The 71,053-nt window shown below is 49.6% G+C and overlaps 1 protein-coding gene across 1 annotated transcript; it reads left to right on the plus strand.

The window, feature by feature from the left end:
* The first annotated feature begins 239 nt into the window (after window positions 1-239).
* IGFN1 (immunoglobulin like and fibronectin type III domain containing 1) lies at window positions 240-31,575 on the plus strand. Its single transcript, XM_077156793.1, has 20 exons — window positions 240-246; window positions 1,470-1,760; window positions 3,102-3,241; window positions 4,154-4,253; window positions 5,967-6,012; window positions 7,312-7,489; window positions 8,974-9,087; window positions 10,688-10,856; window positions 11,995-12,267; window positions 18,097-18,221; window positions 18,841-18,982; window positions 19,356-19,655; window positions 20,161-20,457; window positions 20,985-21,158; window positions 22,636-22,709; window positions 24,398-24,644; window positions 27,940-28,028; window positions 28,724-28,916; window positions 29,638-30,255; window positions 31,109-31,575. Exons 1-20 carry the CDS (start codon window positions 240-242, stop codon window positions 31,573-31,575), a joined length of 4,044 nt encoding a protein of 1,347 aa, XP_077012908.1.
* Window positions 31,576-71,053: the final 39,478 nt, after the last annotated feature.

A 71,053-nucleotide genomic window follows, 5' to 3' on the forward strand; every position in this document is an offset into this window, starting at 1 on the left:
CTTGGGAGAGGTGCCAACTGGTCAGCATCTTACCTTGTCCCTGGTCTCTGGGGCAAGGACATTATAGGAAAAGAATCGAGTATCATCAGTTGGGGTTAAACAAGGCCTTCAGCTCTCAGGGACAACGCACTGATGGGGCGGGAGGCATAGGATGGGACCAACCTGGACCTCTCACAAGCAATTCTATCTCCTCTTCTCAGGAGATCAACCTCCACCTTCAGAGTGGCCAAAGAGAAGCCATGGCGGGTAAGAGCAAAACTAACTCTCCCTCCCGCATGCTCCCCCCAGCCCCTCTCGGGCACTCCCCCCAGGGAGTAGAGGCAGGAAGGAATAGGGGTCAGAGATCTTCGGGAATTTCCCTGTCTGTTTGCTTTTTTAGTTTCAGCTTTGGGGTTTTTTGTTGTTGTTTTAATCTTAGCTTTTTATTAGGATTTTATACTGTTTCAAATTAAATAGGGATTTGTTTTGGGGAATAAGAAATGAATATTGATCCACATTTTCAACTTAGTAGAATTTCCTTAGATAGAACTTGCTGGGTTTGTTGCTGTTGTTGTTTTAATTCATATGAAAGTTTCCAAAATATTCTGGAGAATGACACGGAACACCCATATATACAAGACCCAGACATCACAATTACTAATATTTTGCCATATATGTTTCATGTTTTTGTATTGTGAAATATCATAAGCTACTGATATCACAGATTTTCACTCCTAAATATTTTAGTATGCATCTCTAAAAAACATAAGCATGACTTCCTCAAAGCCACAAAGTTGTATCACATGTAACAAATTCAACACAATTTCCTGCAGATCATCAAATACTCAAAGGGGTTTCTCAAAAAACAATAAGCCTTGGAAGATCGGGGAATGCTGGCTATCAAGAGGTGACCAAGAGAAATGGCATTACATGGCTAAGAGTCTATGAATTTCTATAACAAACAACAAGATAAAAATCACCTTTATATAGTAAAGAAAAAAAGGGAAAAACACTGTTTCTCATAAAATCATAAGGTGGAACATACAGAAAATGCACGAGACCTTCCCGGTAGCTCTGCCTGGGTGGAGCAATATGTCCTACCTTTCCAACGACAGCTGTGGTTTTTGTTTTCCCAAGCAAAGAGTACCAAGCCCCCCAAGTGGGCTCCTGTTGTCAGAGGTTCCTGTTGTCTGCCTCCCACTCCTTTCTCCAGCTTTTCCCCAGTGACTCTCAGGTTCTTCCCAGGGTGCTCCCCACCCACTTCTCAGGGGACTCCCTTCACACTGGAGGGTCACAACCCAGATTCCCACTGGGAAATTAAAAAGCACCATTCGCAGGCAGGAGCTGTGAAAGTCAATCCTGCCCCCAGAAAGAGAGAGAGAGAGGGAGGGGGTCCTGCTCTTTCGGTGAGTGGTGGGTCCTCCATACTGCTAGAGGACTGCCTAAGAGGGAAAAGGGCAAAACCCATCTCCGTCTTCCGTCTTCTCCAGGGAAACCCCTCAAGAAGTCCTCCCTCCCTGGGGTGAGCATCCGACAGCTGGCAGAGGAGATCCCTGAAGGATGCAGCCTTCCAGACTTTGAGCAGAAGCCCATCACCATGGCTCTGCAGGAGGGTGAGATCTGTGGGAAAGCTGCCGAGAGGAAACAAGATTCCTGCTTCTCCAGCTCCCATCATGCATGGGGAGGAGGGCCTGGGTATCCATCTTCCCAGGCTTGCCTCCCCGTCCCTGAGTCCGTCTCCGGGTCCTACCGCATCTCCCAGAACCCTGCCATGCTGGTGGGTGGGCGTGGGGGTGGGGATGGCTGCCTGCCTGGATCCCCAGAAGCAGCAAGGGATCCAGGGAGCAGTGTGAGTAAAGGCAGCGAAGACACGCTGTGTTATGTTGATGCAAGAAATATTTGGGAGGCAAGATTGGGGAAATACTAAATTGGGAAAGGGGGTGGATTGCAGTGTACACCAGCCCCTCTCTCCCCAGACCCCGTCTCAAGGCAGCTGCTCCAGGAAGGCACTGTTAAAACCGAGTTGACACAGAGCCCTCCCAGCCCTTGCCTGCATCAAGCTGAGCCTTCAGTGGCTCACAGGCTAGGCCTGAGACAGCCATTCTAGAAGGTCATATGGGAGAAGTGCCCAAAATAGTGTTGGGAGCAAAGGTTTGTGGGCGGAGGGGTGGGAATTGGTGTTCTTGCCCCAAGAAAGGCCCCTGCGATGAATTTTAGTCCACAACATTTTGTTATAAGAAAAGTAACGGTACTTGGTTTTCCTAGATCAAATTAAATCTGACTCTAAGTCCCCACTCAACAAGGTCATGAGAAATTTAGACCCTCACCATAGGAGAGGATCTTGACCTTCATCTTTATCCTGCTCCCTTTTTTAAAAAAAATAGTTTTTTTGAGACATCTTCATACACAAACAGTCCATCCAAAGTATACAAGCAATGGCTCACGATATCAACACACAGTCATGTATTCATCACCATGACGCTTTGTAGAACGCTTCATCACTCCAGAAAAAGAAACAGAAAAAACTCATACATCCCATACCCCTTATCCGTCCTTCTCGCTGACCACTAGTATTTCAATCTACCCAATTTTTTAACCCCTTATCCCCCCCCATTATTTATTTCTTGCCCTATTTTTTTATTCATCTGTCCGCACCCTTATTCTGCTCCCATTTTGAGATGCTACTAGTGGGGTCTGAGTGAACAGCCAGCCCTCCCCCTGGAGAGCAGATAAGGAGCCCAGCAAAGTTCACCCCCTTCCCTGTCATAGGGAGAAGCCTTTAGGCTCCTTTCCCCACCACCCCCAGCCCGGCTTCCCTCCCCTTTCACCAAGGACAGTGCAGCTGCACCTTTCCCTCAAGGAGCCCGGGCTTCTGCAATACAAAAGCCAGGAGAGGTTTGTCTTCCGGGTGCCTGACGACCATTGCTTCTGCTTGGCCTTACAAGAGTCCTTGGGTCTAGGGGACCAAGGCCCAGTACTTTCTAGGAATGAGCAGTGTGGAATGGCAGTTTGCAGTATCGAGAGCAGTGATGCTAAACATACATTAAGCTCTCCATAAAGTATACTGTCACACCTTCTCCAATCTGTCAACCCCTCCTCACCCCCGTTTCTTCCTATCCCAGGGAGAAATGCCGTCTTCCGGGTCGTGGTCTGTGGGGAGCCCAGACCCGAGGTGCACTGGCACTGCACCAAAGGCAAACTCAGTAACTCCAGCAAGTACCGGATGTCCGCTGCCCCGGGCAGCAGGGAGCACATGCTGCAGGTGAGAACCCTGGCTCTTCCTCCTGCCCAGGATCTGCCCATCTCTTCCTGACCCCTTGAAGTTCTCTTTGGCAGCCTCCAATGCCCAGAAGAGCAAAAGAGGTTCCTAGTTGATGTTCAGTCTGCTCAACTCCATCCTATGGTTCAAATTGACATGGACCAGAAACGGGTCTGGCAGGCTCCCAGGTGCCTCTGCTGACAGCCTGGGAGGTAGTGGAGGGTGGGGCATAAGGGCACAAGTTGGAGTTGGACTGCCTGGGGTGCTCTCCTGGCTTCACCACCCACTAGCTTTGTGGCCTTGGCAAGTACCTTTGTTACTGCATCTGTAAAATGGGGTCATAATCATCCCCAGTATGGGGTCATTATGGGTTAATGGTTTATGTAAAGGGTCTAGCCAGTGCCTGGCCTATAGCAAGCACTCAATCAATGTTGGTCAACATTTGCAATGTTAGAGCAACTGATCACTGAATGCCTACTCTATGCCGGGCCCTGGACTAAGCAATTAACCTGACTTAATCCTGGCCACTCACTACTTGATGAGTTATTATAATGCCCATCTTACAAGCAAAGAAACTAAGATTCAGTCAGAGAGGTTAAATAACTTCCCCAGGGTGCCACAGGCAGAAGTAATCCATGGTGGAGACGTTCTTTGGTCCCAGATCCATTTGGCTCCAAAAAGCAAGTTCATCCTATGACACTACATTGTTTCTGACAGCAGAGGGTTTGGGCAGCCACCCACTGTTCCAATGTAGTTTTTTCTGTTTCGGAGCCTGCCTTTTCAGATGACAACCGTGAGTCCAGGAGGACAATGATGTGTCTTATTTGTCGTTATACACCCAATGCATCGTCATGTCTAGGAAATGGAGGAAGGGGAAGTGCTAGCCCCATTCCCTTGCCCTCACGCTCTCTGTAGATCAACCAGCTGACGGGGGAGGACGCGGGCCTGTACCGCTGCATAGCAGTGAACACGTGTGGAGAGGCCGTGTGTTCTGCGAGGCTCATCGTCATCGAAGGTGGGCTTCCCTTGGCCTGTCTAATGGGTGCTCAGGGCGTTAGCCTGGCTTTCTCCCCAGAGAGCCCTCAGAGGAATCAGAGGCCATGTGCCTGGTTTGGGGTGGGTGGAGGGATGGGAGAAGGAAGGACCCCAGTGGCTGCTGCTATAGTCCCATCTTGCATCAGAGCCCTCACTTCATTTACCAACACACTAAATCTGCACATAACGCAAAAGGCACACACTCAGCAAATGTCTCCTTGCATGTATTTTGAATCATGTTCTCTTGGCCCAGTGGAATGTCAGGACCTGGAGGTTGGGTTCTACCCGACTAGTCCTGGTTGTTCTGCTAACTTATTCAATGGGCTCCATTTTTCTCTCTGGTCCTCACATTTCCCACTCTACAATAGATGCTTTTACAGGCCGATGTCAGAGATGGCAAACAGGTAATATAAAGTCCAACTCCTTCTCTCAGACATGTCTTGTTTGGTTTGCACAGTGTTTTGAAATTGTCATTATGTAATAATTAGAAGATAGATGTCTCCTGAAAAAGCAGCTCTAATCTCTCAATCGGTTATATTTTTGCCTATCCTACTAAGAGTAATTAAGAAATAAAGACATTTAATTATTTCACCTAATTAGAAGGTCTTAGACGGGGAGTCCAAGGCTCATACCACAGCTCAAAGCTGCCATAAAAGAGCCATACTCTTTCTGTCTCACTGCCTTGCCATCCTTAGCAGGTTGGCTTACCACCGCATGGTCCTATGATGGCTGCTGCCACCCAAACTTAATCTGCATTCGAGGCAGGAAGAAGGAGAAAGAAGGTGCCCCAGTTACATCTGCTCCTTTTATCAAGAAAGCAAAAGCTTCTCAGAAACTCCTGGGAAACTTCTGCTATGTCTTATTGGTCAGAACAGTGTCTCATGGCTCCATGGAAAGCTGGGAAGGCAAGTGTTGAGCTTTTCCAGCCTCTCTAGTAGTAGACAAAGAATAAGGGGATCATTCATGGCTGCAGAGTCAGCCAATCACAGTGTCTGACATATATGGCAATATCAGCCTACAACCCTGAAATGACAACTCAGATGGAGCAAAAGGGCAACTCTGCCCTTTAGGTGTTGTTCAGTTTATTTAGGCTGCCAGTGACCACTTCAATGATTTATGCCACATTGCTGGCCCTGTAGACATTTGAGTGAACCTTCCCTGCACAAGATGACTTTCAGGTCAGTCCCACTTGGGCCATGCAAAATCTCTAGGGTATCAAACCTGTGAATAGAACTTCTACCTGCTCCACCCTCTTGCTGGGATGTTGCCACACCTTGGAGGAGAGTGGGGAGGTCAGGGCCCAGGCACTCAGCCCATTTCTCAGGAAGACCATCAATGCATCTTGTCTCTCTCTGTCTATCTACATCAACTCCCTTCTCTACTTCCCTGGATGCTCCAGTTGGCTTTCGGAAGAGTCAGAAAAGGCACAAGGAACCCCAGAAAGGTAAGTAGATTTATCAGTAATCTCCTTCGGGCCTTTGGAGCATGGGCCACTTCCTGCCTGATGCCCCCCACCTAGTCAAGTCCCCTGACACCCTGTGAGGCTGCAGTCTGCAGGAGAGTCCCTTTCAAAAGCTTTCTTGTTAGCCTTGGTCCTACTTCCATCCTCTCCCCAAACCTATTTCTGAAGAGAAGCACTAGGTCCTTAGAATCCCACACTGGGACTGGGACTTTATTTTTATTCCTTTTCTAGACCTCAGGAAGGAGCTGATGGATTTCCGGAATATGCTGAAAAAGAGGTGGGTCTGGGTCTGTCTGTTTGGGAGGTCCTCATGGTACCTGTCCCCTGCTGCTTCCATAAGCAAGCACGGTTCAGCCCCGACTCTTGTCATCTAAGACATCCAGGGGAGCTAGACTGCAGATAGCAGGTGGTAGGATGGGAATAGCAGGGAACTGGGGATTCTGGGTACAGTGCTCCCACTTTAGGTGCTCTGTTCTTAAGCTAATCATCATTCCTCTCTGAGCCTTGATTTAGCCATTGTCAACACGGAGCACTCCACAGAACAGCAATTTTAAAACTTTTTTTAAAAGGCAACAGAGCACTTTTTCCTTCCAAAGGCATCTTGTCTAGAAATCTATAAAACAAGCTGCTAGGTATAGAGTTTCTCTGGTGAAAACAGGTTCTCACCATCAGTTTTCCAAAATCTCAATTGGTTGTTGTTCTGGTTTGCTAGCTGCCGGAATGCAACACATCAGAGATGGATTGGCTTTTAATAAAAGGGGATTTATTTTGTTGGTTCTTCAGAGGAAAGGCAGCTAACTTTCCACTGAGGTTCTTTCTTACGTGGAGGCACAAGATGGTCTCTGCTGGTCTTCTCTCCAGGCCCCTGGGTTCCAACAGCTTTCCCCGGGGTGACTTCTTTCTGCATCTCCAAAGGCCTGGGCTGAGCTGCTAGTGCTGAGATGAGGAACGCCAAGCTGCTTAGCTGTGCTACATTGCGTTCTCTCATTTAAGCACCAGCTAATTAAGTCAAACATCACTCATTGCAGCAGACACGCCTCCTAGCCGACTGCAGATGTAATTAGCAACAAATGAGGTTCACGTACCATTGGCTTATGTCCGCAGCAACAAGACTAGGTATGCTCACCTGGCCAAGTTGACAACTGAATCTAACTAACACAGTTGTCATCCACCTATCTCTGGGCCCTACCAGGTCTGACGGTGGTCCATCTCAGAGATCCCTGTAACTATGTCCATTTCCTTCTCAAAAGCACAAATCAGGGCGGGTGCAAGGGTAGTTCAGTGGTAGAATTCTCGCCTGCCATGCAGGAGACCCAGGTTCCATTCCTGGCCCATGCACTTCCCAAAAAACAAGCAAAACAAACAAGCAAGCAAACAAAAATTCAACAAATGGTGCTGCAATAGCAGGATACTCACATGGAAAAATAATGAAATGTGACCCCACCATACAGCACACACACACACAAAAAACCACACAGCACAGATCAGGCAGCTTCCCCAGTCCCAGGGATACCAGGGCCAGGTGGCCACAACCTGAGACTCCCCTGACCTCTTACTTGCCCTACCTGCTCCCTAGGACCCCACCCCCAGAACCCAAGAGAAAGGTGGACCCTAAGCAAGTGTGGCAGCAACTGATGACAGCAGATCGGAGGGACTATGAGCAGATCTGCAGGAAGTACGGCATCGTAGACTACAGGGGAATTCTGCGCAAGCTGCAACAGATGCAGAAGGAGCAGGAGGACAAAATGGCCCAGGTACCCTCACCCCTGCCCGCATCCTACACCCTGGGAGTGCAGGTGCCTTTCTGGGGCCTCAGACCTGAAGTTGGTCTTGGAGGCAGGACTGGTGAAACCAAGCGTGGCAGAGGAATTTGCCCTCATCTAGCCCCAAGTCCCAGCTCCACCAGTGTGGGAACTGGCTAAGGACCCAGGCATCTGAGTCAGGCACCCTGGTTCTGCAACTTACTCAACTCTGGGACTTGGGAAAAGTTAGGGCCTCTGTGCCTCAGCTTCCTCGTTTGTAAAATTGGGATTATAGGCCCTATTTTTAAAATGGGTAGGTATAAGCCCCTATCTCATGAGTTATAAAGATGATGAAGGAGAAAACGACTATACACGAAGCCCTTAGACTGGTGCCTGACACACAGGAAAGGCTAACACCATCACCATCATCACCATCGCCACCATCATCACCATCACCACCATCACCATCACCACCATCACCATCACCACCATCATCACCATCACCACCATCACCACCATCATCACCATCATCACTATCACCACCATCACCATCATCACCATCATCACCATCACCACCATCATCACCATCACCACCATCATCACCATCATCACCATCATCACTATCACCACCATCACCATCATCACCATCATCACCATCACCACCATCACGATCACCACCATCACCATCACCACCATCATCACCATCATCACCATCATCACCATCGCCACCATCATCACCATCACCACCATCATCATCACCACCATCATCACCATCAACACCATCAACACCATCCTCATGCTCCCAGGCATTGAGTACTTGTCTTGTTTCTAAAGGCTTCCAGTGAAGGGAATTTCATTTTCCAGTACCATCCTTGTTCCAACATCTTATAAACTGTTCAGGAAGTTCTTTCCTGTGCCTAACCTATAAGTTTAGTTTTTCTTCAGGAAATGGAAAATGACTGGTTTTCTTTTTCTTTTTTCTTTTTTTTTTTTTGCATGGGCAGGCACTGGGAATCGAACCCAGGTCTCTGGCGTGGCAGGCAAGAACTCTGCCACTGAGCAACCGTGGCCCACCCAACTAGTTTTCTTTATACTGAAAATAGTATTTTATCCACTTGCAAGTGGTTCATCAAACTTCCTCTCTAGGGGTTTCCTCTTTCTCTCCTCCAAGCTCCCTGATCTGTTTCAACAAGACCAGCACAGACCTTTGCACACAATAGGTGTTCAACAAATTTTATCAGATGAATGAGAAAATCTTACCATGTTCACAGAGCACCTGGACACTAGGGTGCCTTTCTTAGTTGCTTTCCTGATCTGATCTCTGATCTCGGAGGATCTCTTTCCTCATGGGGCTCAAGTCTCCCCACATATAAAATGGAAAGTGTGTGATCGGCTGGGTTACTGTGGGACTTGGATGGCACCAGAGTCACCAAGGGTTTGGAGTTCCCTAAAAAGTGAGCTCAGAGAGTTCTCTGGTGGGCTTGTCTTCCCTCTAGTACGTCAACGCCGTGTCCAACTTGAGACACATCAAGGTCACCAAGGAGGGGGTTGCAGTGTTTGACCTGGAGCTGGATCTCAAGGATCCTAAGAGCAAGATTTACTTGTATAAGGTGAGGCTGGGGGTGTCGGGAAGGAGGTGGTTCTTGCAGGGATGCTGCAGTTCTTGGGGGGAGGAACTATGGGTTCCATATCCCCCTCCCCGCTCCCACTCCACCCCTCTGTGGGAACAACCAGAGCACAGAGCTGGTGAGCCCCTCATTCCCTGGAGCTAATGTTTGAAGCCAGGCCAAACCGTGGTATATACATTCCAGAGAGACCCCTTACCTTGTACTGAGCAAACAGACTCTCCAGCCTCCTGTGACTGTAACATCGTGTCTAATGCCAGGGCATTCCACCAGGGGTGAAAAGCAAGTTCTAAGTAGGTGCATCTTATACCAGAGCTGTCTCTCCAGAGACTTCACACAACCCTTCCAGATCCGCAGGAGGAATTACTCATCTTCCATCTAGGCTCTGCTCTCCTCCTCCTCCTTCAGTTCCAAGCGTATGTTTGTCTGGTGCCAGGTATGGGGGCAGGAGGCAGCAAAGCATAACACTGGCTCTGTAGTTAAACTCATCTCGGCTCTCTCACTTACTGGTTATGTGTCCTCTGGTAATATACTCATCTTTCCTGTGCCAGCCCTATAAAGTGAGGATAATATAGGGCCTGTCTCATGCATTACTGAAATTAAATGTGATAAAATTGTGTGCATGATTTGCCCTTCCCTTACATCTGTGATCCCTCTCGCTACTCCTGCCCTTGCTACTCCACTCCTGTTGCCCTGTCCTTGCCTCTGTCGCTTTGTTCTACTTCTTCCCTCTGCCTGCAGGCTCGTCCCCTATAGCCACATGGCTAATTCCTTCACTGGCAGGGGGGCTTTCCCTGACCTCCTTGTTTAAAACTGTCATGTTCCTCGGCTTCACCTTGCCACCCCTAAACTCCATACTCCCTCCCCCATAGCTTTTTCTCCTAGTTCTATTGCTTTCTAACAAACATTATATTACTTACTTACCATGTTGATTATTTGTCTGCCTCTCCCATAGAATTTTAGCTCTTTGGGGGTAAAAACTTTTGTCTGTTTTATTTCCTGATGTGTCCCAAGTGCCCAAAACAGTGGCTGATTACAGTGGGCACCTGATGAACACTAGCTATTGTTAATAATCAGCAAGCAGCAAGTCTATCTCAGGCAGAGCTAACGTGGCCAAGTGGATGGATTGGTGGGTTTTGGAGAGCCTTCAAGCAATCTGGTCTTGGAGAATTTCCTTCCTCGTGGGGAAGTCCCCCTTGGTGAATGAATGAGCTGGGACCCCTGAACCACTACCATTACCCCTGCTTCCCTGCTAACTTTGCAGGGCCTGGTTGCCTGAGCTGCACTCTCAGCAATCTCAGGTGTCTCTTTTTTGCATAACACTTGCAGATTATTTATTCCATGGTAAAAGCCATGGAAATTCCTAGAGCATTCATTCCCCTCCTCTTCAGACTCCCTGCTCCCATGTCCTCCAGGCCCTGCTCTCTTCTTCCCCCTCCTGCTTCCAGGCCTTTGGTGTCTGGTAACTGGGCAGTGAGAGAGGCTGGCTGGTTGTGGCTGGAGTGTGACTGGGCAGGAGATTCTGGGGATCCACTGAGGCACTAAGACCCCCACCCCCACCACCCATTTCCTTCCCTCTCCTCAGGATGGTGAGAAGGTCCCCTATGGCTTTGACGACCAGACCAAACACTGTCTGCGGCGGCTGGGAAAGCGCTACCTCTTCCAGATCCAGGACCTGCGGCCTGAGGACGCCGGCATTTACCAGGTCAAGGTGGAGGATGCTGAAGTCTTCTCCACAGAACTGGAGGCCAGAGGTGAGTGGTCTTGACCATGGAAGCTTGAGAAGGGGCGCTCTGCCGGGAGCAGGTCCCATGTTGGTGCCACGGTTGGAGGAAGATAAATGTGACATGGCGCTCATCTCAAGGACAGCAAAGCCCAGTGGAGGAGAGGGATGCACACCCAGAGGGTTAAATTATGGTGACCTCTGATTTCCAAAAGCTTTGCTCAAAAGTCTGTCTTTCTTGGTGCTGAGCTGGGCTCTATGGAGTTACAGCCACAAACAGAGAAATACAAGTCATAGCTTGTATCTCAAGCTCCTACTCATAGACTTTCTGTAGCTCCCAATTATTTTCAGATCAGACTTGAGCATACTCTCACTCCTTTCTGATACAGTCTTCATCTCCCCAGCAAGAATCTCCTCCCATGACCCTCCTCCACCTGGGAACCAGCCCTTCATCCCTCGTCGAACTCTGCCCCATACCCATGGGTACCTGTGTACACATGACTCCCAGGGCACTGGACAGTTGGTGGAGGAAAAGAGGCCTAGGGGGAGGACACTTTGGGAGTTATACCACAAAGGACATGGCTGAATCAAGGTTGAGGAAGAGAGAAGGGGGTGAGGTGTCCTGCAGGTCTGGGGTGCCTAAGGTGGAGATTTGAAAACCCTGGAAGTAATGTGATATAGGAAAAGGAACATGGGCTTTGAATCTTGAACTTGCATCCTGGCCGGGCTGCCTCTTAGCTGTGTAAGATTAGGGTAAGTCATCAAACCTTTCTTAGCCTCAGTTTCCTCATCTGTGAAAGGAAGTGATAATATCCACCTCTGGTGGTCTTGGATGAATGAGATGATGTATATAAAGCACTGGTGTTCAGCATATTGATTTCCTTCATGTATCCACCTTGCCCACAAATACTGCTCTTGGATTTAGAATGATAGAATCCCAGAACTGAAAATAGCTTTCCTGAGCATATCCTGGCAATCACTAATTATAACCCCTCATATAATGGGGAAGGAACTGACATTGGAGTCAGGTTGGTGACCCACTGAAGGTGGCACAGGGAGTTCGTGGCTGAGCAGATCTGAACTTGGGTTCCTGAGCCCTTGGCCACTCTACTCCAGGTCATGCTGTAGGGCACTGCCAACCCGACACCCCACTTCTGCTTCCCTGGCAGCCATTCCTCCCAGGGTGGTGGTCCCACTGGCTGAGGCCCGCTGCGAGGAACAGGACGATGCTGTCTTCGAGTGCACGCTCTCCAACATCTGTCCCAATGCTGCCTGGCATTTCCAGCACCGGCCAATCCAGCCCAGTGACAAATACAAAGTGTTGGTGTCCCCCGATGGGCTGACCCACCAGCTGCTGGTAAGGGAGACCCGTTGCTCAGACATGGGCCTCTATTCACTGAGCACTGGGCTCCATATCTCCAGCGCCTGGTTAGTGGTTGAAGGTGAGTGGCTCCTACCTCCAGTGACTTCCAATCCCTCCCTGCCTCCACCAAGGCAAGATCTCAGAGCTGGGCAGGGTGTGAGGAAGATCAGGGGCAGCTGAGGCTTGCATTTGTCAGTCATTGGCTTTGGAATGCTTCCCTCATTCTTAGGGAACAAGAAGTGCTCTGTGGATCAATTTTTGGTCTACTGTCAATGCCAATCACAGTCAATCCAGTCTTCCTGGGCTGCATCTGCTCCATTGGGAGCTCTCAGAATTCCAGGATGGCCCCGGGGTACTGGACAGGGCTTTGGACAGTGGCCCAGATTCAGTTCAGATGAGAAGCCCCTGGGCTTGGCCAGAAAACACCCTTAATCACCCTCATCAGAACTGGGATTTGGGTTCAGGGTGATCCCAGGGAATGGAAATTAGACATTTGTAAGACAGATAGGAGGATAAGCAAATCTTTTAAAAACCATGCAGCTGCTCATGGCAGTCTAGTAAGCAAATGACTTTTGGCTTATGGGTTTCCTCATGAAGCGGTTGCAGAGTAGGGTGGCCTGCGAGTACAGGGCTAGGGGAGGTGGTAGTAAAAGTTACTTATTAATCAACTGGTGCATAACAGCTTCCTTCTCAGATAATCAACCTGTTTCTGGAAACTGAGGTCCAGGCAAAACAGCAAGGGACAGGTGGGTGACTTGACTCCATATAACAGGGTCTTTGATCTTTTCTTTTCTCTCCCTATGGGGCACTGACCTCCTGCATAAACACCACCTCATCAAAGATGGAAAGGATAAAGGCCTTCTGACCACAAGTGATGACTACCAACTGCAGGAACAAGGGGCTCAGGCTGCAAAAGCAGAAGACTTCGAAATCAGTGGCAAAGGAGGGAAATCCAGAGAGCAGGATCTTTTGGGGGACTCCCTTGATGGGGCAGGACTGGCTTCTGCGCTCCAGCTGACAGCTGGTCCAGAGCTAGGGGGGCGTGATGGGCATAGTTCTTCCTTGATGGGGAATGAGGGAGCAGCTGACTCTATCTGGGGTCAGAGGCAGGTGAGAGAAGGCTTTTCCCAAGTAGGAGTCAGAGTCACTTTGCCTGGGGAAAATGAGCTCCACAGAAAGGGTGACTGGGGTGGAAGCCTCCCAGGGAAATGCTCTCTACAAGGAGAGGGCCTAGAATCAGCATCCGGCTTCATGGAAGATCAAGGCAGAGACAGCAATGAGGACAGATGCCGGGGAAGAGCAGGAGATTGGGAGGCTGGGTCCAGGCATACTTTGGTTGGAGGACAAGGTAGCAGCTGGGAAGGAAAAGATTGCAGAGAGGATGATGGACATCAGATGGACAGTCGTGGTCAGGAGCAACACTGGGATGCTCAGATGGGATTTGGAAAGAGGGTCTTGCTGGCATCCCCAACTGGTCCTCTGGGGTCTTGGCCCAAAGACGAGGTGATGAAGAAGATTTTGCAGGGGGATAGCTTGGATGAGATGGAAGAAACAGATATTCTGAAAAGGGAAAGGGGAAAAGGAGTGGCAAGGGCAGGGTGGGGCAGTGGTACTGACCTGGGAGAAGCAGGAATTCCTGGAGTCCTAGAGTCTCCTGGAAGAAGAGAATCTAGTTCCAAGGCAGGCATGGACCCTGGATCCTGGGGCTCTCAGAAAGGTAGAGATGCTGACCAGGGGAAAGCATGGATCCACTGGGAATCAGGGCAGTCTCTAGGACAGACATTTGGAGGCAAGAATTTCCAGGAACCATCAGTATCTGATGGCAGAAAATTCCTCCTAGGAGGCAGGAGTCCTGAGGCCAAATCTGAAGAGCCATTGCGGGAGGCAGATGATGGGGGCCCAGGGGAATCTATGGTTGGGGGAAGGGGCTACAGAATTGGCTTTGGAGGCCCAGGAGGCATGCGCTGGGAAGGGAGCCCACATTTCAGGGGAAGGGGCTTGGGCTGCAGGGACAGCCAGGAGACAGCTGGGGCCTTGGATGGGGCAGGGAATGGTTCCAAGAGCCTCCAGCCTCCCCAGGATGGAGGTGCAGGTCAGAGAGGAGCAGTGGTTTCAGGAAGAACAGAATCTGACAGTACAGATCTTTGGGATGACACATGGTCTAATCTCAGGAAAACTAGGGGTCATGATGAGCCTGGAGTGCTGGGATCTGGCGGAGAGAAAGGAGATTTGGCTGGTACCCAGGTGGCTGGGCTGATGGAGTCTGGTCAGGGGATGGATGCCAGAAGCCATATGCTAGTTGGGTCTCCAGGCCTGGGTGCTCAGGGGTTGGAGGGGATACCTGGAAGCACTGATGGACTAAGAGTTTCAGAGGCAAAAGGGCTTCAGGCAGATTTCTGGAAAGGGTCTTGGGGCTCTGGAGTAAAAGGGCCCAGAGGAAGGACTGACTCTGAGAATGGTTTAGTAGGTCCAAGAGGAGTGGAATTTAGTCATGGAGTTGGCTTTGGGTATTCTAGGGGAATATGTCCTGAAAATGAGGTTGGTGATAGCAATGGCTCAGGGGTGCTGGAAGAAAAAGTGTCTGGAATAGATTCTGAGGAAGGAGGTAGTTACAGACATGGCTCAGGCATGGCTGGGGAATTGTGGTCTGGCAACAAAGATGGTCATAGTCCTGGGAAAGGGAGGTCTGGGAGCGTGACCACTTTCAAGAAAGGCTCAAGGGGCCCTGATGGAGGGCCCATGGACAGAGCAGGGAATTGGAATGCATCCAGAGGCCAGGGAGGCATGAGCCCTGGGAGAGGGCATTGTTTAGATGATGGCCTGGGAAGTCCCGGGAGAGTGGGATCTGTGGGTAGGGGTGGTCTTGGGACCTCTAAGACAGTAGAGACTGTTGGGGAGGGACATGTGGACGCAGAACCAAGTGGCTCTGGGAGAATAAGGTCTTGGGGTCAGACAGGAGATTATGGGAGCTTCAGAGCTTCAGGGGCTCTGTGGTCCTTTGGAGAAGGAGGCTATGAAGATGGCTCTGGGGGCCCAGGAGCCATGAAGCCAGGGTCTCTGAGGGCAGGGGGCAAAGTGAGTGATGGCGATGGGACCAGACGCCCAGACACCCAGGCTTCTGGGGCTGGAATTGGTTATTGGGATGATGCCAGGTGTCTGGAGGCATTAGCACCTCAGGATGAGGCTGATCCTGACAGCCAGTGGGCTAATGGGTCCAGTAATGTACTGGGTTGTGGAGATGGAGCAGAGATTCCAGGACCTCAGGAAACTGGAGGCAGAACAGCTTATGGAGGAGGATTAAGGGGTCTTGGGCCAGGGAATGAGGCAGGTTTTAGAGATGGTCTGAGAGGCCTCAGAGGAATGGGGTCAGGGGGTCAGGCAAGTTATAGGAAAGATTTTGGGGCTCCTGAGAGAATGGGTTCAGGGAACAAGAAAGAATATAGGGATGGGTTTGGGGGTTCTAGAAAAATTGGGTCAGGGGATGAAGCCAATTATAAGAATGCTTTAAAAAGTTTGGGGAGGATTCCATTCGGGGACAAAGAATTTTATACGGTTGATTTGAGGGATTCTGGGAGCATCTTGTCATGGAGTGAGGTAGGCTGTAGGGAAGGCTTGCAGGGCACAAGGGGAATGAGTTCAGGGAATGAGGTAGGTTACAGGGGAGGCTCAGGAGGACCTGGGGAAATGGGGTCAGGGGGTGAGATAGGCTCTAGAGATGGTTCAGGAAGGTATGGAGTTACAGGCTCATTCACTCAATTGGGACATAAGGGTGGACCCAGAGACCAAGAAGCCATGAGGCCTGAGTCAGGATATTGGGTCACATCAGAAGGGTCGTACAATGATACAAGCTCCAAGGATGGTCCAGAGTGGGGTAAGGGATTGGGGTTTGTGAGTGGGGCAGTTACTCTGGTGGATTCTGGGATGGCTGGAATGCTGGGAATGGCAGATAGGACAGCACACAGGGTCAGTTCCAGGGGCCCAAGGGTGCTGGGGACACAGGGAGAGCCAGAGGCTCTTGCAGATGGTCAGGGCTTCAGGAATGATTCTGGAGGTTATGGAACCTCAGGGGTCCCCAAAGCCTTGAGAGCTGTTGACTCCAAGGGAAAATCAGGATCCAGTGAATGGCAAGATGGTTTAGGGATCCCAGGGTCTCCTAGAGATAGACAGGTTTGCAGTGGGGAGGGTAAGTCTGCAGACCGAGCAGGGGGTCTAGGGGCTTCTTGGTTTCTTGATGGTAGAGAGAGAGTGAAGGGTGAGACCTGGGCAGGGACAGCTGCTCTAGAGTTTGGACGTGAAGGAGACTTCTGGAGAGCAGGACCAGGCAGAGGTGGGGCTGCTGTCCAGCGGGGACTGGCACCTCAGGGAAGTGAAGACTTGCTGCTGGGAGGCAGAGAAATGGGAGCAGGCTGGGGGAGCTCAGTAGGAGCAGGCCAGGCTCTGAACAGCAGTGCTATGCCCAGGGGAAGGGTCAAATCAGCATCAAGGGCTGCTGATGGGCCAGGGGTGAGCAATTCTTGGGTCCCAGGCTGCAAAGACCAGGGCCTTGGCCAAGGCAGCAGAAGTGCTAGGAGCCGACTCCCAAGCTTCAGGGTTTCCAGTTCTCTGCAGGATAAATATGCTGATTTGACCAGAACCCATGAAGGGCGAGAGGGATCCAGAAGCAGGGGGGTTGCATCAGGCCAAGGAGAGCCTGGTAGGTGTCCAGACCCATGGTCCCTGGATAGCAAAGTTTCAGGTCCCAGAAAGGAGACCTTTGGTGGCCCAGAACACTTAGGTGTCCTGGGCAAGGGGGATTCCACTGAGCAGGGCAATGTCCTCATACTAAAATCTGGAGACTCAGGGCCACAGGGAGCCTGGAATGACCTAGACAGTCCTTTTGGCAGAAAAGGCTCTGGAGACAGAATAGGGGCGATCCAGAGCCTGGGCCCTCCACTGGGACAGGCTGGTGGGAGGAAGGTCCTGCAGGAGCAGGGATCCCTAGACACTGAGAATGACAAGACCCAAGGTTCTGGGACCCTAGAAGATGAGAGGCAGGGAACAGAAAAGTCTGAGCCATCGGAAGAGTCTGGTGGATCAAACAGGAGGCCTGGTCCACTCAGAAACAGGTCTCAAACATGGTCAAGGGCTGAGAGTGGAGTAGCAAAGAGATGGGGAGCTGATGAGGTCAGAGGCATGGGGCAACCACCATGGGGTGAGAATAGAGTGTGCCCACGGGGAAAACTGGGTAAATACTGGAGGCAGGAGCCTCCAAACCACCTTGGCAGCAGGAGAGGTGGCAAGGAGGGACGGTTGGACTTCTATGATGAGGAAAGGGATGCCACCCGAAGTCCCAGACCCAGATACAAGCCCAGCACTGGTGGTTTCTCCAAGGAAGCCCAAGGTAGGTGTTTCTCAGCAGGGCTGGCTCCAGTGGGGTTGAGCTAAGGGGGAACTCTCTGATCTATGGGATGCCTGGGTTGGTCCCAATTCTGCCTCCAGCCCCAGGAGATTGCCCTTGACAGTGTCCCACATTTTCAGGGACTTCCTTCAAGTTCAAGATGCAACCTCTTCCTCCTTGTGCAGATGGGGTCCAAGTTGCATGACGCTCAGAGGTCCCTGGGTATCTGTCTTGAAAGTCTATTTCAAAGCCCCAGAGTTGTTGACTTAACTCTCTGGGAATTACCCAGATCTCTCATTTGTATGATTCAGGGGCTCCAAAGTCCTTCCTGCTTCATCTACCCTGCACCCAGATCGCTTATATCAGCCTGGGCCCTACGAGAAAAAAATGAGAGGGTTGTCTTTGCTGGAATTGGCTGAGCTCAGCAGTGGTGGTCTCCCAGAGTACAGGGCATGCCATGGCCTGGGAACACTGGTCCTTATGGAAATCCCTAGGTTAACTGACCCCCAGACCCTTTCTGTGTCTATCCAGATCCCACAAGCCCCTTCTCCCAGGGTCTGACTGACACGAAAGCACAAGAGGGTGAAGCCACTGGTGACTTCACCACCCTCACTGGTCACCTGGGACCTGGCACTTGGTTGAAGGATGGAGTTAAGGTACTGCTTCACACACCTATTCTTTATCAACCAATGGGTGGGGTAAAGCAGGGAAGTAGAGGCTTTGCAGGAAAGATTTCTCATTCTTCATTTTACTAATGCATCCACTCCAGGAGAAATTTAAGTAGCCAACAAACCTGTTGGGTTTAAAATAGAACTGTATTCTTTAGGGGGCATTAAGTACCCTACTCACTCATCAATCAACACACTCCTTGCTCTCCCTCCACCATCCTAAGTGCCTTTCCTTTGCCTCCACCCATTGAATTCTACCCATCCTTCAAGGGCTCATGCAAATGCCATCTAACCAGATGGGATCCCTCATCTCTCAGAACATTCCCTCTGTCCTCTGTTATTGCTGCAGGCACAGGAGGAAGTATGTCATGGAGGTTCAGGCCCCAGTTTTGCAACTTATCAATTAGATGACCTGGGCAAGTTGCTGAGCATTCTGGTTCCTTCATCTATCAAATGGGGCTAATAATAGCATCTACCTCATAAGGTTGCCATGACAATTAAATGAGGTACCATCCATGGATAGCATTAGCATTCCATTCATGATTCCGCTTGTAGGAGTTGGGTGGGAGTGGGGATGATCCTTTCCTGCCATGGCCCTTGTCTCCAGCTCACTGCCCAGGATGGCATCGTCTTCAAGCAAGATGGTCTCGTGCACAGACTCCTCATCGCTCGTGTGCAGGGGACCCAGGCTGGGAGGTACACCTTTGTGGCCGGCCACCAGCAGAGCGAGGTCACCCTAACTGTCCAGGGTGAGACCCAGTCCTGCCCTGCTCTGCCTTTCAGCCTCTTGGCACCAGGTGATATGTTCTTCGAAGAACCTGAATTTTATACCTAGTTTACAGTGTCTGAGAAGTCTGAGAAGAACCTCTTTGATTTCAAAAGTCACCGCACACCCTATCTATTCCAGCATCTAATTTCCTTCCCTCTCAGGAAGTCCTTGGTGAGGTCTAGCCCTCATCCCTCCTGCTGTGGATGGAGCCTATTCCCCTGTTAGTCTCATGAGTGGTAGTTGGGGGCTCCCTACTCTTACCCCAAACTTCCTTCTCTGGGTCTTTCATTCCCTGCTCCCAAGGTGCTCAGTGCCCTAGTGGCTTTGACTCCCATGCCCTGCTTTATCTCTAGGTCCCCCCACCATTGCTCCAGATGTGACAGAGAAGCTGAGAGAGCCACTGGCAGTCAAGGCTGGGAAGCCGGTGACATTAAAGATTCCCTTCAAGAGCCGCGTCCCAGTCCAAGCTGCCTGGAGGAAGGACAGGGCCGAGGTGGCGGACGGAGGCAGTAGCAGGGTTGAGGTGGCCCTAGGGGACAGCTTCACAAGGCTGTGCCTCCCCAGTGCCAGCAGGAAAGACTGTGGCCGATACAGCATGACGCTGAGGAGCGAGGGAGGCTCTGTGCAGGCCGAGCTCACCCTGCAAGTCATAGGTGCCCGCCCTGCCTTCTCCCCAGCCATGGCCTGGGAGTCCTTGGGGGTCCCCAGCCCTCCCAGCTAGCAGAGCAGGCCCAGGGTGTGGCCTCTGGCTCTGATCCTCATTTGTATGCTCATTAAGATCCAAACCTATCCCTCCTCTCTCCCTTCCTCGGATGGGTTAGAGTGAAGAAGTTGAGAAAAGTGAAGGGCTGAACTCTTCCTGGGATGAGCTGCTGGTTGAGCTTCTCCGACCTAAAATACTCGTGCATGGGAAAGGAGCTGGGGTGGGAGGGTGGCCCCAGCCTGGAATGGTGCCAGCAAGGTAGGACTGCACATGCCCAGAGGGCTGTTTGGCGGGGCTAGATTCGGTGGGTGCATTCCATGTCACATCCCCAGGGGACCGCTGGCTCTCAGGAAATGTGCAGACAGGGTTCCTGGGCAGCCGTCCCCCACTGCAGGCTTACCCCTTCCAGCTCCTCTGACTCCTTTCTCTTCCTGCTCTTCTCGGTGGGGCCCCAGACAAGCCCCACCCCCCACAGGGTCCTCTGGAGGTGCAGGATCAGCACGGGGCTGGCATCTGCCTGGGCTGGCGGTCTCTGCGGGAGGACCGGGGCTGGGCCCCCCGGCACCATGTGGTGGAGAGGCGCCAGGCCAGCAGGAGAGCTTGGCTGAAGGTGGGCGAGCCCCCAGCCGACAGCACGGCCTCCCCCGACCCCGTGGAGCAGGGCAGGAAGTATTCCTTCTGCGTGCGGGCTGTGGCCTCTGACAGGGCCAGGGAGGCCCTGGAGCCTGAGGAGGTGCTGGCCGTTCCTGAGGGTGAGAGGACAGGCTGGGGCCGGGGGTGGGAACACTCTCAGGTCCCCACCATGCCCCTGAAGCTGAGCAACGCCGGCCAGTGGCTGGAGGTCCTGAGGCCCTTCCAGAGCAATATGGGAGATGCCTTAACTCCCTTTCATTTGGGTTTTGGCAGCCAGTATAGGAAGGGAGATATGGGGGGTTTTCTCCCAGTTCTGGCTCTCCGGGGGTGGAGGATACGCACACAGAGGCCCCTCTCTCAGGACCTGGGCAGAGACTAGCATCGCCCTCCACCAGATACCCCCAGACCGGAGCATCCTCTCAGGGGACTCTGGAGGCCAAGGGGGCTCAGGCTGCTCCAGTGCCTTCTCTGTCCTCGTCATCCCCAACCCTCAATAGCCGGAACAATGTCCCAGAGCAGGTTGGCTCAGCCCCTCAGCACTCCCCAGGGAAGGACAGAGTGTGGCCCTGCCCCTGGGTGCTCCCCTCCCCACCGGATCTCCCCCTTTCCTCTGCCTCTGGCTGACCAGCCCTTGCTCTGCCCACAGCTCCCCCGGGGCCCTCGTCCTCCCCAGCCATCCTGGCGGCCTCCAGCCGGGGCATCACACTGATGTGGATGGCGCCTCGGGGCCCTGGCAGCGCCCAACTCCTAGGCTACCTGACCGAGAAGTGCAAGATGGGGAGCAACACCTGGACACCCGTGAACAGCCAGCCCGGGCCGGGTGAGCAGGCCTGAATTGGCGCTCCTCATCGCGCCCCCAATTCCTCCTGGGTGCTTGGGTATCATCGTGCCAGATTGGTTTAATGACGTGGGCCTCACCTGGCGTGGTTTTGCCCCTCGGAGACATTTGACAATGTCTGGTGACATTTTTGGTTGGCGTGACCTGGGTGTGTGTGTATACGGGCATCTAGTGTGAAGAGGCCAGGATGCTGCTAAACTCAGGTGTGCCTACGACACATGGGTCAGCACGCCCCACCCCATTCCTTTCCAACAAAGAATATCTGCACGAAATGTCAATGTTTGCTGAGGTTGGGAAAAAATGCTGAGCTGGAAGCCAGAGATGGAAGAATTGGCCCTGGCCCCCTCAACTTCTGGCCTTGACCTTGGGCAGCCCACTCCCCTCTCTAGATCTCAGTTTCCTCATCCATAAAATAAAGTGTTCCCTGCCCCCCTCCCCATAGTTTCCTTAAAAACTAACTACTTTCTGAGCTCAGGAATAAAAAACTGAGGAGAGCCCATGTGCTGGACAGATTGCAAGGAGTTCAACAGCAAACCCTTCATTTCTGTGATACTTAACGCACTTCAGAGTATTTTCCAACTGCATGCATCATGTGGGAGCTAAGGCCTGCAGAGGAAAGGGCACTAAAAAAACTGCCAGGATAACTGGTTTCTAGCCAGGGCTGTGCAACTGAAGAGCTGAGACCTCTCAGGGCCTCAGTTTCCTCATCTCTCCAAGAAGGAGATGAGAACTAGGGGCATAATGGGATTCTCCCAACATCACTATTTTGTGGTTCTGTTTTATTAAAATATGACAACATATCTATGAGGCAGAGAGGATCAGAGAGGTTAAGACTTTTTCTAAAGGCCACCGCAACTGAGTGGCAGAACCAGACACCGTGAGCACTGAGTCTTTTTACCTTGGAGAGAAATGGGTCACACCTGGTTGGCTGGATGGCAGGAAGTATTTAGCTCGAGTTTGGTCTTCTCCAGAATTCAGAGGCAGCAAGCTTCCTCCACATCCCCTGATCCCAGTAGGATAGGACTAACGTGGGGTGTGCTGTTGGCAAAGAGGAAGTGGACTGAGGTGGACATGTGGCAGGCCCATCAGTATGAGCTTCGGATCACAGCCGTGGCTCCCTCGGGCCCTGGAGAGCCTGGTCCCCCATCAGATGTTGTCCTTGCTTGGGACCCCCTGAGTAAGTGGAGCACTAACCCGGGGTGGGGTGGTGTGGGGTGGTCAGCATGGGATAGCTCTGAAGCTGGTGGGACAGGATAGAACGCCACAAGTTAGGGACAGTCCCTCAGAAAATGGCCAGGAGGACTGGAAGATACATGTCGAAAGCCATCTGGGGCTGGGGATCTCCTAGGAACCAAGGAGGGGCATAAGGCCCTAAATTGAGACCAAAAGGGCCCAGAGGCCAGGCAGTGGGAATTAAATTTCCCAAGATCATTTCACTCACTCTCCCACCCCTGGGCAGGTCAATGCCCAAGCTGGCCCAGCTCCCCCAGTCTTATAATCACCATTCACCCCAGTGAGGAGTTCTCATTCCGGGTGAGTCATAGGGGAACCTCATTCATCAAAGCTCTATCCAACAAACATTTGCTCATCACCACTGTGTCAGGTGAACAAGTCTCGGTCTCTGCCTTTGGGAAATTTAGTCTGGCACAGCATTTCCCTATTGGTGGTCTTAGGAATGTTCGTGCACCAAGAGGTGCAAACAGACATGCTGGGAACAGCAATAACTGTGATCAAAGATGTGTGTGACATGCCCCCTGCGATATTTCCAAGTCCTGCAGGAAAGACACCTGTCCAACTTTGTTTCATCCAGATATCCCACATTTGAGTAGAGAATACCTTTCCCACAACACACCTATTAGGAACTTCAGACAAGCACTGCAAATCACGTGGCTTGGAACATGCTTTGTATTCTGCATCCCCTTATGCCTTTGCCAATGACCACGCATTGAAGTAGCAGCACATTTCTGGCATTTTCTGGATGGCCAGGCAGCTAACTCATGCTCTCAGGCATCTTTGTACTCCCACAGGACCTGGCACACTATAGATGGTGGGGGTGTTTGAATGAATCCAACAAGGATAGAACATTCCACAAGTGTAACGGTTCAAATGGCATCTAAGTTTTAGTCCTCCAAAGGGCAGAGTGTGGAACGGCGGGATGGGGGAGGAAGACTGGTCCCTGCATCTTATTCCTTGCAAGTGGACCATGCCTATCCTATTTTACTGTTACTCTCTCTCATCGGTGATGGGTAAGGGAGAGACAGCTACAATAGCGGTGTCCAATAGTAGCCACAGCAATGACTACATTTCCTAAGCCCTTGCTACTAAATATGGTCCATGGACCTGCAGCATCACCTGGGAGCTTGTTAGAAATACAGAATCTTAGGCCTCACCCCAGACCTTCTGAGGCAGAATCTGTATTTTTAATACAGTCCTCAGGTGATCTGTATACAAATTAAAGTTTGAGAAGCACTACCCTAGACCAATGGTTCTCAAACTTCATGGCATATTTAGAAACACCTAGGTAGCTCTTAAAATTCCCGATGTCTAGGCTGCACCCAAGAGTAATTAAATCAGAATCTCAGCGGGGGGTGGGGGGGTAATCTAGGCGCTAGAATTTTTTAAAACTTCCAGGTGATTCCAATGTGCAACCAGGTTTGAGAACCAGGGCCCACAGTTCTTTTGCATGCAGCATGCCTTTTGCTTGTTCCAAAACTCAACAGCCCCTCTATTATTACTGTTCCCATTTAATAGGTAAAGAACAAGAAGTTTGGACTGAATGCCCAAAAAGCAGTCTTGGAACTTAGTCTTGACTTGGAACTTAGAGTTCAGAATAAACAGACATAGAATTCTAGTCTTAGGGATCTTTGTGTCTTAGAGGTCATCAACTAAAATACCAATACTCAGGAATTATGAATGGATAGTTAGGGGAAGGAGGTGGGGTCAGATCATCTTAGCAGACCATTTGGCAAATAAGTGGAATGAGTCAGGGGAGGCTTCCTGGAGTAGGTGACTTGGGATCTGTGATGCATAATTGAGGCAGAATATAGGATAGAGTAAGGATTCCATTTCAGGCATATGCTTCCAGAATGTTTACAGGCAAAATTCCTAAGTGAAAAAAATTCCCAGTCTCCCACAAGGAAAGTTAATGAATATTCATGCTGTGGGTGATTTTATTCTTGACATTCCCATGAGCCTGGCCGGGATGCCCTGGGCCTGTGCAGGATCTCCAAGTGACAGACACGTCACACACCAGAATCACCCTGAGCTGGGCCCGGCTGGATGCCCAGAACAGGGACAAAGTCCAGGGAAACGTGGTGGAGCTGCATGGCTCAGTCAGACTCCAATGGAGCCCGTGCCACATGGGCACTGTGGCAGCCACCACCTACACAGCTAAGGAACTTCAGCCCCAAAAGGGCTACTTCATGCAGATGACAGCTGCAGAGCTAGCCCACTGCCCTGGACACGCTGGTGCAAGCCATGCCCGTTCCTGGTGACTGCTGTCTCCTTCCCATAACCCTAGGCCCTTCCTGAGACAGGCCTCTGAGCAATATCCATGTACTGGCTGAGCCAGTATCCCCCTTTCCAGATGAGGGAAATAACATTTATTAAGCACCTACTATGTGCCAGGCACTAGACTAGGTAAGCATTTTGAGATATGTCCTTTCCTTTACTACTCATAACAATCCAAATAGGGTTAATACTTGTTTAGTTTTGTTTTTAAACATTTTTTATGGTGAAATATAACATATATACACAAAAGCAATAAATTTGATAAAAGATAGCTGTAGAACAGATTTCAGAGTTTGGAATGGGTTGCAGTTCCACAATTTCAGGTTTTCCTTCTAGCTGCTCCAATACACTGCAGACTAAAAGAAATATCAATATAATAATTCAGCAGTCATACTCATTTGTTAAATCCTATCTTCTCTGTTATAACTCCTCCCTTTCTTTTGATCCTTCTCCCAAACTTTAGAGTATTTAGGCTATATCTTTTCTAACTTTTTCATGTTGGAAAGGGGTGTGATAATATAGGCTAAGGGGCTGGAACTAGTTGATGTTCTTGGAGAGGCTGGCCTCTCTGGGTTTCAGAACTTCTCTGGCCTAGGAACCTATCTGGAGGTTGTAGGTTTCTGGAAAGTAATCTTAGTGTGTGAAACGTTTTTAGAATCACAGATAGAGTCTTAGGTGTTCTTTAGGGTTAACAGGAATGGTTTTGTTGGGGTTTGGCAAACCGTCATAATTAGCAATATCTAACTGAAGCTTGCTCAAGAGTAGCCTACAGAATAGCCTCTTGACTCTATTTGAACTTTCTTAGCCTCTGATGTCTCAATTTATTACATTTCTTTTCCTCCTTCTGGTCAGGAAAGTGTTGTCAACCCCATGGATGCCGCAGCCAGGCTCATTCCTGGGAGTCATGTCTCACGTTGCCAGGGAGACTTTCACCCCTGAAAGTAATGGCCTACATAGGGGGAAGGGCAATGATTTTCCCTTCAAAGTTGGGCTTAGAGAGAGAGAGGTCACCTCTGAGTAACAAAAGAGGTTTTCTGGGAGCGACTCTTAGGCATAACTATAGGTAGGCTTAGCTTCTCCACTATAAAAACAAGCTTCACAAGAGCAAGCCTCAAGATCAAGGGCTTGGCTCTTGAGGGAATGGAAAGAAACTCTCCAACTTCCCCAAGTGGAGGATTCTTGATATTCTCACAAGCAGTGGGGACAACCAAAGCAATAGGTGGAGCCCTCAATCTGGGGGTTTGTTCATATGAAACTTAACCCCACAAAGGATAGGTTAAGCCTACTTAAAATTAGGCCTAAGAGTTCCCCCCAGAGAACCTCTTTTGTTGCCCAGATTTGGCCTCTCTCTCTCAGCCAACACAACAAGCAAACTCACCACCCTCCCCCTGCCTACATGGGACATGACTCCCAGGGGTGTGGACCTTCCTGGCAACGTGGGACAGAAATCCTAGAATTAGCTGGGACTCAGCATCAAGGGATTGAGAAAACCTTCTCAACCAAAAGGGGGAAGAGTGAAATGAGACAAAATAAAGTGTCGGTAGCTGAGAGATTCCAAAGAAAGTGGAGAGGTTATCCTGAAGGTTGTTCTTATGCATTATATAGATACCACCACCTTTTTAGTTAAGGTGTAATGGAGAGGCTGGAGGGAACTGCCTGAAAATGTAGAGCTGTGTTCCAGTAACCATGTTTCTTGAAGATGATTGTATAATGATATAGCTTTCACAATGTGACTGTGTGATTGCGAAAACTTTGTGTCTGATGCTCCTTTTATCTACCTTATCAACAGATGAGTAAAATATATGGATTAAAAATAAATAAATAATAGGGGGAACAAATGGTAAAATCAATTTAGTAGATTGAAATGCTAGTGATCAATGAAAGGGAGTGGTAAGGGGCACGGTATGTATGAATTTTTTTCTGTTTTTTTTTTATTTCTTTTTCTGAATTGTTGCAAATGTTCTAAGAAATGATCATGATGATGAATATACAACTATGTGATGATATTGAGTTATTGATTATATATCAAGAATGGGATGATCATATGGTAAGAATGTTTGTGTTTGTATGCAATTATGTTGAATTAAAATAAATGGGAAAAAATAAAAGCCAAAAAAAAAAAAATCAAGGGCTTGGCCTTTTGGCTTGGGAGTCCCTAGTGTTTGAGACAGTGCCAGGGGTTTCCCTGGTGGTAAAGCTTCATAGTTACATGTTTTTTCTCCTGTCTCTCAAGGGACTTTGCCAATACTTTTTAATTATCTGCCCAACATACCCTGGGATGTATTAGGGTATTACATTAAGGTATACAGAATTACAAGCCCTCATTTCATTCTGGGCTCCATGCGTTTGGGTTGTTTAAATGAACTATCCAGACAGATTGAGTTAGATTATGTGCTACAGAAAATTTAGATTTTAGACAAAAAATAAGCCTCTCTTCCTTTGGTCTTATACAGTAGGAGAAGTTCTAAAATGCAGACAATGTCATCTTTACCCCTGTATTCTGATTTACCAACGGGGCTAATATTTGTATCCCCAGTTTACAAAGGAGAAAACCAAGGTCAAAGAAACTTTGCCCACAGCCTCGCTGCTGATGATGTGACAGAGCCAGAATTTAAACCAGGGGACTCTACTCCAAAGTCGATACCCTCTCTGGGATTCCATACTGCTTCCTAAGCAGGGCCTAAGAAAGCACAAGTGCCACTCAGCTCCTGCAGTTCATGTCCAGAACTGAACACGCCCCATGCCCCTGTTCTCTAAGAGTGGAGCATCTTTCCCCTTGGTCTTTAATCGCTGGAAGCAGCTGAACTGTCTTTGATCCAAGCTGACTCTAAGCCATCCCAACTGACCCTGGTTGTCACTGTGACAACAAGGGGGACATGTACAGAGAAAATCACACTTCATGGAGAGGACAAAGTTCCAAAATCTTATCCTGTTCTGCCCCTAGCTCGGTGTAAATCACATAAGTCACTTCCTGTCTCAGAGTGGTTCCCTCACCTGTAGAAATCAAGGAGTTGGATTAGTTCTTCACTGTTTTCCTCTGTTCTGGTCTCTCCCTGGTGGCTTCCCTTTCTCAGCTCCTATTCCTCTGCTAACATGATTCTCCCGATGATTCTGCTCCTCTACTGCCTTCCCAGTTCCTTCAGAGTCCCCAGTCCCAGGGGACCACCATATCAACTAAGCCAGCTCAGCCTTCCCTCTCCAGACCTGCCTTGTTGGTGACAAGGGAGGTGATGAGCCATCTTCTTTGTTCCAGACTATCCCAAGTTCCTCATGGGCTCCAGCAAAAAGGACCCCCTAATGGTCAGGGCTGGGGACATCCTTCGCGTGCCTGTCTCCTTTGATGTGAGTATACCTAGTGGGATGTGGCGAGGGAAGCCCAGAAAGGCCACGAGAGCAAGCCCCCAGCCCTGAGGTGCTCCTTCATTTCCTGTTCATTTCCTGCCCCTCCTCAGTGGCCTGGACTTGTGCTGGAAATTAGGCCATATGTGAGCGAGGAGGGGGGACCCCCTTGAAGGCACAGCCTGGCCCCTGGGCTCCCATATTGCAGGGTGTCTACAAATCCCTCTAGTGGTAGCTTCTGCACCTCCAATCTAGGGTGACCACCTTTCTCCCTCTCTCCTTAGTCTGGGAATCCAGGAGATGTGCAGCATAGGTAATCCCTTTTGACTTCAGAATGTTTTTTGTGCAAATAACCTTGAATCAGGATGATTCTCAACCAGCTGCATGTGACTCTGTATAGTATATCAGTACGATGTGGTGGTTAAAAGCACTGACTGCCTGGGTTCAAATTTCTGGCATCATCACTCACTAGCCTGATTTGACTTGACAAATAACTTCACCTCTCTGTATCTCAGCTTCCTCATTTGTCAGATGGGAATAATAATAATAGTACCTTATCTCAAAGGGTTGTTCAGAGGATCAGACTGATATCTCCACCCAGAATGCTCTTTTCCCCAGCCCTACCTTAGACCCAGTTTAAATGTCATCAGTTCCAAGAAACTCCCCCTCCTCAATCTTGCTCACCTCTCTTTTCCCAGGCTGCCCTCAAGCCTGAGGTGACCTGGATGAAGGATGGCTTCCCCTTGCTGAGAAGTGTGACCACCACCAAGGATGGCCTCACCCAGCTTCTGATTCCTTCAGCTAGTCGCTCTGACAGTGGCCTCTACACTGTGACCCTGAGGAACCTGCAGGGAAAGGAGGCTACCTACAACTTCTTCGTTAAGGTGGCAGGTGAGACAGGCCTGGGGTAGGGCTCTGGACACTGGCTTGGCCAATCACCAAAAGCACGGAGGTTCAAATCTGGTTTGGCCATGGGCTTCGGCTGCACCACCAAGCAAGCCTTGGGACCAGCAACCTTTCCTGGGTGTGAAGGAAGAAAGAAGGAAAGGAGGGAGAGTCCCTGAGGGGTTTCATTGTTCTTCTGCCTCAGGAACAAAGCAGCTGTTAATTAAGCCGTGGTCCCTCACTTGACCTCAGTTATTGTCTAACTTAAGTCAATGAGCAAAGGCCATCACCACCTTACATCACTCCAAACGCCCGGTGGGAGGTTGTCTGTGGTCCTGGTTGGTTCTTCTGTGACTCCCACACAGCCTCCTCCAAGAAGTTTCTAGATACTCAGAAATGATTAAACAGACTGACAATGGGCTCTCTATCATCTGGTTTTGTGAAAGCCTCTACCTCTTCAAAAACAATGCTCCATATCCTATGCATTTTACTTAAAAAAACAAAACAAAACTGAAGTGAATTAATATTATTTTTGGAGAGTTCTCTCTCCCCTAGAGGTAACTGCAGATCCCTGGAGGAGCTATCTCTGGCTCCACCTACCAGTATGGCAGAACTGCATTTCCTGAGGACCCTTGTTCGGGGAGGGTCCCTGAAGAAGCCCATGGGCGGTTCCAGGCTCCCGCTTGCGTTCTCCCAACGCGGGGCTCTCTATGCTCCTCTCCCGCAGCGAGCCCGCAGTCGCCGGGGCGCATCCACCTGCAGGAGAACGTGCCCGGGACGGTGACTGCCGAGTGGGAGCCTTCTCCAGACGAGGCCCAGGGCGGCCCGCTGCACTACGCGGTGCTGACGCGCTCCTCGGCGCACGGCTCCTGGCGGGAGGCAGCGGACCGCATCCACACCAACCGCTTCACCCTCCTGGGTGTCCTCCCCGGCCACGAGTACCACTTCCGCGTGGTGGCCAAGAACGAGCTGGGCAGCAGCGAGCCCTCGGACACCAGCCAGCCCTGGTGCATCCCCCGGCAGCGAGGTAAATGGCCCTCCTGCCTCACGGGCCTCTGGGAAGAGAAGGGCAGCCAGGGCTGGGGGCTGTGCGGCCTGCCCTCAGCGCTGCTGCGCAGGGGTGTGTTGGCTGGGGTCTCCCGGGCAGCGGTGACAGAGGTGGACTGCGAATCCAGCCAGCAGCCAGGAGTTGTTACGCCCCTTATCTCCTGTCCAGTGCCCACTTACACTGATGTCCTTTGTGTCCCTCACTCGGGGCGAGTCCTAGCTCCGTGGGGACAGCAGGAGGGGCCACGGGTGTCTGGCTATCTAGGATACATTTGGGTGAATTCTCAAAGACAGTGTGGTAAGCAATAGGTAAATAGAAGTTTAAATATATTTTACAGTTGAGTAGATGTGGCCCTTAGAAAAGACACCAGAAAAAGTGGTTATAATTGTGACCGATTTCTATAAAATATAAATATGTCTGGAAGGTTCCACACCAAAATGACATCTCTCTATGGAGAGAGAGATTATGGTTGGTTTATACTGTCCACTGAGAAATTACAGACTGAGGTGCAAGGGAGCAAAAGCATTTATTTGGGGTGTTAGAATTGCAAGTCGGGGAGCACAGATTCAGGTAACAACCCAAACTGTGTCCTGTCTTGGGGCTTCCAAACAAGGGTTTTTAAAGAAAAAGATTACATACATTTTTGTAAATAATTATGATTGGTGGGTATTTGGGGCTTTTCAAGTTAGACACTGTACTGATTTCTTTGTCTTGTAGTTGTTTCATGGCATCCAGACGTCCTCAGACACGTCAGGGCTTTGGTCCCGCGTACCTTAGCAGTTTGTGCTTTCTGGCTGAGCCGTACATTAGAGTAACTTCCTGAATGGCCTCCAACTCCATCTTAAGTCTCTCAGCCATAGCAACTTCATTTTGCCTTCTCTTTTTTCTCATTTGCCTTACTTTATGTTCTAATTTGTCCGCAGTGAATGCATTAGCTTGTGGTTAAAAATATATATATATTTTAAGGAAAGGATAAAAAGTGAATCAAGTCTTGGAAGCCAGATTTGCAGCTAAGGTGTAGCAGGATGACCAGGTTACCACCTTCCCCAGGAAACGCCTAAGTAGCACCCGGGACTTGCTCCTTCCACCCTTCTTAGGCCAGGTATCCCTCGTTTTCTCACCCGCTTCTCACCCCCGCTCTGCCCCGCAGCCAGGTTTACAGTGCAGGCTCCGAGCTACCGGGAGCCCGACCTGAGCCAAAAGCCCCGCTTCCTGGTGGGCCTGCGGAGCCACCTGCTGCCGCAGGGCTGCGAGTGCTGCATGAGCTGCGCCGTGCGGGGCTCGCCCCGGCCTCGCCTCACCTGGTTCAAGGACGGCCGGAGCCTGGAAGGAAACCCCGCGATCTACAGCACCGACGTGCTGGGCGTGTGCTCGCTCATCATCCCCAGCGTCTCCCCGCAGGACCGCGGCGAGTACAAGGCCGTGGCGGAGAACAGACTGGGCCGGACCGTCAGCACCGCCACCCTCATCGTCATAGGTAATGGCGGGGGCAGCGAGGGAGAGGAGCGGCCACCTCCCTGCCTTCAGGGAGCCCTTCAGGCGGCCTGTCCCCACTCCAAGGCCCTGGGCCGCAGCAGAAGTCCTGGCCTGGCTCTACACGAACCTGTGGTTATTTGACCCTGCCCTCGCTGGGCCCCCTGAGGCCTTGCTTTGCCCATTTGTAGAATGAGGGCGTTGGACTAGGTCAGCTATAGGTAATCCTTGGAGGTAGGGGCCGCTGCTGCCCACCTGGGCTCCCCAGTTTGGCCTGGCAACACGTTTCAAAATGAGTCGTTAAGAGGTTTACTTCTGTGTTGCTCTTTCCTAAATAAGACCAGATGAGGAACTTTAGAGCCTAAAAAGCTGTGCTGCTTCTCTCATTGGTGGTCTCCAATGAGACTATTATTAACATATTATTATATTATTGTTCTTATATGTTAATAAGAATGTAGTATTTCCCCTATAGTTCTTTAAACATTTTACATTTTGAGTAGCAAAAAAAAAAGGTAAAAAGTAACTCCAGGAACATATCTAATTTTTCAGAAAGGGCATTTGTGCAAAAACTGTCCCTTAGCTGGAGACCAGACCATCTCTTCTCTCTGGGGCATCTAAGCCATGGCATTTAAGAAGCCATTCTCAGAGTACTCCAGCTTTAGTTTTTTATTGATGTATATTATATATTCACATACAATGTAATCATCCAAAGTGTACAATCACTGGTTCACAATATCATCAGATAGCTGTGCATTTACCATCACAATCGACTTGTTTTTTTTCTTTTTTTTGTGAAAAATAACATATATACAAAAAAGGAATAAATTTCAAAGCACAGCGCAACAATTAGTTGTAGAACAGATTTCACAGTTTGGTATGGGTTACAGTTCCTCAATTTCAGAGTACCCCAGCTTGTGCGCAGGCTTGGTCCTGGAAAGAATCTGGTGGTTGGAGGTAGCCATCGTTACCAAAGGGGCCAGGGAAAGACTTGGGGGCTGTGGATTTAAACCCAAGCACAGACCTAACCCCCAGGCTGCACTGCTGCCTCCACTTACCTGGTGTGGGAGGCGCCATTGCCCCTTTCCCACCAGCTGGCATATCCCGGTGCTCTATGTTTGCAGAATCCAGCTCCTAGCCCCACCTCACCCCAGGATGGCCCCGCCTGGCCCCACAGCTGGGGATGGATGACAGAACCCCCCGGAAGATTTACTCTTGACACCAACACTGGCCTGGGGAGCAAACTCCAAGCGACTGGAAGCCAGTGCCCAAGACCCCACAGAGATGGACGTGAGATGGCTCCTGGGGAGAATCTGCCAGGAGGACATGGAGTCCTTAGGGAAGAAAAAGAAATGAAAGGAGATGGAGTGGACATTCAGCCTCCTGGCTCCAAACTAAGTCACCAGAAGGTGTAACACTGACCCTCCCCCACCCTCACTATTTGGGTTTCTGTCTTCTCTAGTTCAGAAGATCCACTGAGACCCTGTCTGCAGCATATAGGCCAACTCCTTGATTTCCTAGTCTGGGTCCCTTGGAGGGGGGCAGGGAACAGCTGGACCTGCTGTGACATGGGGAGGGGAGAGGAAGGGAGGTCACATGGCCTGGACGAGGACCAGGCCACCAAGGTGTGCAATTGGGGGGAGGGGGGAGTGCTTTCTGTATTTTTCTTCATTAAAACAGGCAAATCATCTGCACATTAACTTGGGGTTGATATGTTGGAGGAAAGATTCCCAATGTAAAGCCTTTCTAGCAGGCTCAAAGGGAGGACTTGAGTCAACTGGGCTCCTCTACAGCCCAGGCCTGCACAGCCAATAGCAAGGACAGGAAAATCAAGAAAGGCTGGAAGTGCTGCCGGAAGAGAGGCCCCCCTCTCCTGGCTGGTGTCTCCCACACTGCTCTGTTTGGCAGAAATTCTGTTGTGTTAGAGGCCTTGATGGGTGTTGGGGTTGGGGTGGGGGGGACACAGGCTCAGGGCAGGCCAGGACCCCCGTGTGTCTGTCATATCCCAGGGCCAAAAAAAGGTTTCAGTTCAGGAAAATTCTTCTCCAGGTTCTGCAATGTGGGGTAGGAGAGAGATCCTCAAGGCCCCCAGGGACCCCTCCTCATGTTCCAGAGCCCCCCCATCCCAGGTGGGATGCCTCCTTTCCCTGGGAAGAGCTTCTATGTAACCTGCCCTCCAACCCCACACCACCACCCATTAGCTCTCACCCTCCAGGGCATGCAGGTCTCAGGCAATACTGGGGACTTCCAAGAGGCCAAAAGGAAGGACAGTTGGAGCAGGCTGAGCCCCCTCCTCTTCCAGGGCATTAGCTCAGAGGCCCACCTGGTCATCTAATGAGCCAAAACACAGCCTACTGTTCACTCCCTCCACTCAGACCTGGCTTCTGCTTTACCCTACGTCCCACTGCCCTCAGATTACAGGTCAGACCCAAGAAGGAAGGAGCATGAATCACAGGACAGGGATTGAGGATGGATATCAAAAACACCTTTCTGAGAAGTGGGAGTATGTGACCCAGGGGGAAGTTTCTGGATTGAAGAATTCATTGTCCCCCTAAAATAAACCAAGTGTCCCCATCCAGAAGCAGAGAGATGAACCAGATGACCTGTCTGTTTACGTATGTAGGCTATGGTTCCTTCCAGTCATCACCACGGACACCTGCCAAAGCGATTTCCCTAGGCTTTCTCTTGCCATCTCTACCTTGTTTTTGTTTTAGTTTTTGTTTTTCTATCAAGGCTTTTCAGTCTTACCATAGCAGACCAAAACCAGGGCCATGAGAAAAGAAGGAAGATCTCAGAGAGCCAGTGGCTGGACACCCCAGCCAAGATGGAGCTGTTCTCACAAGTGCCTTCCATGCTGCAGGGTCCTGGAGATGGAGCGAGGACAGGGCCTCAGGCCTACAGGCTGTGCTGTCAGACATGAGGAGAAAAGGGGGTTGCCCAGCAGTGGTGACTCAGTATCCTTGGCATGCCTGATCCTGAGTAGGGACTCATATAGCAAGGATGAGAGGGGAGTCCTTCCTGCACCCCCAAGGGTGGGGTGGGGACCCATTTTCTAAGGAGATACAAGAACAAAAGATTGTGACACATGGAAGCTTCATGAACTATATCAATTCATTCAGCAGGCCTTGAACAGGCACTGTGGAGGAAGATGTGAAGGTGACTCAGTCATGGTCTTACCCTCAAGGTATCTGCCTTCTGGGAGGGAGAACGGACTTTGATACCAAGAACCATAATCCAAGGCAGAAATGGATACATACTCTAAGAAAAGCACCAAGAAAGTGCTGAAGAGTCAGAAGAGGGAGACATGCCACATGCTGAGAGCATTAAGGAAGACTTTCTAGAGTGGTGACATCTTTGAACAGTAAGTAGGAACTGGACAGGCAGCAATGGGGAAGGATGTATCAAGAAGGGAGAACACCAGGAACAAAAGCGTGGAGTCAGGAAAGCACAGACTGGGTTTGAGCGTGGGCAAACAGTTTAGTTGGACAACTTAGGGTAACCCATGTAGCTGTCACAGCCCTTAGGTCTCATGCCAAAGGGAGATGACCCTGGAGTGGTCATCATGTACACATGTACATGCCTTGTGTGCTGGGTTCCAACAATTGTGTAGGCAGGACTCCTGCCCTTGGAGGCCCCTGGGATGAGCAGAGGCCAGGACAGTGGAAAGCAGTGATTTCCTTTGATGGTGGATAGCAAAATGCTAAAATCCATCCCAGGGCAGGGAGAGTATATGTCCCCGGGAGAGGACTAGCATACTTCTAAAACTGGGATAGAATATGAAGGAGAGGGACCTGTCATGGGCATTTTAATTCTTTTCCACACAAGCCAAAAGCCCATGCCAGTCAAGTATATTGAATCTGTACATGAATTTAAAGATTTGAAGACTAGTTCTGCTACTTACTAGCTATGTAATCTACAAGTTCTTGCTGGCAGCTCCAATGAAGGGTTGCAATGAACTCCACAGGAGAGGCTCTTTGGCTAAAGAAGCAATGAAAAGTCTCTCTTCTTCCTTAAAAGTCTTCCAACTGATTAGATTATTTCGTTTGTGGGAGATGTGCCCTTAGTTGATCACAGATGCAGTCAGCCACAACTGCAATCAATTGGCTGATGATTTAATTCACCAGCCTTCCGGCTTATCATCCAGCCACGAATTATCCTTGCAGCAACAGTCAGGCCAGTCCTTGCCTAATCAGATAATTGGGCATCATCATCCTGGGCCAAGTTGACATCAGAACCTCACCATCGCACCTGTCTAATCCTCATTTATAATAATGATATAGAAGATGTAAACAGCACAGTAACAAGCATGAGCTAATGGACACGTAGTCTGCTGTGTCCAATAACTGGAGAATAACATTCTTTTGATGCACATGTGAAGCATTTATGAAAATTGTCATGTGCTAAGTTATAAGGTTAGCCGGAACAAACTTCAAATGACTGGTGTCATGTAGACCACATTGTCTGGCCACAATACAATTAAGTTGGATATCAATAATAAAGGCTATATAGAAAAAAGATTGTACATATGGAAAATTTAAAGCACACCTTGTTCCCCATACTCTCCCTTCCCCCTAAAACACATCTTTAAGCAATTAATCATTCGAAGAAATCATAATGAGAAGACAAAACTATTTGAACTAATAAAATAATAATGTATATAATACAAACACTATATATCAAAACTTGTTGCATTCAGTTAAAATCAAATGTAGGGTATGCCAGGGTGGTTCAGTGGTAGAATTCTCACCTGCCATGTGGGAGACCTGGGTTTGATTCCCGGCCCATGTACTTCCCAAAAAACACCAACAACAAAATTCAACAAATGGTTCTGTAATAATGGGATAGTCACATGGAAAAAAGAATGAAATGTGACCCCCACCCTACAGCATACAAAAAAAAAAAATCAAATGTACAAGAAAAATTATAATTTATATGGTTACTCTGGAAAAGAAAAAAAACTCAAACTTAATGGGATAGGGTTCCATATCAAAGACAGTTTCTCACAGTTAGGTATGATCATATAGCTGAATTCTGGCTAATGGAATATGGGCAGGATTAATATGTGTAATTTCCAGGCCTGACCCCGAAAACTACCTGTGCAAGCATCTACCCTCTGTTCCTTCACCTACCTGGTGACATTCTTTTGTAGGACTCTGTGCCCTAGTGTGTGATGGAGCCAACTGAGGAAAGAAATTAAGTTCCCGAATGATTTCACATGGAGCGAAGTCCTCTGCCGCGACCAGCACAGCTCAGTGTCGGGATTGAAGGGAGGTGACAGGGAATTGAGAACGAAACACAAGAGACAAAGATTAAGTTGAAGCTGGGACCAGGTGGGACTCTGAGCTGGAGAGGTTCAGCACTGTTTATTTTATAGGGCTGCCAGGTAAAGAAAATCAAAGAAAGTTGAAAAATGTAACTAAAGAACAGGGGAGGAGAAAGCTCCAGTTGAACCATCTGCTTCCTTGTGACCAGATGAGTCAAAAAGTTACAGGTTTCCCAAGGCCCCTTCAGCCCCAGACTCAAGCAGCGTTGCAACACTAGTCTTTTCAGGACATCAGGTGCCTTTTCCCACAAAGACAACTTTGCTATATCTCTGCAGACAGCACGTGACCAATGTCTCATTCCCCACCCAGCAGTCCTCTGTGCCAATCCACGGGATTGTAGATTTTGTTATGAGAAATAAACCTTAATCAGGTTAGGCTACTGAGTTTTGAAGGTTATTATAGCAGTTTGACTAATATAGTAACTAAGTTTTAAAAAATGGGGAAAAAAAAGAATAAATGTAAAGAAATTAGAAGAAAACAATGTGGATAAGATCAGAGATTAGTGGATTTAAAAATGCATATTAGGGGAAATAAGAAAATTCAAAATTTTTCTTTTTGAAATGATTAATAATATTGACAAATCTCAAGGAAAGAGGAGAGATGGCAAAATACACATTAGTAAGAATGAAAAACAGGCCTTACAGATTCAGCAGAAACATAAAATTGTAGGTTAATACATGGAAAATTTTGATGGAATGGATGAATTCCTCGAAAAAAAATTTGCTAAAACAGACTCAAGAAGAAATAGAAAATCTGAATAATCCACTATCTTTAAGGAAATTCAACTGGTAAATATTTTCCCACAAAGAAAACACAGTCCAAAGGTCTGTTAGGTGAAAGGCTTTTCCAAGTGTTTGAGAAATGTGTACAATTTTTACAAACTTCTCCAGAAAATAGAAAAAGGGACACTTCCCAGTTCATTAAATGCGGTTAGCCTAATCTTGATACCAGAATCACAAGGAGAGGACAAACGAAGAAAATCACAGGCCTATTTAACTGATTAACATAGATGCAAAATCCTTAACAAATATTAGCAAGGAGGAAAAATGTTCATGCATCATGACCAAGATAGGATTATACCACAGTTGCAAAAATATTAGAAAAATTAACTAACTAACTAATTAACTAATGTAATTGATAAATTAAAGGAGAAAAGTCACACAATCATCTCAATAGATGCAGCTAAAACATTGAGTAAAAATCGACATCCAATGAGAAGCAGTAGAGTGGACTCGAGCCAGACTGCCTGGTTTTGAATGCTCAGCTATCACTGAAGCAACTTTCGGCAAGTTACTTCACCTTTCTGAACTTGTTTCCTTCCTTATTTACAAAGATGAAGATAATAGTGCCTTCTTCACAGGTTTGTTGAGAGAATTAAAACAGTTTGTATATGTAAAACACCTGGAGCAATCCTTGCATTTGATAAGACACATTTGCAGTTATTATATTAGTGTTAAAAAACAATAAACAACTCTTAGCAAAGTAGGAAAAGAAGGAAATATCCTTAACTTTAGGAAACATATCTACAAAGATCTAGAGTAAACATAATTAATGTTGAAATTTTGAAAGCATTCTCTTTAAAGTCAGGAGCAAACAAAATATCTACTGTCATCATTTATAGTTAACATTACACTAAAATGCCTAGCCAATGCAAGAAAAAATTATTGAATATATAAGATTTGGAAAGAAAGAAATAAAATTGGGTTTATTTGCAGATGATATAATTGCCTATATAGAAAATGCAAACTAATCTACATATAAATGATTTAAATTACAGGAATTTCACAAGTGTTCTGGATAAAAATAACCAATATAAAAAAATCATTTGTATTTGTAATAAACAGCTACAGTCAATTAGAAAATATAACTTTAAAAAGATATAATTTACCTTTGCAACACATGAAATACCTAGGAATAGATCTAACAAAAGATGTGTAAAACCCACATGAAGATAGTTATAAAACTTTATTTAAAGAATCTTTTAAAGGCATAAATAAATGGACATATGTATTATAATGAATAGGAAGACAATATTATGAAGATGTTGATTTCCCCCAAATTCATCTATACATTCAATGTATATAAAATATTATATACATTTATATACATCTATGTATATAAATACATACTATGCATTTTCAGTAAAAATCTCAACAGGGTTTTTCATGCAAATTGACAAAGTGATTCTAAAATTATGCAGATGAACACAGAGCCAAAAATAATCGAGAATACCTGAAGAAGAAAAACAAAAGAAAATTTGCCCTATCAGATGTAAAGACTCATTATCTCTATTGTAATTAAAATGGAATGGTATTTGTGTTTGAATAGACATACAGAATAAGAGAGAAGAGCAGACCCATGCCTATTTAGAAACTTGATTAGTGGGTATTAACAGATCAATGGGAATGGGTGAACTATTTAAAAAATTTGTTCTAGGTTAATTGGTTATCCAAGTGAACATGACTCCCTACCATACACCATACTCCAAAATGAACTCCTGGTAAATAAAAATGTATACATAAGTGGCAAAACTATAAATCCCAGAGGACACTATAGGAAATATCTGTATTACTTTGAGGTAGGGATGGATTTCTTAAACAAGACACCAAATTTAGCTGTCTTAAAATTAGGTATGTGTTTTCATCAAAAGACATGTTAAAGAATGTGAAAAGATAAACTTCGAATTGGGAGGAAGATTTGTCCCACACATAGCTGTCAGAAAATTAGTGTCCATAATTAATGTCTGTAATGAACCCTTCAAATCAATGAGAAAAAGATATGACATCAGAAAAGAAAACATGGGCAAAAGACATGAGTAGCCATTTCAAAGGGCATTATAAATACTGGCCCATAAATATCTGAAAAAGATGCTTTGCCTTATTTGTAATCCTAGAAGTGCAAATTACAACCATAATTGTATATTTCACCTCTATCAGATTGGCAAAAATTCCCAGTCTGTTGGTGAGGCTGTGAAGCAGTGGGAACTCTCACCCACTGCTGGGAGGGATATAAATTGGGAAAACAGTCTGGCATTATCTGAAAAAGTTGAACATGGGACTGTCAACCTTTGATCCAGCAATTCCACTTCTAGGTACATAGTCTAGACAAGACACTTTTGCTCATATGCCTCCATGTGAAAGAACACTCATAGCAGTTTTGTGGCTATTTTCCAGTGACAGTAGAATGGATCGAAACATACAATGAAATGTAATGAAACTTTGGAAAATAACGAACATCTCCATTCACCAACATGGACGTATCTCAAGACAATATGAATGAAAGAAGCAGGTTACATAAGCTACACACAGTATGATTCCTTTTATATAAAGGTCAAAACTTTGCAAAACTCATCATTGTTGTTTAAAAATGCATATATCCGTGATACAACTACAAAGAAAAGCAAGGGCGTGATTAACACAAGCGTCAGGATGGCAGAGTTACCACAAGGAAGGGGATAAGGTTGGAGAGGCACTAAGGCGAGGCTTTAAGGTACTAGCAATGACCTGTTTCTTAATTGAGATAGTGGCCGCACGGAGTTTACTTCATTGTTATTCTTTAAGCCAAAATCAAACACATTTCATCCATTCTCTATGTATATTTTTTAAGAATAAAAATAAAAGTAATAAATTATTACACAAAGTCATTTGAATTTAATTACCCTTTCTTTTTTAACCTCTGCCTTCTCCCCTCACCTCTCCTGACTCATCCTGCCTGATGGTGGTAATACTAGGAGTTTGAAGAGTGCTGGTGAAGGCAGTCACTTATGTTACAAACATGGCGGATTTATTCAGTTGAGTTGCGCGCTCTCTGTTCTTGATTTTAAGGTGGGCGACTAAGATGTTTCACATGTCTTTTAAACTAGATTACATTGCCTTTACTTGCACATAATTTCCAGAGCACACTGACACTGCATAGGAAAAAAGTTCCCACATCTGCATTGAGTTATGAAAGATAATATAGAATTGTTGTGGACCATCTATTGTGGCGAGACCGTAAAGGAAAAATGAAACGGAATAAAGACAACTTAACCCCCCACCCCTGTGCCGGGAGCCCCTGCAGCGGGCGGACAGCTGTACTCCCAAGCGTGCTCCCAGTCGTGCTCCCAGTCGTCTCCCAGTCGTGCTCCCAGCAGTGCTCCCATTCGTGCTCCCAGCCCAGGTGCAGCCGCTCAGGCCCCGCCCCCCACGCGCACTCAGCCCTTCCCTGCAGACCACCAGCCCGGAGCAAGCCCGGACTTCCCTCTCTTTCTTCTCATTGGCGGAGAGAGCACCTGGGCAGCTAACCAGAAGCCGGTCGCTCTGACGACCTCTCCCCGCCTTCCCCGCTGCTTCGCAGCTGGGGCCCTGCGTTGTGGCGCTGGGTGTAGCGCTGTCCTCCTCAGCCTCATGCGATGCGGGCGTGGCGGTGTGGCACTGCCGGGTGAGCCCGGTGCGGGCCGACCGGAGTACCACGCGCTCCCCTGACTGCTTGGCGACGAAGCCTGGGGTGGCGGCCACTGGGGCAGGCTGCTCCTGGGGGCACTCCTGTTGCTCCTGGCGGCCGGCAGCGTGGGGCTGCAGGGCTGGCTGCTCGCCGTCCAGCTGGAGTGGCTGCGGGTGCTGGGAGCTACGGTGCAGGGGCTGCAGAACGGCCTTGCTGACCTCAGAGAGCAGGTGGGGGGGGGGGGGCGGCCGCAGGCGGGGCGTGCCAGTGCCCAGGGGTGCCCAGCCCCTGCAGGGGAGTGAGTGCGTGCCAAGTCCTGCGTCTCCCTTACCCCCATTTGTCTCTCTCCCAGACTCTCCTTCTCCCTCTCCCCTTCCACCGACCCCCCTGCACCTCCGGCTTCCTTTCCCCTACTCCCATCCTTTCCTTTCCCCCTGCACCTCCGGCTGTACCACCACCTCTACAGCTGCAAGGAGGGTTTGGTAATGGGGTCACTTAACTAGAGAAATCCTGGCTCTTAGAATCAAACCTTCACCCCCACTGAATGTGGCAAAGGTATTAACATTGATTTCCTTATTCCAAAAGCTAGCAGGGGGAGCAGGTGGGGTGCTAAAAGTAAATGAACCAGGTTTTGTGGTTTTTTATATCTTAGTAATGCCCTGGATTTTAATTTTAAGGGCAGTGTATAGTCTCTGCCCTCTTCACTCCTAGCTGCCCCTTTGCTCAGCTGGGTGCTGGCTGTGCCTCTGGTGCTCAGCTTGGTGAGGTGGGACACCCAGTCCTTCATTAAGTCCTTGAAAGGAGGTGAGCATGCAAGAGGTGCGGTGTCTGGAATGGGGGGATCCCCAGGTCACTGGAATAGCGTGACTCTAAGTCTTAGAATGGTTGGAGGTAGGGCGAGCACCATGGGCCTGCAGCCCTGCAGCTGCACAGACACCCCCACTGCCCTGCACTGGGCCCTGCAAAACTATGGAGCAGGTCCTGAGTGGGGGCAGGAACTCCACTGAATAGTAGTTCTCAAATTTCGGTGCCTATCATAATTACTCAGTGTGCTTAACACTATTGCCATTGATTAATAATGATAACAACCTCTGGCAAATCATTAGCCCTGGGGTGAGGCCTGGGAGTCTAAATTTTATCAAGGGACGCTCACCTCTCCCTCCCAGCAGATTCTGAAAGAGCCATAACCATCATTTTGGAGCCACCCTCTTACCCACTCTATCAGTCTGATTTTACAAAGTAGGAAATGAAACCTAGAGAGGGAGGCCTAGCCTAGGTCACTCAGCTAATTTAATGGCAGAGCTATGCCTAGAACCTGAGTCTTGGACCCTTCCCAAGGGTTCTGGCAAATCCCCTCTGGATGCCAGAAGTAAGGACCAGGACCCCATGGATAACTCTCCTCAGTGGAGACTCTGCCCTGCTGTCCTAAAAAGGCGCTGCTTAGCTTGGAGACCCTACAGCCCCCATGAACGTCAGGTGGGCTCTGATTGGTCATGAATATCCATGGCCCCATCCTCCATGCGCCAATCACTCTCCTTCAGGTCCCCGAGCTTCCCCTGTACCTAGTAGAAGAGCTACCCAACCCCCAGCAAGCCTCCCTATTTGCTGTCCTGGCATTTGGGTTTGACATCTTTTCCTGAGATCCATTGGCCTTTCTCTGTTAGGCTTTTGCCCAAAGTGGGGAGCACTGATTGGGGAGAACCGAACTGTTTCTGGGTACAGACCAGCTTACACCCCTGCCCAAGTGCAAATAAGAGAGATGATCAGGCCCCATCTCTGTCCCTGTCCTCCCCCACCTCCAAAATAGAAAAAAGAAAACCTTCAAGAGACAAAGGAAAAGATCACCATCAGGGCAATTCACCACTTACTCTGTTCCTGGAGCTGCCTAGTGGCAGGAGATTTCATGGGTTGGAGATTGGCAGAGGGGTCCAGAAATAGGAGGAACTCTGCCCTCAGAGAAAAAGGTTCTGAGATTTTGCCCTTGTCCTACCGCTGGCTTGCCAGATGGCTGTGAACAAATGGTTTAAGCTCTCTGGGCTTCGGTTGCTTCCGTCCTGCAAAATTGGGCCATCCCTTCCTTACCTGCTGCTTGGCATTTATGAACTGAAGAAGTGATTCAGTGGATGTGGAATGAATAAGGAACCTGGTTCCATTGCATGCATACTTGGTTAAAGCTCTTCTTGGGGTCTCAGAGAATCTACCTTCTTTTACTGTATTTGGTTATTCCACCAGCAGCATTCATCCTAGGGAGGCTATTTCAGGCCCTCCATTACCTTCCCGAGCTCAGCTACTGGTCTTAGTTCCCTTTGCTGCAGCCACATGAACTCCTTGCTGTTCTCCATTCCACCCTACCTCCCACCCCTGTCTCCATGGCAAACCAGTTACACTTCTTCTGGACACTGCATGGTTCACTCCTGCCCCTGCTGCAGGTCAGTGCTTAAACACCACTTTCTCAGTGGGACAGCTCCTGACCACTTTGCTTAAAATGGCAGCCCTGCCCCCTACCTACAGCAATCTCTGTCAGTTTCCCTTGCTTTGTCTTTCTCTAAAGCACTTACCAGGATCTGACATATTTATTTTGTTGATTACCTTGTATCAGTTTCCTCCCACTAGAACATAAGCTTCACAAGAGAATTTTTTTTCTTGTGTGTTCATTGCTCTATACCTAGGCATAAAATCGTGCCTGGTACCTGATGTACAATGGACAGTCAGATATTTGATAAATAATTAATATGATAGTACTTAAATTCTAGGCTTTAGAGTCAGACTGACATGTCAACTCAAATTCACTAGCGGGTGGTATTGGGTAAATTAATTAACCTTTCTAAACTTTGGCTTCCTTTTCAGTAAAGTGGGCACAAAACCAAAACCTCCCTTCGAAGATTTGTTAGAATTAAAAGTGCACAGGGAGTGGGCGGTGCGACGGTGGCCCAGTGGTAGAATTCTCACCAGCCATGCCGGAGACCCAGGTTCAATTCTCGGTCCATGTACTTCCCCCCCGAAACAAACAAACAAACCCAACAAAAATTCAACATGGTGCTGCATGGGATACTCACACGGAAAAATAACAAAATGTGACACTGCCAAACAGCATACAAAAAAAAGAAAGAAAGAAAGAAAAGCGCATGAAATACCTTCCTTAGGGGCTGGGGCAGGAAAGGTGGCCTCTGTAGCTATTGTAACTATAGATTGTTAGAGTGTGGAATTGGTGGAGGTCATGCCTCAAAATAGTGATTCCCTGCTTTGTTATATTGCAGAACCACAGCCTGGGGGTCCTGGAGGAGGAGCTGGCTGAGCTCCGGATGGCACAGGCCAAGCTGAGCTTGAACGTCCGAGAAGCCACAGGGGTGGCTGAGCAGATGCTGGCTAAAGCACCCCCAGAGAGCCTGGCCCAGGTACTCTGGGCTGGGGTGGAGCTGCCGGGCCAGCTGGCGGTGCTGCAGGAGAGGCTGGCCTGCTCGGAGGAGGGCCCCGTGAGGCTGTTCAGCCGAGAGCTGGACTGGGCCAAAATATCAGGTTCCCGTCTGGAGTGCTTTTAGTCTCTGGCCACCTGTTTCCCAAAGACCGTGGGGATGCTCCAGCCCCTGGGGAGAAAAGTGCAGGAGGCTCAGGGGGCTAGCCAGAGGTTGGCGCAGAGGCTGGGGGTTTTAAACCAGCACCTTGGAGATAAAGGAGCCTGGGCCAGCTGGGCCAGCTCTGCCAGGCTCTGCAGCTATAGCTGCACAGCAGCCAGCAGGGGTTGGGGGAAATGAAGGAGAGTGTGGCGAAGCTGACCAGTGGTGGCTCCACGATGCAGCAGCTGGAGAACATCTGGTGAGGATAGGAGTGAGGCTAACTGCACTGAGAGTTGGGAGACTGCCACTCCTGCTTCATGGCTGCAGGCACCTCACTTAACCACCCAGGGTCTTGGACTTTCCTCATGGAATGCTATTCCTGTCTTGCCTGCTTCACAATATTGTGAGAATGAGCAGACTTTGAGCAGTGCTGATACCTGGTAATGGTATAACTGGCTTCCCTCTGCACTCCTTTATATTGCTCTGCTGATGCCAGCTTATGGCAACAGATTCCAGGGAGGCGGGCCTATTGGGATAAAGGAGACTACGTGGTCTGGCTCACCTTTTGCCTAGTGATGAAAACTAGGATGTTTTCCTCGTACTAAAGCCTTAGGGTTTCCCAACTATTTCCTCATTAATTCATGGGTTCCCTTGTGCACAGTTCTGAGTGTTTCTAGCCTGCCAGATACCACTCAGGTGCTAAGAGAACAAGGTGTGGTCCATGCCCTAAAGTAGCCCCTGTCCTAGGGGGACACTGACAGCTGACCACATGGTTGCATTACAGTTGGGTCAATGCTAGCATAGGGATAAACATGGGTTGCCACGGGACTGTATAGACAGAGTACCTGTCCCAGTGTAGGGTAATCAGGGAAGGCTTCCTGGGGGAGGTGGTAGCTGAGCAGCACCCCGAAGGACAAGCTAGAAATTAGTAAATCATAAAGGCAAGGAAGAGGTTCCAGATAGAGAAGCCAATGAGAAATGAACATATTTGGGAGAGAAAGAGGTAAAGCTGATGATTCTTCATGATTGGATATTAGCTGAGAAGGGTCGGGAGGAGTTAAGGCTGACACCTAGGTCTCTGGGTCTCAGCAAGCAGGGGTGCCACTCTCAGAGGGGGAGGGTGTCATTTTAGACTTGTCATGTTGGGATGTCTGGAGCATCCAAGTGACCTGGAAGGGAGTTGAATGGGTAGGTCAGGTTTGGAGGTACCCATTTGGAGGGGATGAGGTTGCCCTGGGGTAGGGTGGGCTGAGGATGGCACAGGGCTCAGAGCCAGTAAACAGGGCTAAGGAAAGTGGTCAGAAGGAAACCAGTAGAATGTGTGATTGAGGGAGGGGCCACAGAGCTGGGTGCTCTGAGAGGTCATGGAAGGTGAAGCTTGGGAAGGGGTTGGGAGGACTGGCCCCTTGAGTGCAGGTATGTCTCCACGGGATCTGAATGGCAGGAGGAACAAAGGGGGTCTTGTAGTTAGGGGCAAGGAGGGACCAGCTTCTCCTCAGGGTGACCCTGCAGGCTGAGGAAGGGGAAGGACCCAGAGTCGTCTGGCGGGGCAGTGGGTCTTTATGTTGTTGATGCTGCAGAGCTCTCCATGGAAGGGGGTGTGGAGGAGGACAAGGATGGGGTTTGGCTGGGGGAGGCTGAGTTGAAGAGCACAGGGGTCACCCAGTGGGGGTGCTATGGTGGGGTGTGACCAGAGGAACAGCCCAGGCTGCTGGGAGAAACTTGGATAGCTTCAGGGAAGAGATGGCATTTCACATATTTCAGCTGGGGCTAGAAGGACAAGTGAGGTGTTTGTGGGCTGAGAAGGCATGGAGGGAGATTGTGCAGCATCCTTGGAGCACTGGAGATGGGTCTGATATTTGCTGCTGTGTAGGGTTCATGGCGTAGTGGCGGAAGGGAGACCTTGAGCTCACCCTAAGGAGCAGGCATTTTTCCTTTGGTCACCCTGCAGCCATCTGAATGTTTGGGGGGGGGGGCGTGGGGGATGGTGCACAGGCTGGGACTCAAACTCGGGTAGCATGCGAGCATTCTGCCATTGAACCACCCCTGCACCTCCATCTGAAGGTATTTATCAGGAAATGGCCTGGTTCCTGTTCCATTCGGCCACTCACTGTGGTGCCCTGGGCAACCGGTTGCCCTTCTTCAAATCAGGTCCAAATCAGTGAAACAAGCTCAGGGTACTGCTACCTTCGGGTCCCTTGGGGGACTGTATGTAAGCAAAAGAGCCAGGAGCTTCAAATCATGTCCAGAATGGTCACAGGATGAACTGGCCCACTGTAAATAGTGAATTTCAGGTCCCTTTGAGAGGTGCTTCGGGGTGAGCAGAGGGAAGCCCTTTGAGGGCCTCTTGAAATCACACTAGGTGGACCTCACCTCCACATGGGCAGGGCTTGGTCCCCTTCGGAGGTGAGTATAATAGCCCCAGGAAGACTGGGTGACAAGTAGTCCTAGACAACACAAAGTGAGGTTTTCTCCCAACCCAGGGTCCCCTCTTTCCATGCTGCCATCCAGCCCACAGGGAGAGCTGAGGAGGCAGCGGCTACAGGTAAGCCCAGCTCACAGGCCCTCTGCTGCCTGCCCCTCTGGCCCCTGGGCTCCTGCTCAGGGAGCTGCAGGCTGAGAAGCTGGCCAAAGAGCAGCAGACACAGCACACCCTGCAGAGCCTTGCACAGCCTCTGGGAGCAGAGTGCAAACGTGGGCAACTGGGCTGCCAACCTGGAGACCTCTCTGACTGCCGTCTGCTACCTCCTGACCCAGGGAGGGAGTGTGGCTCTGATGTGAAGACGGGGCTGGGGAGGTGCTGAAGCCAGGCAGAGAGAAAACTCTCGAGGGACCGTGGGGAAAGCTACCAGGGGCAGGCACACTGTGGCTCACCACTGCTTCACCTCTCCAAACCTCCTTTTCCTCTTCTATCAAGTAAGGGTAATAAAGCCTGTGTTTTAGGGTTGTCAGGGTTAAGTGAGGAAATCTGTGTGGAAGTGCTTAGACCATAGCAGGTGCTCAAATAAAATTATGTACTCATGTTAGACTACTAATAGCAATAATAAAGGAATTAGCTGACAGGTTGCTTGGGATCTAAATCCTCTAGGGCACAGTTACTTGGCCTGGGAGCACAAAGCCCCCAAGGGACTTTGCTCCTGTGTTGGGGAACCCTCCCAATCAGTCCTTTGCCAGCACACCCCTAAATCCCCCAGCCAACAGGCCTGGTCTCAAAGGTCCTGACTCTGTTGGGAATCCCTATATTAGTGACTTGTCTCAGTAGAGACTCATTCTGCAGCCTCCAGGACCGTAGACATTGGAAGAGCCCTGAGTCTGGAGACTTGGTCTCTGCTCTCAGCATGGAGAGACCTTGGGCAAGTCCCTCACCTCTCTGTGCCTCAGTTTATTTCTCTTTATATGAGTAGCTTAGATGAGAAGAATGCTAAGTTCCCTTCCTGCTTGGTCTGTGCCTGCTGTTTTCTGGCCACAATGCTCTTGGGCTTCCCTACCTCCCTCTAATATATATCATCTCCCCAGGCTTGTGTTCTCCTGCTGAGGGGAGGAGAGTACGGCACCAGCTGATGGGATGGGCACCTCCCCCAGGAGAGCCATGGCGTGGACTCCTAGTAGCCAACAGGTCAGGTTGGAGTCAGGATTTGCGGACCTCCCCCAGCAGCAACCTCTCCCCAACTTTTGTGTTGTAAGGGGTGTATAACTCTTGTCCTTAAGTGGACAGGATGTGCCAGAGTCAGGAAAATGGATAAAAGCAAACAGGAGGCCCAGTGCTTTGCTACTGAGCAAACATGGCTAGGTGGCATTGGTCGTATCAGGTCATGAGCAGAAGCTTTTTAGCTTTAATGAAGTCTTCTGCCTGTCCTGTGTGGCACCAGGCACTGGGATGCAGCAGTGACCGCCAGACTCTGTGAGGCTTCTATAATACCCATGTATAACACGGGGCCCCAGCTGGTCTGGGCTGAAACTGAAGGGTTGGGAGTCTTCCAGGCAAAGAGATGAGTGAAGGACATTCCCAGGGAAGGAACAGCCTGTGCAAAGACTCAGAAACCAAAGAAAGCACTTTCTAAATGTCAGTAAAAAACCCAGAGTGTCTAGAGCCAGAGGCTCAGGGGAAATGAGAGAAGGGCTTTGAAGGTCACATTAGGAGGGGGAGACAAGGGTTTTATTTTTAATTGCCAGAAGTGCTTCCTGGCAGGGAGGGAAATTGGGACAAAGAAAAGATAGAAGGTCTCTGAGGCCCCGTTTCAAACACCACCCCTCAGAAACCCAAGGACTCGTTTTTAAACACCTTTCCATGGCCACCCCTGGGGAAGTGCACTGCTCCATGCCAGCCCAGCATGAGCAGCCTGGCCCCTGAGCCTAGGGTGGAGCTCAGAGCGCTCCTGGAGGTAGCCTCATCCGACTCTCTCGGAAAAAAGGACCTTGCCCAAGGTCCCCGCAGCAAGTTGGTGGCAGAACTGGGCTTAAAACCAGACTCCCAGTCTAGTGTCCCTTCTGCTCTTGCCCACTCCAGGTTGCTCTTGCCCCCAGGGGTTGTGTGGCACCGAGTTGGGGCCCATGGTCTCCGTGGGACCCCACTCTGCCTAACCAGGAAGCTCCGGGCTTTTTGAAAGGTTGGGTTCAATCACCTGCCATCATTTACCAGCCATGTGGCCTTGAGCAGGTTATTTATTTTCGCTGAGCCCAGTTCCTCATGTGCAAAATGGAGATGACAATAGAACCTACCCCCAGCACTGTCATGAGGATTAAATGTTAACCCCATATCATGGTGCTACTGATATTTCTAAATCTCCTCTCCTACTCGCAGGTGAAGGCTGGTATGCCCCAGCTCTCAGGCACCACCCAGGACCGCTTCAGGGGCTGGGGCTGGGGCTGGAGCAGGTGGGAGGCAGGATCGGTGGCATCCAGGAGCCCCTGAGTAGAGCACAGCGGGGTGGAGGGAACAGATCGGAGAGGGTGTAGTCCCTCCTCTTAGTCCCTGGTGTCGACCTGCCTGCCATCCCAGACATGACCACCAGGTGGCACCCCAGGATTCTCAGTGGGCTAGAGAAGCCCTGGGTGCCAGAGGTGGCCTCTGGGCAGGTTGAGAGCTGTTTGTGAAACCTGCTGGGAAGCAGTGAGGGCTATGGACTATGAGGTGGCTCTGGGGCCTGGGCCATGGGCACCAGCAATTTCTCCCTTCTCCTCTGCCCCTCTGCCCCTCTCCCAGCTCCCTTTGGAGAGAATTACACAGGCCCCAGCTCCTTTCCTTGCTGTCTTCTGTGGTCCTCATCCTGGCCAAACTCTCAGCCTGGGGTCTTTTGGAAGTCAGGGCCCTGGATGTCCGGAGAGAGCTTCATTGTAGAGGTGGGGGTGGGGGGCTAGCAGGGCAGGGCCCTCAACGTCTGGGTGTCCTGGATGGCATGTGTGTGAGGGCAGAACTGGCAGGCCCTGGGTGTGGAGAGGACAGGACCAGTCAGACCCACCCTGTGCCTTGTCCTGCTGTTCTCTGTGTCTGCTCTGCCTTCTTACCTCTCCATAGTGGCACCTTTCTCTGGTTCCTTCCCTCCTGCGTCCTGGGTGGGATTCCAGGCTTCCTCTTCCTAACTGGACACTTAAGAGAAAGGACCCTAACTTGCCCTGAGCCTCATATTAGATCCTTCTCTCTTCTTCCCTGGGTCCAAAGTAGGGTCTCCCTGAGGGTCAGGCGTGGGTACAGAGGGCACGAGCGTATGTCATACTCTCTTAGGGCCTGCACTGCAGCGTCACATCAAAGGACAAGGAATGACTTTGGCCAAGGAACCATGGACAGGGCTGGAGGCAGAGGACAGGCCAGGCCTATCCAGGGGCTCTGTTCCAGAGCTAGCATTGGGCTCCCTGGCGAGACATCCTCCCTTTCCCTCCATCCTTGCTCACCTAAGCTGGGGATTGCTGGTGGGGCTGGCCAGAGGCAGGAGAGGCACCTCAGGGGTGCGGCCTCAGCTTCTGAGCGCTCTGTCCCACTCCCTAGGACATGGTGTCCTGGGTGAGGTGCCTGGGATGTGGGACACGGACTTAGACAGGGTGTGGCCCGAAGGGAAGGGGGTGGCCCTGAGGCAAGGGGGGACAAGAACTTCTCAGCAGTTTCTTGCAGCTGATTCTGCAGGAGCAGCCTGGCTGGAAGCTGCCTGCACACAGTCATAGGAGAGGGTTCCTCCCAGCTCAGTGTGATCTTCCTAGCTGCTTTGGGCTATGGCTTGCTATCTCCAGCCTTTCCTGGAAGGGAGGAGCCTTTCCTTGTCCAGCAAAGCCCTCAGAGTCCCTACAGCCAGGGCATCCTCTGTCAGCCTGCAGCCCACCCTCTGAGAGTGCTCTGTCCACTCTCCAGCCTGTGTACACATTTTCCTCCCACCCCGGAAACCAGTCCTGCCCCTCTGTCCCCTTCACCTGTTGTCCCAGCCCCCCAACAGTTCACAAGGCCGGGGGCTCATTCTTCAGCCCTAGGGTCTCATGGGATCCTCCTGGCTCAGGGCTGAGCTGTGGGGGAGAGACAGCCTAAAGCAGGTGCCAACCCCCTACCCCATCCTCTCACCCACCCCATCTCAGGCTGTGTTCCTGTGCAGAAGGCCCAACTTTTGGGCTCATGGCCAAGGGGCAGTTCTCGTATCTACAGGGCAGCAGATGTCAGAGCCTCCGACCGGGTCCTCACCACTGCACAGCAATCCTATCCCACCCCTGATGTCAGCATCTTTCTTAGTCCAGAAGCTGGAATAAATGTGTGTATGTGACCTGGGAGCTGGGTAGGCTCAGTTCATTCGGTGAGGTGGGGGATGGGGTGTGGGGCAGGCAGAGGAGGCATTTGCAGAACTGGGTGGAGGCTGGGCTGCAGCGAGTTGGGGAGGGGATCATGGCTCTAGACAGGGCTAAGAAGGCCCCTGCTTCTTGGCTTGCTGTTCTCTGACACTGGGGGAAAGAACAGGCCCCCAGTTCTGAAGAGCTTACTATTTACGAGCTCCTTGACAGGGATTTTTAAAAAAAAAAAAAACCATCAAGAAGTTGGTCCATCTTGGCTAATCCTGGCAGGACCCCAGGGACTGGCAAAACCCTTCAAGCAGCACCTTGAGCTGGGGTTGGTGCCAGTTTAGCCATCAGCCAGCTGAGCTGCCTCAGGCCATTCTCTTCTTCCTCTGGTGAATTTTACCATGGAGGTTGACAATGCTTGCCTCCTTCCTGTAGCTGGGGGAGGCTGGTCTTGTTCAAGTTACCAGGACCGCTAAGCAGTGGGCAGATGGCAGGGCAGATGGCAGGGGCAGGTTAGGGAGGGCAGAGTGAGGTTGGCTCAGGGAAGACAGGGATGGGGGAGCTCTCACCTATCACAGGTAAGAGAGGTGTGGTTTTGTCTCCTAGGGACTGCTGCTAGTAGACTCACCCTTCCACAGGCCCAACCTCTCCCCGAAAGCCAGGGTCTCTCCTACTCCAGAGCGAGGAAAATGGGCCTTTTCCCTGCCAGGAGGTCAGGTGCAGTTCTGGACCCCCTGGAAAAGTGCCCCTAGTACTTGTAAGGCTCACTATGGGATTTTCCCCACCCCCAAGCCTGGGGGAGGCTGGCCAGTGGGTGCTGGCATGGAGCCCCAGGAGAGCCTGCTGCTGCTCTGGCAGCACTGCCTGCCCGCCCTCCACTTGCATTAGGGGAGCTGTCGGTGCTTGCACCTGGCTTCCCAAGCGATGAGACATGGCTCCCAGCCTGCCTCCCCAAGCCGGCTGGTGGCTCACGCCCTGTCATCTGGAGAGGCTGTAGCTTCCGGGAACTGCTTTCCCAGAGCCCCTCTCTGCAAGTGGCCCTGGGACTGCCCCCTCGCTTCCCCAGCTGACACTGCTCCCCAGCCCCATGAACCCTGGAGAAGGGAGATCAATCAGTGGACTGTAGGAAAGTGAAGCCACAGGCAGGCAAATCCCTCATCCTCTAAGTTGGGGGCAATTTTTTTTTCCCCTTACGCCAAGCACCGTGGGTGGGACCGAGGACCCAGGAAGGGAAACAAGATTTAGCCTGGTCATGATGAGGCACAGGTTTTGGGGTGGCCTCTGTATAGGAGTGAGGCCTCTGCAGGGGCCAGATTCTAGTAAAAATGTGCATACACTGCTGGGTGTGTCCAGCTTCGGCTTCTTTTAAAGAATCCGTCTCCTAGCTCCCAGGGCTTCTCAGACAGAGCCGTGACTGTCTCGGTGCTGTCCTGACTTTTCATTCTTCCTTTATAAAGGGGACCTGTTCCTGCCGGGGGGTCCCAGTTCACACTCTCCCTCCCTCTAAATCTGTCTACTGATAATTTTTTTAGTCATTGAGGTATATTTTATCCACAGCAAAATATAAAGCCTATTTTTTATTGTGGTAAGATATATACAATATAACATTTCCCATTTTAACAATCTTGACGCATGTAATTCAATGATATTATATTCACAATGTGGTGCTGCCCTCACCACCATCCATTATCAAAACATCACCCCCAACAGAAACTGTACCCATCAAATATTGGCTCCCCATTCCCTTGCCCCACCCCTAGAACCCTGTCTATAAATTTGCATATTTTAGTTAGGTTTAAGTGAGATCAGACGCTACCAGCCCTTTTGTGTCTGGCTTACTTCACTGAACATGAGATCTTCAGGGTTCATCCACGTAGTAGCATATATCAGGGCATCATTCCTTTTTACTGTGGCATAATATGCCATTGTATGTATATACCACATTTGGTCTATCCATTTATCCATCTTGGGTTGCTTCCATCTTTTAGCTCTTATGAGTAATGCTGCTTGAACACTGGTGTATAAATATCTGCCTGAGTCCCTGCTTCCATTTATTTTGGGCATATACCTAGAAGTAGAATTGCCAGGTCACATGGTAATTCTAAGTTTAACTTTTTGAGAGATTGTCAAACTGTATTCCGCAGTAGCTGCACCATTGTGCATTCCTATCAACAATGTGCAAAGTTGCCTCTCTCCCTGCCTCCTAGCCAATACTTGTTATTTTCTGCTTCTAAAATATTTGCCAATCTAGTGGATGTGAAGTGGTATTTCATTGTGGTTTTCATCTAAAAAGCACAGACCTTTGATGAGTTTTTGATAAATGTTTGTGAGTCACGACATAGCACACGGCCACCCCCCTGTGACCTTTAACCTGTGGGCAGGGCCTGGGTCCTGATCACCTTTGCATCCCTCCAACACCTGAGAAAGTGACCGTTTATATATGGAAGGACCTCTGTGCTTCTTCTGATTGAATTCCCTGCCTGTACACAGCTACCCCTCACACTCTCTCCCTGGTAGAAGGGGTATCTGGATGACTAGGCTTGTGTCCAAAGCCTTCCGTGGGTTTGGGGCAGCCCTGTTGGATTCTTAGGGTCCACCCCCATGGTTTCAGTGCACCCCGGCCTCTGAGCTCAACCCCCAGTCACTGCCTTGGGAGGCTCCCTGGTCTACTGGGTCCTGGGGGGATGGGAGCCGCCGGTATGGGGAGCTGAATATCCTGCCCATTCACTGGGCGTTGACAGCTGAGGCTCAAGTCCAAGCACTCTGGCCCTGGGAGAGGTTGTGGGGTGCTAATCCCCTGTGTTAGCAGCCTCCCGCGCCGCAGCTGGAGTCAGCTCGGTTGGAGGTGTAAGAACTCTGGACTCAGTTCTGTGCTCTGCACCTTGTTTGCTCTGTAATCATGGGCCTCTATTTCCCCGGTCTATAAAATGAGGAAGTTAAAGAAGTGACTTTTCAAACTTTGGGGTCATCATAAATTGTATTTCAAACAATGGTATTAGGAATCCCATTAGATGAAACGTTGAAAGTGGAGCCATAGAATTGGGCGTGTGGGGCCAAGAACCCCACCCCCACTGGCTGCCGGTGGCCCCAGCAAGGTCCTTGGGTGTCATCACACACCTTGGAGTCTCTGGATGACAGGGCCCTGCTTCAGAGAGAGTTTCCTCCTGGAAGAGGGAGGGGATGGTAAGCAGGCTGTCCCTTGTAGGTGACCTTGTAGGTGACAGGAAAGAAGGGCAGGGGAGGAAGCAGCTATTGACTGCATGCTTGCTGTGTGTAGGCAGTACGTCTTTATGCCCATAATCTCGTTTAATCATCACAGCCTTCCCACGAAGCAAGTGTGGTTACCCCCATTTTACAGATGAGGACGCCTGCTCAGAGACGAGAGTCCAGGATTGCACAACTGGCTGGTAGTAAAAACCCCTGCTCCCTCCAGGAATGTCTGGTCACGGCGAAGAACCCAGCGTTGGAGAGTCCCGGTCCAGATGGATGTCTCTGCTGTGCTGGGAGATTCACATCACCCTGGCAGTCACCCAGCAAACATGCCAGGCATGCAGTGGAGAGTCTGTGTCATGCCAGAAAGGGGGTAGTCCTTGCCCAGACGCTGTTGTCACCAGGAAGCTTGACTGTTCTGCTTTCCCACCCCCAGGAATAGCAGAACATGGGAATTTGCCTTTCAGGAATTCTGTGACTGGGCAAGCCAGCTTCCCTGGGCTGGGCCTGAGGGTGGCTGGGGGTGGGGACCGGGGCCCTGGTGAAAGACACCCGTTCAGGTGGGCTGAGATGGAGAAGCAGAGGACTGGATTCCTGAGCCCAGCTGCTCACTGAGCAAGGAAGAGCCGGGAGATGAGGAATTCTTCTGGAGCTATCTTCAGGCTGGGGACGCCAGCTCTTTCCAGACTAATGTGAAGTCTCCTGAGCACCAAGGCAGACTGCTGTAGCCTGTGAGGACAGGGCCTTGTCTGGCCCTCTTAGCACTCTCCCCCAGGGCCTGTTGGTGGGATGCCACAGTAAATATTTTTTGAATGAAGTCATGGGATGGAAATTTGGGTTAGAAGCCCTGTCCCCAAGTCCAGATGGGGGCTTTCTCTCTTCTTTTCCCCCTTTCTTGCCTTTTCTTCCCTCCGCATCAGGTCTGGGCCCTGTAGAGAGCAGCTCAGCTTTGATAGGCGTGCACGGTTGGTCAGGCGCATTATCTGTGCTCTCATTTAATCTTACAACAGGTACATGGAGAAGCAACATTATCTCCATTTTATGTCTGAGGAAACTGGGACTCCTGAGAGGTTGACGGGCTCAGTCTGTGTCACAGGGCTAGTAAGTTACAGAGCCATGATTCAAATAAAATGTACTGGAATTCAAAGCCTGTACTCTTAATTCCTGGTTTATCCCATGAGGTAGTTGGCAGGCTCTTGGTTGGGTATGGGGTTTGGGGATCCCATCCAGAGGAGAGGGAAGGAAAGGGCTTCAAAAGGTAAAGCAGTAATGGGGGATAGGCCAATGTTCTCTGAAGGCCTTCTGAGTCCCTGCAGAATCATCCCCTAGATTCAGGCCTAGAATCGCCTGCCACCATTTAGGGTGGGAGAGGCTGCCCTACTTCTCCGAGGTGGAGCAGGTAGTGGAGCTGGACTCTGAGGCCGGGACTCCGGTACCAGTGCAGTTCTGGTGACCACACAATGACTAATGTCAACTGGAATATCGAAGCCCTTGGATTATGGGTCCCAAGGTCCTCGGCTCTGTGGAACATGAGGAAGACCTGGACCATTTTATTACCACTTGCCTGTGTAATTAATGACTTAATGTCCTTTGGGGAGGCAAAAGCAGTAGGCAGATTCATTTATGACCTCTGAGAGCATGACCCCAATTGAGAGCTCAGACTCCATGCCCTCCAGGTTTGGGTGAGTGCAGTCACCACCATGACCTTTGGCTGCTACTGCAGCTTTGGTCTTCCTGTCCCCTTCCCCTCTTGAACTGGGTGCACCCAGCGAGGACCCAGAGCCCTTCTCAGGCAGTGCTCCCTGCTGCTGAGAGCTGGCCCCCAGTGCTCAGAGCCCTGTCTCTCGTGGCAGGCACCACCTCTGATCAGCTGGCACCAATCACTGTGCCCTTTTTTGCCAGCCTCAGGGCCACCATGTGCCAGTTCTGTCTGCCACAGCTGAGGGCACTCCCTGTTTTTCGCACATATGCTGTTGCAAGGTCCTACCTTGTGTGTGGGACCTTCCACACTCCACCTGGGACATGTTCCCCCTGAATTCTCCTCAGTAGTCACCTGCTGCCCTGGAAAGTCAAATCTGGTCCCTGCCATCTGGCTTCTCTGCTGCACTTAATTCCCAGTTTACCCAGAAGGGCCTGTGCTTTATGCTTCTGTCTAGCATGTCCTCCCTTAGTTTATCTCTCTGACCCTCAGTTTCTTCATCCGTAAATTGGAGATGATACTACCTTCCCATAGGTCTAGGAAGATTAAGAAAGGTAATGCATGTCATCACCAAGCAAAGCAGTGCTCTTCAAACCTGCCTGTTTTCAAGGACCAGCTCAACCCCTCTTCCCCAGAAAGCCTCCTCCTGGTTACTGGCCATGCCTGTCATCAGGGTCTCAGCTCAGCTCATGGAACAAGACCAGCATATGCATCACAAGACAGCGCCCACGGCTTCTGCTACGGGACTGAGTTTTACTACGCTCACTTTAACCTTTTTTTAATGTTTTTAAAGTAATGACTTTGCTAAAATGGTGCAGACTTGCTATAAAAATCCAAGCTGCACAGAAATGAAGAAAGTAATAAGTCACTCCAAACCCCACCACTCAGGAATAACCAAAATAAATATTGACTGCATCAGTCTCAACATATGTCTAAGCATAAATACAGATAGAATGGTAGGTAGATGGTGATGATGATAGCTTGATAGATACAAATAATTTTATAAGAATGGGATCTACGATACCTTCTACTTTTAAAAACTGAAATTAAGTTTATGTTGGCTTATATATAACAGAAAATAATGTGAAATAAAGTGAAGGCATTGCTCAACTTTGGACAGATGTTTCTTGACTACAAGAGACATTTGAACCTGTTAGATCCCTCTGTGGATAAGAAAATAAATCATTTTTCAAAATCACTAGGAGGTTGTAGTCATTGGTTGTTTTGTTTTGTTTTTTAATTATGCTCTCATTTTAGGCATGTGACTGACTCCCTTCTATGAAAGATGAGACAGGCAGCATGCTACACTTCTTCCCAGCTTCCGAACTCCCACCTCCTAATTTTTGGTGCTAACATCATTTTCATTTTTTTAAATTTTTAAATGTTTATATTACGCTCTGCAAGAATTTGTATTTAAATGGATGCAATGCTCAGCACTAGTCCTTTCTTCCATGGGTTCTCTATTCCTGAATTATTTTGTGGATCTTCTTGTCAGATGGTATTTTCAAGATAGGCTGTTCGTGACTGAAGATGCCCCTATTGCCTTGAGACTTAAACACAGCCTGCTTTGTGCAGGAGTCTGAGGCTAACCAGGGTTTTGCCACTTGTAATGACTTGGTTTTTTTTCTGCCTCAGTGTCTGAAAAATCATTTGTGCTTTGAGGTTCAGTAACTTAAACAGAGTATGTCTCAGTGTTGATCACTGTCTCTCTTTCCTGGCATGTCACAGGCCCTTTACATCTGCAAATTTAGTCCACCCTTTATTTAAGGGAAAATTTTTCTGTGCTATATTCCTGAATATCTTTTCCTTTTCATTCCCAGGATTCTCTATGGTAGGAATATTAATTATTCTTATATTCACCCATCTTATTTTTGTGATCCTCCAAACCTATCTCTAATGGCTCTAGTCTCTGTCTCTTCCTTAGCATTATCATTGTCTCAAGCATGTCCTTTATGCCATTCTATTTTCAGTCTTGTGTGCTGTTGTTTCAAAATCACTTATTACTTTATAATTATTTTTGGTACTCAATTTCTTTGGCTAATGCTGCAATCTCTTTTCATCTCGTTCAGTTTTATTATCATCTAGACTTTGAACTCATATTGTAGTAACATATACTAAAACATGAAACTTCAGTGAGGAAACTGTTTCTGTTTTTAATTTAGGCCTTTTTCAAGACCGGATCCTTCACCCATTGTTTTCATGCTATGTTCCTTTCTTCCTGTCCCTCTACCCCCTTGCATGTTTTCATAGTTGCTGTGCTTTTTCTTTTTCACATTGCGTCTGCTAACATGGGCAGCTCTGTCCACGCCCTCTGTTTGCTTTGATATAACGCAGATGAATCATGTTGCTCTTGTATTGTTCCTTGGATTGCCTCATGTGTAAGTCTTGCCCTCATGCCTGTGGCCTCCAAAACAAGGACCTTGTTTCATTCTTCTCTAACCTCAGTGCCGTTCCCTGGGATATTGCTGGGATAGCCACACCAAACTGAATGTCTGAGTTTTTATTAGAATGACCAGGGGCTGGAGCTATAATAAGTCCTCAAGTCCTAAAAGACTTTTTTTAGTTATCACAGAGGATTCTGAATAGCAATCTGGCTGCTTATCGAGGATAAAACAAGAGAAAATGTGTTCAAAGTACAGCAAGAGAAATTGTAGTAACTCATAAAATATAACCTGCCCTATTCAAAGAATGTGCCTGCCAGTAACTTAAACTAACTTTATAGGAGCAAAATCTTTGGGGTTTGTCATTTCTGTATAGAAATTGAGTTTTTCTTATCTCATCTTCTTTGGGTGTGAGTTTACTTTGCAAGTCCCACTCATCACACCTACCATGCCAGGAAGAATTTTCTTGAATAATTCAAACCAAAACCCACCATTTATTAAATACCTACTCTGTCATATGCACTCTTACATTTACCTTCCCATTTAATCCTCTCAAAAATATCCTACAATTTAGTTTTAGTCTCTTTTCACGCAGGGGAAAACTGAAGTTCAGAGAAGTTAACTGTGCTAAAGGACAGGGTGAGCTTCCGAGACAGAAAGAAAAATCCAACCTGTCCAGTCCCAGAATCTGTGTTCTGCCCCTAGTGTCCCTCTGCCCTTCACATTGGCCTTCAGGAGATGTGGTAGTTGTAGAAGAGGCAAGGGAAAGAGGATGGGACTTGGAAGACAGAAATCAAGAGGGCCATCTAGGTAATGGGAGTTAAGTGGTTGAAATGGTAGAATTAGAAATAAGAAAATGGGAGGAAAGAACAGGCAGTATTTCTCAAGGAGGGTCTCAAACTATTTGCATCAAAATTAGCTGGAATGTTGCTTAAAAGTTCTGATTTCTGGGCTTCACCCAAGACCTGGGTGGGTTCCTGAAATGTGCCTTTTAAAAAAAGTACTGCCAGATGAATCTTATATTCTCTAGTTGGAGGACCATCGAGTAGGATACAGTGACCTGATTAGTGACAAGAAACCGGGCTGGGGGAATGTGTAGAAATGATCAGAGTATCCCCAGTGGCAGGGGGCTCTGTGCCCAGGTGCCTTTGGGGAACTTGCACTCTTTCGGCAGGTCCTGCCTCCTCTACTCGGCAGCCTCCCCTCTCTCTTCTCTGGAGAGAACTGTCATGGCTGCCTCAGCTGCCGCCGCTCCAGCAAATTAAGGGAGAGCCAATCCACATCTGCTTTGGCCTGATTCCACCAGCAGAGCTGTGCCCGTGGAATTAGATGATCTGATGACCAGAACGGCCTAACAGGTCACCTCGTTCTTCCTTCCATCACTCTCAGACCCCCTTCCACAGTGACCCTGCTATGTCCAGGACCCAGGTTGACTCATTGACCACAGGTATGTCATCCACAGGGTAGTGAGCATAGGAAGTGTCCAGGTGGGCCAGGCATGACCATGTGAACCAGTATGTGTAGAACCACCTGGTAAATGGTGGTGCTGTTACCATCGTCTTTATTCTCCAAGGACCAGTCCCCTCGAATGAGTTATCATGGATCCCAAAGACAAGGATGCTGGGGCTAGAAATTTGTGAGACTCTCACATTATCTCTCTTCTCTCCTCGCTGCGTCTCTGCTTCGTTCTCTGTGCACTGGGGTTCTCTGCTTGCTAGTCAGCATGGTAGACAGATGGTCTCCCACTACCCAATGAGGCTCACTCTCACTCGTGCTCAGTCCCAATTCCCTTTTCTGGGGAACTATGTTTAGAGCAGTTTAGGTAAGGCTGGACCAATCAATGATGGTCAAGGGCCAAGCCACATTAGATGAACATGGCTTCTGTTGCTGTTTCCTGCTGTGAATTGGAGAGGGGGTAGTTCTTTAAAAAGGGGCACATGGCCCAGAACTACAGATGTCCCATGACACTTTCCTGGCCCCTGGATCCTGGTATATACATTCCTTTGCCTGGCAGGTTAGAGCGCCTCAACTCTGTCCTAGTCCACTCCATCACCCAGACCTCCCCAAACTGTTCTCACGTCCGTGCCTTTGCACATGCTCTTTCCACCTAGAAAATTCCTATACATCCTTCAAGACCCACCACTTGTGCGAGAGTGAGCTAGAAAGGAGCAGTGTTAGGACATAAACCAATCCTTCTGGCTCCAAGTTCCAGCTTGTTCCTCTACCCCAAGTTACTATGAGTTTTTTTGTTTGTTTGGTTGCTAATTTTCAAATCTCTCCCTATCTAATGCAATTAACCAATTTTTTCCCCCTTTCTCTGAGGTTCTTCTATCATTAAGGCTAAGCCAGGAGGCTTATTGGCTAGTAATGGGGATCATGTGGGAAGGAGAAAACCCTTTTGTAGACTGGAGAGGGCCCAGCAAACACAGGGGGAGGAGGAGTGTAATGCCCTCTTCCCCTCACCATTAGGTTCAGACAGGGGAGGGAGGAGGTGCCATTTAGAGGTAGGATCATCCTGAGAGTTCTGTGAGATGCTTGTATAGCAGTCTTGCTCCTAGCTTCTAGGATATAGACTTAGAAAATTACAAGCCCTTCAGAAAAGTCGAGTGGTCCCTGTGGGACCAAATCCTAAAAGGGATGGGGTGGTGGATTGCAAATGCCTGAAGGAAGTGACCAGAGAAATGAGCTTGAGCTCTTGTCCCCTGGCTCCTCGTGGCCTTTGCAAAGCATGCAGGGCTTCTAGAAAGCTGTGTGTGCCTCCTGAGGAAGATGCAAAAGAGGCTGAGAGCGCTGATAGGCAGATTGCCAGAGTCACCGTTGGGGTGAGCAAAGCACCCAGGAATCTGCAGGGTGGCACGTACAAGCTGGGATGGGGTTCTTGCCACAGCTGGGGCTCAGGAGCAATCCCAGCGCTTCATCTCAGACACGGCAGAAGGCTCTGAGACCACCAGAGGGCAGTGTGCAGACCCCCACTCTCCCAAAAACAGGGTTGTACGTTTGGGACAGGAGGGAGGGGAGCGGAGCTTCCTTGAGATGGGAAGGAGCAGCCGTGATAAGGAGTTTCAACTTTGAGTTGACTTACTACCTAAGTGACTTTGAATTAATCCAAGATATTATTATAAATCAGCATCTGAGCTACCTCAAATGGGCAATTTTGATTTATTTTCTGCTATTGATGGTGCATCATTATCAGAATGGGGCCCCTGAGCATTAGCTAAGATTGGGTATAGGCAATAAGATAAATTTACTTATTTTTCCACATTTACATATATTACATGTATTATGTAAAATGTACACCCCACAGACCTAAACCTTTATACCTAGAAACTAAAAGATATACCAGTCCTAGTTAACGACCCCCAAAGGCCCAGAGTGTGGTGCAGGGTGGATCCAGGCTCAAACTGGACTCAGCTGGATCTGTGAGCTGGGTGCTGGGCCCTCCCGCTCCCAAGGGCTCCGCTGCCATTCAGTGGCCATTCTGTGGCCAGTTGGGGGGTGAGTAAAGCCTATCATATTGTTGGGCCAATGATGGCACTATAATTAGCACAAACAACAAATTAGGGTAATTGTTCTGTTTAGACATAACCAGACTTCACTGTCATGGGTTGGGAGAGGGTCTACCCCTGGAACCATCTCCAGAGGGCTGCACACGGCTGCTTCTGACTATCCCAGAGCCCACCCTGCCAGCTCATGCTAGGGGAGAGGGCGGGATGCGGAGGTAGGATGGTGGAAAGTAGAGAAAGGAAACACTGCTGCGGAGTCCCGGCCTGAGAGGGCGTGGGAGGCTGGGAGCATACACGCAGCTTGCAGTGAGCCCTGTACATCCACTCTGCCTGCTTACAGCCACAAAGCCTCATTGCCATGGAGACTGGCTGCCACTCCTCCCAGTCACCTTCAGGCAGCAGGCAGTTTCCAAAAGAAAGTAAAATGCAAATCCCTCCGCTCTGAGGGCCTCCCTACCACCCAACCCCCCAAGCTCCAGTGGTGGAAACTGAGGCAAGCACTTGCAGATTCCCCAGCAGCTCCAAGCGGAGAGTAGAAGCTCTCAGGAGATTTGGGCAGGAGGCGTTGGCGGGCCAGCTTCCAGGACAGTAAAAAAGCAGAGGAGCCTGGGTGGGACCTTGGGGACCAGGCATAGGTGAATAGAGAATCAAATTGGCCATTATATCGTGACCTGGCAGTTGAACCCCAGGATGGAAGAGAAAACAAGTGAGGGTGGAAGCCTCAACTTCCCCTGACCAGGAGAGGGGCCCCTGTCCCATCGGTGGGATATGCTTAAGAGGAAGAACGATTTCTGAGTATTTCCTGTGCACACCATCTTCTCTGCTGTTGCTGCTTTCAGCGATCTTGTTATATTTAATCGTCATAACAAGTCTGTGAGGTCGTTTATATTCTTATCATTACACAGGCTCAGAGGAAGGAAGTGTTTGCCTAAGGGGCCCTGCGCTGGTATTGGAGGTGCTACGTCTTGCATTTGAAGTGACTCCTTTGGCTCCAAATATCAAATCTTAATCATATCATTGGTGATCTTGAAAAAAAATTGTACAGTACTTTACAGTTTACAAAGCGCTTTTATACACACTAGCCTATTTGATTGTCAAACAGTACTCGAGGGAAGGCGGTGACAATGAGATGAAGGGATTTACAGATCCTGGTTGGGTGACTTGCTCTGAGACTTGGGGGCTTATTGCTCAGAATGGGGCCTGAGGACATGCAGCCTGAGTGCTGCCGGGGAGCTGGCTAGCAATGCAGACCCTGAGACCCCCACCCCAGACCTGGGGATCACAATCTGCATTTTAACGAGATTGCCCGATGATTTGACACACATTAAGATTTAAGAAATACTGACTTAGCATCTATTCCAACCCCCTCCTTTATTTATTTATTACATTTTTATTGTGAAATATGTATATATATATATATACCAAAAAAACAATGAGTTTCAAATACATTGTAACAAGTAGTTATGGACAGATATCAGAGTATGATATGGGTTACAGTTCCACAATTTTAAGTTTTTCCTTCTAGCTGCTCCAAGACACTGGAGACTAAAAGAAATATCGATACAATGATTCAGCAGTCATACTCATATGTTAAATCCTATCTTCTCTGTTATAATTCCTCCTTCTCCTTTGACCCTTCTCCCAATCTTTTGCAGATTTGGGCTCTGCTCATTCTACCGTTTTCATGTTGGAAAGGGGTGTTGATCGTATGAGATAAGGGGCTGGAACTAGTTGATGTTCTTGGGAAGATTGGCCACTATGTTGCTAGTTCTTCTAAACTGATGCAAATGTACTAAGAAACGGTGATCATGCATCTATGTGATGATGTTAAGAATTACTGATTGCATATGTAGAATGGTATGATTTCTAAATGTTGGGTTAATTTCTTTTTTTCCGTTAATTAATAATAAAAAAAAAAGAACAGCAAAAAAAAAAAAAAAGATTGGCCACTATGGATTTCAGGACTTATCTGGCCTAGGAACCCACCTGGAGGTTGTAGGTTTCTGGAAAGTAATCTTAGTGCATGAAATGTTTTTAGAATCTCAGAGAGAGCTCTAGGTGTTCTTTAGGGTTAAAAGGAATGGTTTTGGTTGGAGATTCTCATACTGTGGTAATTAGCAATATTTAGCAGACGCTTGCCCAAGAGTAGCCTCTCGACTGTATTTGAGGTCTCTCAGCCACTGATACCTTATTTTGTTACGTTTCTTTTCCCCTTTTGGTCAGGAAGGCATTGTCTATCCCATGGTGCCAGGGCCAGGCCTATCCCTGGGAGTCAGGTCCCATGTTGCCAGGGAAACTTTCACTCCTGATGTCATGTCCCATGTGGGGGGAGGACAATGGTTTTCCTTGCAGAGTTGAGCTTAGAGAGAGAGGCCACATCTGAGCAACAGAAGAGGTTTCTGGAAGTAACTCTTAGGCATAACTATAGGTAGGGTTAGTTTCTCCACTACAGAAATAAGCTTCATAAGAGGAAGCCTCAAGATCAAGGACTGGGCCTATTGATTTGGGAATCCCTAATATTTGAGATGGTGTCAGGGGTTTCCCTGGTGGTAAAACTCAGTGGTTCCATATTTTTTCTTCCATCCCTCAAGCGACTTTGCCAATACTTTTTAATTATGTGCCCAACATATTCTGGAATGTATCCACCAAACCTCCTCATTTTAGAAGCAAGGAAACTGAAACCCAGAGAGGGCAAATGACTTGTCCGAAGTCACACAGCAACTTGTTGCTCAAGCCAGACCCAGAGTTCCGCTTTGTACCATGCAGAGTGAGGGACCAAGGACTCCCAGGTAGTGCTTTTATTATCTCAATTCCCACCTTTTATGTTTCTCCAAACAGTTCTTCCCCTGACACCCCACTCCCCAGCCAGGAAGGCTGGCTGAGCCCCATTCTGACCATCTCCAAGAAAATATGGCAAAGCCTGTGGACCTTTCTAAAAAAAATACTAAGGTGCCCTGTTTAAGTCTGGTGGACCTGACAAACAGGGGAGGCAGATGGACCTTTAAAACTGAGCTCCTGGCCACTAGCACTGACTCATAACTTGACCAGAGCCCTGTTCTGGACAGCACCTCAATTTACCCATCTTTAAAGGGAGTATCGGGGGACCTACCAAGGCTCATAAACAGCCTGAGCACTCAGAATGAAAGGTCCCATAAAAAGACAAAGTCCTATTATGTTTTCCTGTTGTGCTTAATTGTGGCTGTGTTTTCTTTGACTGCCTAAAGACATCCCATTAAGTGAGGAAGTATGAAAATGATGGGCTGTCAGAGCCCATCTGGGTGGGCCCGTCCAACTTCCTGGCAGAGACCTACCTAGTTCCGAAAATTCCTCCCCGTGGAGCGGTGACGTCGCCTATGGCTGCTTCACTTTTCCCAGAGCTGTTGGGGCATCATTCTTTTCTTGATAGGAATCGAAACCAAATGGAAAGTCAGATGGTGCGGGCTGGGGTAGGGGGGCACAGAGGTGAGCGATTGGCTCCCAGGTGCTGGGCGGGAGCCAGCTGGCCCTTGCGTGGTGCCATTGCTGAGGGGCTGTGTCACTTTGGTGCCGACCCCTCCACCCCAGCGCAGCCACAGGTCTCGCCCCCCACCCAGCTACGTGCTGAGACAGGCTGACAGCTCATGCCAAGACACTTAGAGAGTTTCAGTATTAGTGTCCCCTGAAGCCTGTGCCCTTACTTCAGCAACTCTCTCTACCCCAGATATCTCTTGTGGTATAGTGTGTGTGGTGGTGTGTGTGTGCTGTGTGGAGGGCGTGGTACAGTGTGGTGTGGTGTGACGTGTGTGGGTGTTGTGTGTTGCGTGTGTGGTGTGGACTGCATAGTGTGGTATGCCGTGTGTGTGGTGGTGTGTGTGTGCTGTGTGGAGGGTGCAGTACAGTGTGGTGTGGTGTGACGTGTGTGGGTATTGTGCGTTGCGTGTGTGGTATGGTGTGTATGGTGTGGACTGCATAGTGTGGTATGCCGTGTGTGTGGTGGTGTGTGTGTGCTGTGTGGAGGGTGCAGTACAGTGTGGTGTGGTGTGACGTGTGTGGGTGTTGTGTGTTGCGTGTGTGGTGTGGACTGCATGGTGTGGTATGCCGTGTGTGTGGTGGTGTGTGTGTGCTGTGTGGAGGGTGCGGTACAGTGTGGTGTGGTGTGACGTGTGTGGGTGTTGTGTGTTGCGTGTATGGTGTGAACTGCATAGTGTGGTATGCCGTGTGTGTGGTGGTGTGTGTGTGCTGTGTGGAGGGTGCGGTACAGTGTGGTGTGGTGTGACGTGTGTGGGTGTTGTGTGTTGCGTGTATGGTGTGAACTGCATAGTGTGGTATGCCGTGTGTGTGGTGGTGTGTGTGTGCTGTGTGGAGGGTGCGGTACAGTGTGGTGTGGTGTGACGTGTGTGGGTGTTGTGTTGCGTGTGTGCTATGGTGTGTATGGTGTAGAGGGCGTAGTGTGATATGTGGTGTGTGTGTGGTATGGTGTGTGTGGAGTGTGTGGCATAGTGTGGTGTGTGTGGAGTGGTGAAGTTCAGTAGAAAAGCGCTCCGCTGGGGGTCGTAAGAACTGTCTTCCATCCTCGGCCTTGCCACTCTCCAGCAATAACTTTGGACAAGCCCTGTGCCCTCCCTCAGCCTCAGTCCCCTCATCCTTGCAATGGGCCATAATAGAGACCAACGCTTCACTCAAGGAATTGATGGGCAGATTCCAAAAGATAAGACATGATACCACTTTGTAAATTGTAAAGAGCTAGATAGATGGGACACATTATCGTGCTTCCGTGAATTAAAGATAGAAACAGGCACAAATCGTCCAGAAATCATGCTAAAGTTCTTACTCTTTGGGAGAGTCCTCACATGAGTTCCTTTGACAATAGAACAAGCAAATCTCCTAGCTGTGGACCCTATTTCTTCCACATTTCTGTGTCTCCGGTATTCCCTGGTTCCTGCTAGGTCTGCAAATTCTGTCTCTAATGTCACACTGCCACTCTCCCACCACCACCACTCCAGCCTGAGCTCTGGCGCTGAGAGAAGTGGATCAGGGACATCTGATTTAAATGGGGCTTCGGGGGCTACCAGGGAATCAACCGAATTCCAGTGGTCCCTGCTTGGTGGGTCAGCTTCCAAGCCAGTGAAGTGGAGGACAGAATCCTCCCAACTAGAGGACACCCTTGGAGACTTCTTTGGGGCTGGGAGGTCTCCCAGAGCAGGTCCGTCAAGGGCCAGGACTGGGAGATGCAAAGGGTGCCTGGTGGCCCCTTTAGAAAGGACTGAGGCTCAGGTTCCGTGGGACCTCCCAGTCCCCGGCCTGGCTGCCCTTCCCCTGCACGCTGCTCTCTCGCCAGCTGCGATGGAGGGTGGAAAGCTAAGCCCAGTGCTGACTGCAGGGCAAGGCGTCATGGGACCAGCGCTCCAGCAGTGTCTTAAGTCAAGCTGGTGGATGTTGTCTGCTGCCACCATTCATTGGAAAGAGGGTGGGGGCAGGTGGGGAGCAGAAAGGTGCCGAAAAGGGTGTCTGGTCCCAGGGATGTCGTAACAGAACACATAAATGGAACGTAAATCAACTGGATAAACATTTATTGGGCCATTTCAATATTTAGGGCACTGTACTTAGCCTGCTGATGATGCAGAGTTTACAGTGCAGTAGAAAAGCGTAATGTGTAAATGGCCAAAAGAGGGACAAATGATTAAGAGTTCACGGGGGTGGATGTGGCTGACAACTGGGGATCCGTAGGAGTTTGGGGACGGTGGTAACACTTGAGTTGGGCTATGAAGGGTGGACAGGATTTGAACAGGCAGAGGTAAAAAGGCAGCCAGACAGAGGGATGTGTAAGTGGTTGGTCGTGGCCCCCAACTCAGACCCTGTTGGTGGGAGACTTCAGATACTTTGGAAGCAGCCTGAAGCCCAGGACCCTACTGAGCACAGACCTGGGAGATCCTGGCCTGTTGCTGGTTATCGGTGTTCTTGTGAAGAAGACACCTTGACCTGGGCTTTTCTACAGAAGGCCCTGGCTGAGGCAACGGGGCAATGCAGACAGGAGGCTCTGCCGCTCAGCAGGTTCTTAGCCTGGCCCAAGGCCCTGGGGCATCTTGGCTCCCCATCAGTGCCCATTCGTGGTCTGGCAGGCTGCCTGCCCAGCAGCCCAGAGCAGAAACACCATCCAAGGTGCCAGCTGCCCTGGGTGGGGCTGCCCTGTCTGCAGGCGTGGGCGGGTGACTCATCAAATTACCATCGGGGCTGCGGGGCTGTGCGGGGCTGGGTTTGGGGCTGGGCAGGTGACAGAGACAGATGAGGGAGCACAGAGGCCTGCTCAGCTCTCTGAGCACACACCCCAAGCTCCTGGCAGCTTTGCAGCTCCCACGGTTGGGTTGCTGCCCCACCTCCCAAAGCCTACTGATTGTCCCAGCAGCGGGAGCAGCATCTCCAGGAACTGCCTCTCAGACTCCTCTCCAGCCTTGGCTCCCCTTGTATGGCTCAAGCTTGTCACCCAGCCCCCACCCTTGTGCACCCACCAAAGGATCCTGCCCCCCAGGGCAGTACATCTTCACAAGGCCCTGTCACCACACCTCTCTGCGCTCAGCTACCTCTTCTGTCCAATCAGGGGGCTGGACTAGATGGTGTCTAAGGTCCCCCCACCTCCAAAGTTCTGAGGTGCCCAAGGGTAATAAGGATAGAACCAGAATTGTAGACAAAATTGTTCGGCTGGGACAGGAGGCTGGGTGGGGGCAGGACAAGAGGAGAGAGGCTGCAAGCAGTCTGGAAAGAGGCATGGCCTCTCTGGGCAGGGAAGGGGGGGATGTCTGAAGGCCCTGAGATGAAGGAAGAAAGTCACATGTCGGGAATGTGGCCCTTGATATCTGTCTTAAGTGGAGAGTTACAGAAGAGAGAACAGTCAAATCGGGACTAGGAGGTACTCGGCAGAAGGAGGTTTTCTTCTTCTTAAGGACCCACAATGTGCCAAGCTCTAAGCTAGACATTTTATTTGTAACACCTCATTTATTGGCCACAAGAACCAGGTGAAGTGGGTGTTACTAACCTAATGTTACAAATGTGGAAACTGAAGCACAGAGAGGTTACATGACTCGCCCAAGGTCACACAGCTAGAGTGGCAGAGCTTTGACTGTTGACTGCACACCCCTGCTCTTCTTATTGTCCCAGGCTGGCCCCCTGGGAGTGCCCTGGAGTCTGGACGGAAGTGGCCTTTGGCCCTGCAGTCATGTGTGGGCTGAGCAGAATCCCACGGCTGAGGCTCAGGTCAGGGACCCCGCCTCTACCACAGGAATGTAAACAGCACTGATGGCCAAGGGGAGATGGTGGATGGAAGGAAAGGACCCGGGTGATGCCAACAATGGGAGTACGGAACTGGAATTGGGGCGCTGCGCACATCTGGTGCCGATGGTAACCGGCGGACTGGGCTGGGTCCCCGCTGTTAATCATCACCTCGCCTCCCTCCCCAGCCGCTGCCCCACCTACCCCACCCAGAGAGACCAGAACGGCGGCTCTGAGGGAGTTCTGGCGTGTCGGGGAGCCCTGGGTGCACACCCTTGCCTCGCCCCTTAGCTGGCCTAGCTCAGCATGCCTTATACTCATCCAGGCCCTCCTTTCTGGGCGTCTGTACCCCAGGCCCTTTGTGTCTCTCTCCTCCTTCCAGAGCAGAGCAGCGTTAGTATAAATGGGCACCGGGCATCCCTCTAGCCCAGCCCTAATGGATAGGGGGATCCACGGCCACGTCCTCCAATCCTGCAATTGGGGTGCTGGACTAAGGGTTGGGGGCGTGCCTCCACTAGCCCCACCCCCTCCACGTTTCCCATTTCCTGACTTGGCCAGGACCCCCTCTGTGCACCGTCTGTACCTGCCTGGCACAGTGGCCCTACAGTCCTGTCCCCTCAGGAGGTGCCGACATCTGAGGTGGCATCAGGCCTCAGCAAGGGGGAGTGTGCTCCCTTCCTGGCCTAAGCCCCCTGAGGGCAGGGAGGTCCAGGATTCTGAAAGGAACCACCACTGAGCACCTAGGAAGCTTTGTTTATTCAAATCCTGGCAAATATGAGCTCCTGGATTTGCTTTTCAGGACAAGGCGGGGGATGGAGGAGGTTGAACAAGTTCTGATTTCCTGATGTAAGCTCCCCTTAGGAAGTCAGAAAGACAGATTCCCTGTGCTCTCACCGCAGCCCAGGGAGACATGTGCGGGCTGCTGGCTGCATGTGCATTTCTGAGGTGGCCCTGCCAGCAGGAAGTGAGGGCAAAGTTTAAGCAAGAAACTGGATTTTAGAAAGGTATTAGCCAAGCCCAAATTACTCAAGAGGCTTGGAAAAGGCCTGAAGGGGGTTCTGGAGCAAGAGGGTGGCTGCAGTTCAACAAAATAAACACTCCTGAGCACCGAATGTGTACGTGTAATACAGACAGCGAGGAAAACAAAAAGAAATAGCACACGTCCTTTCCCTCGGGCTGCTCGAGGTCATGTAAACACCCAAAAACAATCAAGTATGATGAGGACTGTAACAAAGGCAGGTGCCAATCATGAAGGGTCCCAGGAGAAAGTATTTACTTTAGTTTGGGGATTCCTAAGCAAGGATCGAGAAGTTGCAGGAAGAGAGGGTGCATCTGTTTCCTAAGGCAGCTGTAACACATCAGCATGAACTTGGTGACTTAAAAACCACAGAAAGTACTGCCTCACAATTGTGGAGGCCAAAGGTCCAAAATTAAAGTGTCAGCAGGGGTGTTTCCTCCTGCAGGCTCAGAGGAGAGACTGTTCCGCACCTCTCTCCTAATTCTGCTGGTCGCCCCACGCCTCCTCCTAGGAGCTCCA

The sequence above is a fragment of the Tamandua tetradactyla genome, chromosome 4, assembly GCF_023851605.1.
Source record: "Tamandua tetradactyla isolate mTamTet1 chromosome 4, mTamTet1.pri, whole genome shotgun sequence".
Taxonomy (NCBI): Eukaryota; Metazoa; Chordata; class Mammalia; order Pilosa; family Myrmecophagidae; genus Tamandua; species Tamandua tetradactyla.

Coding starts and splice junctions, on each gene's coding strand:
- IGFN1 (XM_077156793.1), top strand. Junction 9,088..10,687: donor GCAAGATTTACTTGTATAAG/GTGAGGCTGGGG, acceptor CCCTCTCCTCAG/GATGGTGAGAAGGTCCCCTA. Junction 21,159..22,635: donor GAACAGCCAGCCCGGGCCGG/GTGAGCAGGCCT, acceptor ACCCCTGGGCAG/GTCAATGCCCAAGCTGGCCC.